The 72,089-nt window shown below is 42.4% G+C and overlaps 1 protein-coding gene across 1 annotated transcript; it reads right to left on the minus strand.

The window, feature by feature from the left end:
• Positions 1–15,444: 15,444 nt before the first annotated feature.
• On the minus strand, positions 15,445–40,420 carry emx3 (empty spiracles homeobox 3). Its single transcript, XM_052014361.1, has 3 exons — positions 39,873–40,420; positions 25,273–25,457; positions 15,445–16,332 (listed from the first exon to the last, which is right to left on the minus strand). Exons 1-3 carry the CDS (start codon positions 40,222–40,224, stop codon positions 16,165–16,167), a joined length of 705 nt encoding a protein of 234 aa, XP_051870321.1. The 5' UTR covers positions 40,225–40,420; the 3' UTR covers positions 15,445–16,164.
• Positions 40,421–72,089: the final 31,669 nt, after the last annotated feature.

A 72,089-nucleotide genomic window follows, 5' to 3' on the forward strand; every position in this document is an offset into this window, starting at 1 on the left:
CTTCTGACAGCATAAATCAAGACTTCCAAGTGAATATCACACTTCACTAATGCCTGTCTGAGAGCAGTATCTTTCAGCCTTCGCACTTTGATAAGTAGATCTTTAATACTTGAATCGCTGTGCTGCATTAGAAAAATGGTCTTCCTTCCTGGTTTTAGCTATCAGTTATTCCCTCTCTTTAAAGCTGTAAGCAGGCATGAAAGTACAATAATAATCAGTAGGTGATAGTTATTGCTGTATGTTGAGCTTTATTACTTGTTGACAGAGTGTCAGCCTTCATGCCTGGGTCACGCTCATCTCTTGATCTAAAAATGTATGGGTTCACATCCTACATCGAAATGTAAATACATAATCTTGGCTGATACTCCAATGTCATCATTTGGAAGAGGTTTTAAACTGAAGTCCCATCTGCACTCTCACATGGACATAAAAGAGACTTCACTACTGACCTAACTCCAGACTGACACTCCATTTCAGCACCGAGGACAAACTGCAATCAGCCAGATAAGATGTCCCCTCTGTTGTATATCGAAGTGGTGCCATGGCACTGTTTTGGAAAAGAGCAGAAGAGCTTTTCCAGTCATAGAATTATACAACACTGAAACAGGCCCTTTGGCCCAACTGGTCTAGCCAACCACGATGCTCATTCAAGCTCGTCCCATTTGCCCGCATTTGGCCCCTGTCCTTCTGAACCTTTCCTTTCCATCTACCTGTCCAACTGTCCTTTAAAAGTTCTTATTTTTCCAGCCTCAACCATTCAGGTGTGCCAGCCAACCATTACAGCAGCAGGACCTGAAAGAGATGCAATTCATTATTATTTGTGGAACCTCTTTGTGTGCAAATTGGCTGCTAAGATTCTCAGGAATATTTTATTGGCTGTAAAATATTTAGGGATCCTTGAGGTACAATACAAATAATTACTTCTTTTTATTTTACAATTCTTTACAGGCTGCGATTACCAATCTATACCAAGAAGTATTCACAAAAAACAAATACCATAGTTATGTAGATTCCCATATCATCTGACTTCCTTCTAGTTGTTTCTTTCAACTTCAGGCTGTGATATGAAGCCTTGCCATGAAATAATTGAAAAGCATTGCTATTCTGAAACAGTTTTCCTGGCGGATCTGTTATACTTCAACCCACGGATTAACAGCAACTATGTGCTTTCAGCAATAGCAGAGGAGTCTCTTGGAATACGAACAAAAGTGTTTAATGATATACAAATGTGGCTGGAAGCCATACAAGGAGTAGAATGTACAGGAAGCTCACAGAGTTTGAATGTCATAATTAAGTATTGTGGAAAAGGAAATTAAAAATGAGTGTATTTTATATAAACAATGGTATCAGCCTAATCAGAAACAGTTGCCAGTAAAATGCATGTGTATAGTGCAAGCAATGATTAATGTGTTTAGTACCATACTTATCATTTAACATCAATTATAACTGCATTTATTTAACTTTCACGGGATTTTCTGTAATTTAACCATACATGGTAGATGGTAGAAGCTTTCGCCAACTGGGACTCAACTGCATTATTACAACTCTAGTAAAATCTATTCTAGGATTGGAATGACCATTTGGTGGCATTGGAGAAACCCAGAAGAAACACCTCAAAGAGAGACCTTATCAGAGAGGGAACAAATTCAAGAAAAGAGAAGGAAGTTGACTGCCATCAATGAAGAAAGAAGAGCAAATTGATGGAAGGATGAGCACAAAGACTTGAGAAATAAACCTGAAGCATATAACATTTTTCAAGCATATAAGAAGTTAGAGGCTGAGCAAATGCCAGCTATCATGTGGGAAGACTAAATGTGACAACAACTTGCATTTATCAAATGAATTTGACTAAGTAAAGCATTCCATAGCTTTTAGGACAGGGCTTTGACGATGTCAGGCCACTCAGTACGATCTCCTGAAACCCAACCAAAGATGGAAAATTTTAGTTCTCCTGACAAAAAGCAGATTGTTAAATTGTTGTTAAAGGCCAGTATAAATAGAAGCAAAAGTGATACCAAAAAATTTAACCTAAGAAAGATCATAAGGAAATGTGTGTGTAAGTACAGAAGTATGTGGTAGAGAAATAAAAAATTATGCAAAGAAAAAATCTAACTGGGACTTGATGAAATCATTTATCATTTTGTCCAATGTTTATCAAAATTTTCAAAGAGGTGGGTTGATCTGCCAACATTAATTTGTACTCCACTAATTAAAGGTAGGCAGTATAATTGCTTAAGCTGATGTGGGTTGGAGTAAGGGCTAAACAATTAGGAATAAGGAACCACTAAAGAAGAAACCTTGAACTATTTTTAATGTACTGTAGAGAAGCATCACGGTCCAGTTCGACTGAAATGTATGAAGAAATCTTTATTGCTTTTCATCCTTCAGCCAACAATTTGTATAAAATAAAACATTATTTGAAGATATTTCTCAATAATGTTTGACTTGTGTATAGTTTTAAATGTAGATATTAATTATGTGATACCATTGTTCCACTGTTCACTAATTCTTTCATAAGTCTTTAGAGTAGTACATACCAGACAACTGCAACACATTGTTAGCACTCTTCTATACCAAATGCCATCAGCTGTTTTTAATATGAAATGCTGTAAAAAAGTACAAAAGTGGGTGTAAATATTCAGAATAAAAAAACTCAACAAAATAAAGGAAATTTCTCATTCCTATTTGCTTGTTAACTTTTGTCTTGTTCTTCACATCCTTTATAATGCATATCTTCCACCAATCCAAAGCATTTTCAGATTATCATCTGTACGAATTGCGTACTGTTTTCCAAGGATGAAGTGGGTGAATTGAATCCGTATAATCCAATAATTTTTATGGAGTATTCAGCATAATGGTTAAGTAAGTGTGCTTGTATTCAGAGGCCTAGACCGTTGGTTCAGGGACCAACCATTTGAATCCCACCATAGCAAGTGGGGAATTTAAGTGCTAATAATTAAATAAACTGGAATTAAAAGTTAAGTGTCAGTGGTAGTAACCATGAAAACCCCATTTTGCTTACTAATATCCTTCAGAAATGTATGGTCCTTACCTGGGGGTTTAGCCTACATATGATTCCAGGTGCCCGGTGATGTAGTTGACTCCTCAGTTCAGGGGCAATGGAGTTCAATGGGGGCATGCTGCCATTGCCACCATTGTTCACATCCATGAAGCAGTGGCAGTAATGTTTATATAGCAGGCAGGGACAAACGGCCACAGGGTGCACCGAGCTCGGTGACAGAACTTCTGCCCACACATGTCAGCAACATTTTCTCCTGTGGATAACTAATTGTTAATATTTTGAAGAGTGGCTGTGGAAGACTCCATGTGAGAAAAGATTCTAATCTGGGCCGTTACATGTAGCTCATTGCGGTATTAAACTGCCTTCCAAAAATGAATTTACATCTTTGGCCTCTGGGTGACGAGGGCCGCTCTCATAGTTACACACTTGGGTCAAAATGCAGCCAAAGCTATTGTGCTTGATGGAAGTCCACTGAAATTCTCAAAGCACCCTGGCTTTGCACTGATGACAGTAACTCTGGTTTGCCATTGTATATGACCATGTTTGGGTGCTTCTCCAAAATTTGTGTGTATGAGTGCAAGTACCTGAGGATATTTGTGGTAATGAATGGTTGTCTATTGGGGAGAGTTCTTATATTTCAACCACTGAAAACAGCTATCAAGAAAGCTAATAGAAAGGATGAGTACAGTGTACAGTTCTTGTCATCCAAACAAAAGGGAGACTTGTAAACCCTGTGATTGGTGCAAAGGAGAACCACAATACTGATCCTAGAGATAGAGCTCTGTGCATTCAGACTGGAAAACTTTAGCTGCGCAGCTTTTATAAGAGAAGTGGTCTTATAAAGGTAATATGAAATAATAAATGTTATGGGAAAGTTAAATCCTAAATGTTACATAAAGTTGCAAGAGAAGTATACATGGCCACATTTTCAAACAATAAAAGGCAAATATAGCACTGCTCACATGAAGTTGTCATATGCAAGTGGCCCCTGTACAGAGTTCGTAGGGATGAACAGTCCCAACAGATATCAGGTGCACCTAGCTCAGTGACAGAACTTCTGACCACACGTGTCTGCTGCAACTTTTCCTGTGTGGTCTGTAACTTCTTCCAACCCAATGACTTCTGAGATTTCTGCCTTCTTAGTGCTGTCTAGTTGCTCAGCACTGGAATTAAAACAGAGAACAGTCCAGCACAGGAACAGGCCCTTTAGCCCACCATATCTGTGCTGACCAGGATGCCATTCTAACTAATTCCATCTCCCAGAACATGATCCATATCACTGCCTATTCATGTGTCTGTCTAAATGCCACTTAAATGTTGCTATCGTATCTGCTTCCACCACCTCCCCTGGCAGCACATTCCAGTCACCTACTACCCTCTGTGTAAAAAAACTTGCCTCACACATCTCCTTGTAACTTTCCCCCTCTCACCTTAAACCTATGTCCTCTAGTACTTGATATTTTTACACTGGGAAAAAGATTATGACTATCTACCCTATCTATGCTTCTCATAATTTTATAAACTTCTATCAGGTCTTCCCTCAGCTTCCAATGTTCCAGAGAAAACATCTAAGCTTGTCCCAGCTTCTGCTTATAGCTCATCTAATCCAGGCAGCAACCTGGTGAACCTCTTCTGCACCCTCTCCAGAGCATCCACATCCTAGAATGTGACTGAGTCAAGCTTGTCAATTCTCTCCATATGCCTCCTTGCCTCTTCACATCTTTCAGCATTATAAAATATACCATGGCACTTCAGAGCAGCATAATCAACAAAATTTGACACTGAACTAAAGGATGAGACCAAAAGTTAGGTTTCAAGGAGGAAAGGGAGAGGTAGAATTATTTAGGAAAGGAAGACAGTGTTAGAGCCTAACCAATGGGCTCAGTGGTGGACTGAATAAACATAAGGGAGGTAAGCAGGAATCTCCAAAGGCTGGAGGAGATTGGATGAGAATTTTAAAACTGTTATGTTGTTTAACCAGGAACCAATAAAGGTCAGTGAACTGAGACATGATGGGAGGCTAGGTCCCTCAACGGCACAGTGGTGCAGCAGGTAGAGCAGCTGCCTCATAATGCCAGAGACCCAGGTTCAATTCTGACCTCCGGTGCTATCTGTGTGGTGTTGGCACGCTCTCCCTATGTCCATGTGGGCTTCCTGCCGCATCTCAGAGACATGCAGGTTGGTAGGTTAATAGGCCATGTTTAGGCGGGATTCCGACTTAGAGGCATTCAGCCATAATCACATGGATGGTAGCTTGCCCCTAGTGTGTAGGTGAGTGGTAGAATCTGGACGGAGTTGACATAATGTGGGAAGAACAAAAATGGGATTAATATAGGATTAATGTAAATGGGTGGATGATGGTCAATGCAGACTCAATGGGCCAATGGGCCTGTTTCTGTGCTGTGTCTCTCAATGATTCTATGACTCAGTTGGATGTGCATTGGACAGTTTAGTCTAGAGAGTCTGAGGGATGGATGAGGTTTTAATGACAAATCTTTGAGTTGGGCTGAAATCAGGGGATATAATGACGGTGCAATAGGCGGCATTTGAGATGGTGTGATTATGTGGTCCAAAATTCAACTCTCAGTCAAATAGTTGCAAATGACCTGCTTCAGCGTCAGGCAGTATCTAGGAAGAGGAATGGAGTTAGTGGCTGTGGAAAGGAGTTTGGGATGAGAACCAAAGGTAAAGGTTTTGGTCCTTCTGATATTTAATTAGAGAAAATTTAGTCTCATTCAGAACTGGCCATCAGCCAGGCAGTCTGATGGTATAGATACAGTGGGAAGGTAAAGATTAATGGTGGGGAGATCTAAGCTGTGTGTCGGCAGCACACAAGCAAAACCAACATAACATTTTTGAATGTTATCACTGAGGGACACCATAGAGCCACAGAGTCACACAGAACAGAAACAGGCGCTTCAGCCCACCAGTCCATGCCAGCCATCAAGCACTCAGTTTCATTTCGCAGCATTTGGCCTGTTGCCTTCTATGCCTTGCCAATTCAAGTGCTTGTCTAAATGCTTCTGAGGTGAACCTGTGAGAGGCAGTGTGTTCCAAATTCCAACCACCTTCGGGGTGAAAAACTGTCTTCTAGACCTCTTAACCCTTGCCTTAAATCTAGGCTCTCTGGTTTTGAATGCTTCTACTATGGGCATAATTTTCTTACTATCTCCTCTATCTACGCCTCTCCTAATTTTGTCTATCTCAATCAGGTCCCTTCTCAGTCTCTCCTGCTTCAAGGAAAACAAATGCAGCTTATACAGTCTTTCCTCATGACTGAAACCTTCCATTCCAGGCAGAGTTCCGGTGAACCTCCTCTGCACCCATTCCTGTGCAGTCATGTCCTTCCTATAGTACGGCAACCGGAACTGAACACAGTACTCCAGCTGTGGCCTAAACAATGTTGTACTTAGTTACACCGTGACCTCCTCCTTGCTCTTTTGTTCTATGCCTGACGAATGAAAGCATGTACCAGTATGTTTTCTTCACCATCTTATCTACCTGTGCTGCCATCTTCAGGGATCACTGGACCTATACACCAAGGTCCCTCAGTTCCTCAGTTTGCATGTTGTGTATGTTCTAGCCTTATTAGTCCTCCCAAAGTGCATCATTTCACATGATGAAGATTAAATTCCATCTGCCACTGCTCTGCCCACCTTACTAAATCGTCAATATTACTCTGTAGCCTAAGACTACCCTCCTCACTGTCAACACCACCAATTTTTGTGTCATCTGCAAAGTTACTAACCATATCTCCTCCATTCAGATCCAAATTCCTTCATATTCCTCATAATTCCTTGATTACTTCACCGGGAAATCCTTCAGGTCATCTTTCCAGATGACGTGAATTGAGGAGGAAAGTCTAAACACATTTTGTTGATGAACAGGAAGCAAGGCCACTTTAGCCTTCTGAATAACTTTTAGTATGTATATAACAAACAGTATGGTCTCAGCACAGACCCCTGTGGTATACCACTGAGCACAGACTTCCAATCAAAAAGCAACCCTCCGCCATCACCCTCTCCCTCCTACTACCAAGCCAATTTTTGCTGCAATTTGCCAGTTTGCCCTAGATTCCCTGGATTCTAGTCTGTTGGACCAACCTCCTATGTGGGACCTTGACAAAGGCTTTACAGGTGTCCATATAAACCACGTCAATCGTACTGCCCTCATCAATATATTTTGCTACATCTACAAAAAAATGTATCAAATTGGTCTGACAGAGTCTGTCCCTGACAAAGCCACTTGAACCATATTGGATTAATACCTGCCTTCCCAAATGTAAATTATCCCTGTCCCTCAGGAGTTTTTCCAATAACTTCCCTGCCACCAACATTAGAATCGTAGGCTTAAAATAACTTGTTTTTTCCATGCTCCCCTTCTGGAATAAAGGTAGCACATTTGTTATCCTGCGGTCATATGGCAGCTCACTGGTACCAGTGAAGATTTAAAATCTCTGTAATGGCCCCATTCCTTTCATTCTGCCTGGGATACATCTCATTAGACCCTGGGGATTTATCCACTATTAAAGCCACTGTCACATCTAATGCTTTCTTTTTAATGAAAGCTTGTTTTGAATTTCAACATCCCTCTCCTTGAATTCTCCAAGTACAAAGTCCTCCTTAGTGAAGTACATACAAACAAGTGTTTGGGATACTGACGGGATGGATTTACCGGCTGCTGAGGGGCTGCAGGCACCTTCTGCCGTGTGGGAACTCGGTTTCTGGTCACATTTAACTTGTGAACCATTCATGTTACAAATAGTTCACAGAAACTGAACCCTACCAAACCCTGAGGACAACCTGTATCCACTTAATACCTCACCTCTGTCCTCTAGCTCTATGCACAGTTGCCCTTTTGGTCCCTAACTCTTTCCATGGTTACCCTCTTGCCCTTAATATATAAAATGTGTTGAGATTTCCTTAACTTTGTCCATCAGTGAACATTTCCCCCTCCTTGCCCCCATAATTTATTTTTAAATACTCTCCTATAAATTCTACATTGCTATTGGGCCACTCCTATCTTCAGTATCTTATAGCTGTCATACATGTCTATTTATTTTCTTTATCCAACCCTTGACATTCAGGTTTCTTTGGACATTGTCCTTGTCCTTCACCCTTACATATTAGCCCTGACTTCTCACTACTTCATTTCTGAATGACTCCTACTTGTCAGATGTAGACCTTTCTGCACGTAGCTTCTCCCAGTCTACTTCTGCCACTCCCTGTCTTCTGATATTGAAATTGGTCTTTTGTGGCGGCCTGCACACGCGGGACTCGAACCACCAATGGGAGCTGCGGGCAGACACATGGTAGCGCGTTTTGATCTACCCGCTCGGGGCGGACCCTCCGGGGACAGTCGGACGTCACTTCCGCCCGCAGGTCGCAGGGGCCCTTGGGTAGGGAGTTTTTCGCGTGCTTTGTGGAATGAGTAAAGGTTTTTGAGTTCAGTACTTTCTGCCTCCGTGTGTTCCTTGAGTAGCGCGTTGCGTGCGGCTACATTGGTGACCCCAACGTTCCAGACGGGCATCTGGAGGCCAGCCACTCAGCAACCAGCCATGAGTTCGAGCAATTCACACAGTGCGGTCTCTCTGAAGCTCTGGACCTTCTGGGCCACTCAGCCTCACGTTTGGTTCGAGCAGACTGAGGCCCAGTTCAATATCAGAGACATTACAGCCAACGCCACGCGGTACTACTACGTGGTCAGCACGCTCGACCAGGACACGGCAGGCCAGATCATCAACTTCCTACACCAGGCACCAACGGAGGACAGGTATACTAACCTTCAGGCACTCCTGATCCATACCTTTGGACTCTCCCGCCGCGAATGAGCCAAGCGGCTCCTACACATGGACAGTCTGGGCGACTGCACGCCATCCCAGCTCATGAATGATATGCTGGCGCTCATGGACGGCCATAAGCCTTGCCTTTTATTTGAGCAGTTGTTCCTCGAGCAAATGCCAGAGGACATTCACCTACTCCTCGCGAGTGAGGATTTCAGTGACCCATGCAGGGTCGTGGCTTAAAGCAGACGTCCTTTGGCAGAGTAAGCAACGTGGAGCAGCCTCCATCGGCCTAGCCACGAGCGCGCACCCAAGGCCCAGGCCCCACAAACGAAGCTGTCGAGACCCCGGGGGAAAAGGACGAAGGTTCAGAACAATGGTGCTTCTATCACCAAAGATGGGGTTCAGGCCGTCCACCATGTGCTTTTCCGTGAAACGTCGGGACCAGCTGTCGCTAATGGCTACGACGGCTGGCCACCGAGACAGCCTCCTATACCTCTGGGACCGACAGTTCCGGGGTGGCACTTCCTGGTAGACACTGGAGCTGAAGTCAGCATACATCCCCCCTCGAACGTGGACACTCATAACGTGGTCCCAGGCCCCGAACTCACCGCCGCAAATGGCACCAGTATTCGGACGTACGGCTCGCGAACTATCCCACTGCGTTTCGGGTCCAGCCATTTCACTTGGACTATCACATTGGCAGCGGTGTCACAGCCACTACTAGGGGCAGATTTCCTACAAGCCAACTGCTTCCTGGTCGACCTAAAAGGCCGGCGTTTGGTCCACGCCAAGACGTTCCAGACTTTCCAGCTTGGAGAAGCTAGGCTACTGGCCCTCCACCTGGATTCCATGACCCTCTCAGGTAACGAATTTGGCAAGGTGTTGGTGGAATTCCCCTCCATAGTCACCCCGCAGCTCTCCATGCCTGACCCCAAGCACGGCATGCAGCACCACATCCCTACGCAAGGACCGCCACTGCACGCCCGAGCTCGCAGGCTCCCACCAGACAAGCTCCACCTTGCCAAGGAGGAGTTCCGTAAGATGGAAGAGATGGGAATCGTACGCCGCTCAGACAGCCCGTGGGCATCCCCACTACACATGGTGCCCAAGTCCGCAGGAGGATGGAGGCCTTGTGGAGACTACAGAAGGCTCAACGACGCCACAACCACCGACAGATACCTGGTACCCCACATCCAGGACTTCACGGCAAACCTGCACGGAGCGACCGCCTTCTCAAAAATCGACCTGGTCAGGGGATACCGTCAGATCCCAGTGCACCCCGACGACGTGCCCAAGACAGCCCTCATCACCCCGTTCGGTTTGTTCAAATTCCTGAGGATGCCTTTCTGTCTCAAGAATGCAGCTCAAACTTTCCAAAGGCTCATGGACTTGGCGGGACGCGGCCTGGATTTCATTTTCATTTACTTGGACGATATCCTGGTGGCCAGCAGTTCGCACCAAGAGCACGTGGCACATTTGCGCCAGCTCTGCCAACGCCTGAGTGACCATGGGACTAGCAATCAATCCGGCAAAGTGCCAGTTGGGCTGATGGAGATCGACTTCTTGGGCCACAGAGTTAACCGACATGGTGCAGTTCCCCTACCAGACAAGGTCCAGGCCATCCGCCAGTTTCCCAAGCCCAGCATGGTCAAGGGCCTGCAGGAGTTTGTAGGGATGGTCAACTTTTATCATCGGTTCATGCCGGCGGCAGCACGCATCATGAGACCCTTGTTCAGCCTGATGGCCAGCAAGGCCAAAGAGATGGCATGGGACGCAGAGTCCACGGAGGCGTTCGAGCAGGCCAAGGAGGGGCTGGCAAAGGCGGCCCTCCTAGTTCACCCAAGAGTCGATGTGCCCAGGGCGCTCACGGTCGACGCTTCCGACACGGCAGTCGGCGGAGTCCTGGAGCAGCTCGTCGAGGGTCAGTGGCGACCACTTGCTTTCTTCAGCCGGCACCTACGGCCACCAGAGGTGAAGTACAGCGCTTTTGACAGAGCGTTGCTAGCGCGCTACCTGGCTGTCCGGCATTTCCAGTACTTCCTCGAGGGAAGGGAATTCACCGTGTATACGGACCACAAGCCCCTCACCTTCACACTGCCCAAGGTATCGTACCCATGGTCGCTTGGCAGCAAAGCCACCTGTCCTTTATTTCAGAATTCACCACGGACGTCCGCCACATCGCAGGGAAGAACGACGTCATCGCCGACACACTGTCTCGCCCCTGCCTCCACTCAGCGGGCATATTGTCCTCAGGGATAGACTATGCAGCACTGGCGGAAGCACAACGGTCAGACACTGAGATCCCGGCTTACTGCACCACCGTTTCAGGGCTCCAGTTGGAGGACGTTCCCATTGGCCCGGCAGCAGATCGACTCCTGTGCGACGTGTCTACCGACAAACCATGACCCATGGTACCAGCAGCCTGGAGGCGCCGGGTGTTTGACACGCTGCACGACCTGGCCCACTTGTCCATCCGGGCATCCATCAAGCTGGTAGCAGACAGATTCGTCTGGCACGGTTTGCACAAATAGGTCGGACACTGGGCCAGGACCTGCGTACACTACCAGACCGCCAAAGTTCAGTGGCACGTGAAGGCTCCCCTCCAGTAGTGCCAGCCGACACATGGGAGGTTGCAACCCATCCACGTGGACATCGTCGGCCCCCTGCCCGTCTTCCGGGGTGCCAGGTATATCTTTACCATGGTAGACAGGTTCACCAGATGGCCGGAATGATCTGGTGCTCATTGCCAGGATGCTCATTGCAAACTGGATCGCCAGGTTCGGCCTCCCAACGGACATCACCTCCGACAGAGGGGCGCAGTTCACGTCTGGGTTGTGGACAGCACTGGCGCAGCTCCTGGGCACCTGGCTACATCACACCACAGCATACCATCCCCAGTCCAACGGTTTGGTAGAGCGATTCCACTGGCATCTCAAGTCGGCCTTGATGGCGTGCCTCAGCAGCCCCAACTGGACAGATGAGCTTCCCTGGGTCCTACCTGGGCACCTCCTCGGCAGAATTGGTCTACGGCGCCCCCCTGACGGTCCCGGGTGAGTTCGTACCAGAGGCCTGAGGATCGGAAGAAACTCCAGCAGCAGTACTAACGAGGCTGAGGGACAAGGTAGGGACCCTGGCACCGGTCCCAACCTCCAGGCATGGTCCCACACCATCCTTCACCCCTAAAGACCTCCGAGACTGTGAGTACGTTTTTATACGCAGGGACATGCACAGGTCACCTCTACAGTGGCCGTCCGAAGGACCCTTCAAGGTGATCCGGCACAACGGATCCACGAGTGTCGTGGAGGTGGGTGGCTGGGAAGAGACTTTTACAGTGGACTGCCTCAAACTGGTGCACTTGGACATTGAGCAACCAGTGAGGGTACCCGCACTGCGCCGGCGTGGCCGGCCACCCAAGCAAGCCACATGGACTGGGGGATCCACTCCCCCGATGGACGTTTGGGGGGGGTGGGGGGGAGGTGGTGTGGCGGCCCACACACGCGGGACTCGAACCACCAACGGGAGCAGCGGGCAGACACGTGGTAGCGCGTTTTGATCTACCCGTTCAGGACAGACCCTCCGGGGACAGTCAGACATCACTTCCGCTCGCGGGTTGCAGGGGCCCTTGGGTAGGGAGTTTTTCGCGCGCTTTGTGGAATGAATAAAGGTTTTTGAGTTAAGTACTCTCTGCCTCTGTGTGTTCCTTGAGTAGTGCATTGCGTGCGGCTACACTTTCTCCAATTCAGAGCCTTAATTTCTAATTCATCCTTATACCTTTCCATAATTACCTTGAAACTGACAGAGTTAAGTAAGTTTCTCCAAAATGCTCTCCCACTGAGTCTCCAACCACTTGCCCAGCTACATTCCCTAAGATTAGGTCCAGCACTGCCCCTTCTCTCATAGGATTATCTACGTACAGGTTCCAAAAACTCTCCTGGATCCATTTTAAAAATTGTACTACTTCTAAGCCTTTCACTGAGGCATTCCCAATTAGTACAGGGAAAGTTGAAATCTTCTAATACTATAAGCCATCATTCTTATACCTCTCCGATTTGCCTACATCACCTCTCTCCAAGCTTCAGGTTCGTGTTAGGAGTACACTCCCAGCAAAGTGATGGTCCCCTGTATGTACCTAAGCTCTACCCATTAGGTCTCATTTGAAGAGCCATGTATGACATCCTCCGTTATTTCTGCAGTCATGGATTCTTTAATTAATATTGCAATGCCACCTCCCCTTTTACATTCCCCTTCCCCACCCACCCCACTGTCACACCTGAAGATTCTATAGCCTGGAATGTTGAGTTGCTAGACCTGTCCTTCTTTCAACCATGTCTCTGTGATAGCAACAATATCATATTCCCAAGTGCTAATCAACAGCCTCAGGTCATCAGACTCCTTGCATTAAAATTAGATGCATTTTAGCCTTGCATTCTTCCCATAGGGCTTATCAAGCCCACATATGCTGTGCTGACTAGAGTGACTTAATGTTCCTTCTACATTTGATTGTACCCCACCCCAACTTTGCATACCCATTCCCTGCCAAATTAGTTTGAACCTTCCCCAACAGTGTTAGCCAACCTCCCCGCAAGGATTTTGGACACATTCCAGTGCGGGTTTGACCCATCCTGCTTGTTCAGGCCATACCTTCCCCAGAAATGGTGATCCAGAAATCCAAAGCCCTCTCTCCCATACCATCTATTTCGTCACATCCTCCAATTCCAATACTCACATGGCACCAGAGATAAGAAATAGAAAGGGGACCCAGGATTGATCTGCAGGAGACACCAGATGTAACGATGAAGGAGCAAATTTGCACTAACTATGTCCAGATGGATAAGAAGGAACCAGGTGCAGAAACTTCCATCAGGATATATTAAGTGGTTTGTTGACCACACATCCTCCTCCACCTTGGAGGAAGTTGATATGATCAACTAAGTTAAGATTGTAGATGAATCAAGAAGGCTGGTAAGGAATAGTCTGCCATTGCCACAGTCCTCCAAGAAAACCATTTGCAGGTTCGACCAAAGCCATTTCCATGTTATGGATGAGACACAACCCTGAATGGGAAAAAATTTAAATATAAGAGTCTGGGAAAGAAAGACATGGCCTCACATGACCACTGTGCTCTCAAAGGATTTGGAAGTTTAATATGGAGTGGCAATTTGCAAGAATGGAGTCATTGAGTTGTTTATTGAGAAGGTGATGACGGCAGATATAAAGAACATCAGGATTGCACCTGAGGAGTGAAAACCTTTAACAATATCCGCTACATGAGAACCAGGAAGGGAAGTTAAACGGCAGTAGGGCTGAAGTAACTGGGAAGCGGAAGGCATGAAGAAACTAAGAGAACGTGGCAAAAGTGGAGAAACTCCGCTTCTCTGTCTACTTACTTTTAAGATGATGTGTCAATTTTTCCTCCAGCAAACGTTAGGTCGCCTGTCCTAATATATCCTTCTTTGCCCTTTGTGTCAGCTTTTCTCTGATCATGCTCCATCCACCACGTGGGATGTTTTACATTAAAAACACTATAAATATCCATTTTGATTAGACACTGAAACTCTGTAATCATTTGTGGAACTTTGGAAATGCCTTCCACGAATGAACTAGGATGGGATGACTGGCCTTTCTTACCTGTGTTGACCAGGTCGTCCCCATATGGCTTATCATATCATCGGGCATATGATAAAGGAACCTGAGGGCACATACCACCAGGCAGAAGGACAGCTTCTATCCCACTGTGATAAGACTATTGAACTGATCCCTTATAAGATGAGATGGACTCTTGACCTCACAATCGACCTTGTTTGACCTTGCACCTTATTGTCTACCTGCAATGCAGTTCCCTGTAGCTGTGACACTTTATTCTGTATTCTGTTATTGTTTTTACCCTGTACTACCTCAATACACTCTGTACTACCTCAATGCACTGTGTAATTAATTGACCTGTAGGAACGGTATGCAAGACAAGTTTTTCACTGTACCTCGGTACAAGTGACAATAATCAACCAATACCAATACGCCCCGCCTGCTGGACTGACTCAGTGTTCCTTCTACATTTGATGTACCTCTCTCCAACTCTGCACACCCATTCTCCTCCCAAATTGTTCTTGTTTTGGTTCGTGTGTTTTGGTTATGGTAATCCACGGCCAGTAGTTCACTAATCTGCTGTTGCTTTCTCTTGATCCCAACTGGAGATGTTGTATCCATCCCAGTGTATTTCGGGTTATAATCACTGATCATCAGAATCTACTCCAAAGCTGCAGATACCGGAGATTCCCCGAGTGATCCACAACTACGTGGCGTTTCGCTTTTACGCGTTTGTGTTCGTGTGTCGACTTGTGAACGTGTGCTTGCGTGAATTTCTGTGTGTGTCAGTAGCGTCCGGGAGGAAATATTAAAATCGCTGCTGTTTTATGACAGTTGCCAGCGCCGCAGACCTGTACGTTCGGAGCCGCAGCAGGGACCGCCTGGTGCTAACACGGGATGCCAAGCGGACTGTGGTACTCTGACCCAGCATCGCACTCCTCCGCCTGGATATTGAGGAAACTTGTTTGCAATGCCTAGCCTTTACAAAACACGCTTTTTTTCAATATATTTTATTGTGGAAAAAATATTTCCTTATTATTCTGTAGTATGGACATGCCAGTGGTGACACACATTTATTTACAATCGACAAAGAAGACCATTATAAAACAGATCTATGGGGAGAGGCGAGATGAGACATTAACATCAAGAAACGGGAATCACACAGTGCCGTTCACGTACACGAGGTCCTCGGCGCTAAACTCCTACAGACCATCCTTTTCTCAGTTTAAAACCCGTAGAAACTTGCAAATGAGCTTTTCTCTCATTCACACACATCCCCTTGTGTTCAGGCTGCGCGCAAGGCTACACCAAGACTTGCGGGTATTTTAATTTTTAAAAAAATCCTCCGACCTAAAACGTGAAAAGAAAACACCATCCCCGTAGCTCTACCTGGAAAGACGCCGGACGCTACCAAATCCGTCTGAAAAGAATTAAATTCTCAATGAGTGGCGTGGGGCGGAGTGAGCTCTATCCACGACTAACATTCCAATCCCAAGGTCAACTCCAGCGAGGACGATCCGTCTTCAATTTGCTGCAATCGAACTGTTTTCTTAACAAAGATTCTCTTTAATTAAACTATAATCACACGGTTGAAGTTTGTCTTTAAGTCCACCTTTGTGCCCTGTGACTTGACCAGAAGTGGAATCGGTAATTCCACAATGGGCCGGTATAATTAAACGTGTTGAATATTTAATAAGTCCATCTGTCTGGCTGCTCGCAGTCATCATTGCACGAATTATACTGAAACATTTGACTGTTTTAATCCAGGCGGCCTCTAATCTTCTGAAATCACATCAATGTCCTCCGGGCTGGTCTGTCTGGTCGCCATTCTCCACCTGTTGACGTGCTGCGTCCCTTTGCGTTTCTGCTGTGTGTCCGGGCTCTCTTCCTCCAGTTTCTGACGCTTGTATTTAGTCCTTCTGTTCTGAAACCAGACTTTTACCTGGCGGGAAAAGCAGGAAAATGTGTGAGTGTTTTCATATATTCCCCTTCAAATCGAGCTTATTGTCATTCACAAGTATGGTGAGGTAGAATGAAAAACTTGCAGCAGCATCACAGGCACGTAGATTCAGACAGCAACACACAACATAAACTATACAAGAGAGTGGAGAAAAAGACGGTGCAAAACAAAACAACGGTGCAAGTTCTATCTAAAATATTACACGGCGATGTGGATAAACCAGGGATATTTTGAACGGGCCACGTCCTGAGAGAACCTAGAAGGCGTCACTGCGTAGGGGTGGACAGTACTGTGTGTAATGTTTACCTGCTGAGGGTTTGCACAATTTATCTATTTCATTCGCTTTTACCGTGGGCGGTTGCGGGATCCTGAGCTGAAGAGGGAGAAAGTGGGACAGAATTAACCACATTCTCCACCCCCACTTCCCTGCGTCGCTGACTTCTCCTCAAGGTACTTGTACGGGGACAGGATCTTTGGTGAACTATTCTGAAAACTGCCCATCCCATCATTAAAAAAAACCTGATTCCTTAATCCTGCCTGCTTTTTCTCGATTTATACGCAAGCATCTACAAATTCCAATGGCCCTGACTCCTTCTATACACACACCAGCCGTATTAATTTGGAAATCTAAATAAAAATGTCCTGTTCCTTCTCTCCAGCTACGAGCCTCAGCTCCTCCTCTCCCCGCGGTATTTATGGATCACAATGCCCTTTGCAGGTCAGCTACATTCTCTCGGCAGCGAATTCCAGAACTGTATGCAGTAGTCCATGTGCAGGGTCCTCAGTACCTTGGACGGGGATGGGGTGAACATTATATGTTACAGCAGCTAGGCATCGGTTTGATGAAAGTGTGGATTATCACTTTCATTTTATTTTCCTGGTCAGTTGTGTGCCCCCATTAAACCCGCTGCCTCCCTGCCGATTCCATATCCCTAAGCACAGCGCTTTAATAAACTATCCAATTGTCCTCCAACTTCCCGCAAAGTCTAAGTTCCCTGATTCATTTCTTTACGTTCCACCATATTAACTGTTTCCGGTACATTCGCAGACTAGGTGAACACCTTGCTAAACATCCTCATTCTATCTGCAGGGGTTTCCTTGAACTGGAAGGAATTGCATTTATATGGCTCTTCTTGCAACCTGGTGACGTTGCAAAATGTTATATTGTCAAATTAGAAAGAAGAAAGATTTGCATTTATGTCGTTGAGTTTGCCCCCTGCAAAGCGCTTTACAACCAATGCAGTTCTTTTGAATTGTAGTCACGCTTTTAATGTAGGAACCTTGATGATCAATTTGTGTACAATAAGGTCCAGCTGGTAGAAACACAGAATCACAGGAAGGTTACAGCCTGGGAAAAGCCATTCAACTGGTCGAATCGGTGTCAGCTCTGCACAAAAGCCATCTAGTTAGTTCCACTTCCCCACCACTTGCCCATAGTCCTCAATGAGATAAATGGCCAGATCACCTGTTCTGTGATGTTTGCATGTCATTGGAAGGAATCTTTAAGAAAAGCTGTACAGAATTTTAATCATATCTTGACCATCAATCTTGCTCCAATTTCATCCTTGGTACCTACTTTTCCATTTCTCATTTCCCTTCTCCTCCCAAAGGTATTTAAAACTCGTATTTCTCTCACTGTAATGACTTAATAAACCCGTCCGTTATTTGAGACGGTGCGCAATGTATCATTGCACAGATTATTCCTTCTGGAATGGTCGGCATTTTTATTTCTAGGTAATTTCACCTCCTTTTCTGCTTGATCTCAGTATTATTCTCCACTGATGTTCCACTTGTGAAGAGTTTGAACCCAAAGTATCAATTGAACTTCGCAAATGTGGACTGATCTGTTCAGGTATCTTCCCCCACCCCAAAGTCATTTAAAAAAGTGAAAACCTACATGCAGATGGACATCCTGTTGCCAGCATCCATCTGAGCATAAAACTACTGTGTTCATTTTCTGAGCTATTTTTCAAAAAGTTTGTATCTTCACTAAAAGTCTTTACTAAAAATCGAAGAATTACAAAGATCTATTTATTGTCTCTTTTGCTGCTTGATTCACCCGAGTTTGTTTTGTGAATTCATCTCATCTCTTAGTAATCAGCTCAGATCTCCCCAGTTATCCAAATACCTTGACTTTGATCGATATACCTAGAATCACCTCTGTATTTACGTGAACTTATTCGATCTAAATCAGTCTAGATTCCCCACCCACTCCACCCCGATCTTTTCATAAACAGGGGGAATATATTTGCTATTCTCCAGTTGTCCACTGCAAAACCGACTTCTCCAACGGCGCAGAAGAAACAATACATTACATATTTTTCTAAGACCAAAGAAAATTTGTCCCTTAGCCGGGAAGTTTATTTCAGAAACCACAATGAATTTCTCAATGTATGACGACAATTTCTGGTTTCTCGGTGACATCTCTCCGGCGATGCGCCTGAGTTACCTTGGAAGCAATCGGTCAATAACTTATAATATTGAGAATGAAATTGTCAAGGGACTTGTCAGTCCTTCAGCCCAGGGGGATCCGATTTGACCAAATATTACCAACGATGTCAGGAATAATAATTTTTGTTTGATATTTGAGATTCTGAAGCATGGTGTAGTGAATTCTCCATAACGAGAATAATATTGAATGGGAAGTGCGCTTCGATTACAGAATATACGTTTCTATCAAGTCAGGGTGACATTAAACAAGACCCAACTCTTCGTGCTTTAACTCTGGTGCTTGACTAAACCATTACGTTAATTGATTTTTAAAACAGAGAATACAGAGGGAATAGCAATGTTTATGTTCCAGAATAACGAGAACAACGTGTATCATACAATTCATCTAAATAGTGAGTTATCAGCTGGACATCTATATAAATTCTAGACAGGCATGTATAAAATGGCAGCGATAGCAGAAATAAAATGTTAGATAAGGGGATAGGGTTTTTTGGGGGGTGGGGACAGGCGGTTCACGACTTTCCTCCGCAGGCAGGTCTAATGTACAAGATGGAGGAAGGAGTTTAGTGGAGGGTGGTGACGATAATCGTGGGGTGCGGTGAGTGTAGGGAGGGGAGTCCCATCTTTTCATCGCTTTAATCTCAATTGTTTTGATTTCCAAATCAATATCAAATGAACGCGACATGACACCCCAACCGTTCTTCTCTCGGAGCTTTGCTTATATGTCGGCAGAACGGTCTGACTACCGCCCTGCTTCCGCTCTGTCACCAAATCATAATCCAAATATCATTTCATCTGCAGTCTACTGAAAGGCGACGAGTGCTCTCAATAACCAGGTTTTGGTCTGTTTAAATTCTGCAAAGGAAATGTGCTGTTAATCCCCCTTGTCAAATCGAGTTGATTGTCATGTGCACAAGTACGGCGAGGTACAGGTACAATGAAAAACCTGCTTGCAGCAGCATCACAGGGATACAGAAAGTGAACCTGTGAGCTATAACTACAGGAAACTCTCCTTGTAACAATATTCCAGCTGAAAAGGATTGTGCTCTTGTGCGCATCGAATGATGCAAGCAACATGAATTGATTATTTTTTGGGATGTGATGGGTTTTCACTCTTAATTCCAAGGGTACAGGCTGAATTTAACCATAACCCACTGGAGATTGTTTTCTGTCCCGGTCCACAGGTCTGGGAAAGGTGGGAAATTATAGATTGAGACATGGAATTTTGCAGAAGCCCAGCTGGGAGTGGAAGCAAACATAGGGAGCAGGAAACCGAGCAGATTTGATATGGGCCCTTTAACTTCACTCAGTCTACTTCAGACATTTTCTATTCAATATTTGTTATGATACAGGAAATTTCTCGGACAATTTTCCATCAAACCGAACCCAAAATACATTCCCTCACTTCTATGCCTTTTAATTTTGCTTCATCCCATTCATTCAAAGGGTTTCCCCACCCACCCCTCTCCTTAGTACCCGTGTTGTAAAGAAATGGAACTGTAGGGGACCCCGGCGTTTTATTTGAAGAAGGCCACATTACCATTAAGTCGAGTGAATAGTGGAGGGGATTAGCCACATCCCCGTCTTACTTTCATTCCAGAATAGATCTTTATTTCACACACTGCGCCGAGAAGCTCTTTGAATCCCTAGCGCTCATAAACAGCTCAATAACTTTTTTTTTGTTGTTCTAAAATTTGATCGGTCCCCAGAATTACCCAAATCTAGGGCGCATCGGCGGCTCGTTTTGTTTATGTTTGTCTGAAATTACACTGGTGTGGAACAGATGAAATGTAAATGTGTTAGTCGTCAGTGGTGGGAAGTGCGAAGTGCTTGTCAGCACCCTTGGCATGACCTCTGGTGAGCGAGCACGTAGTGGTGAGGGGCATTTCCATCCATCTCGGGTCCGTAAAGCTGGGGTAAATTATTATCCTGGGAAAATTTCCATCTTTGGCCTAAATATCACTCCATTAAGTCTATGCATACCAGAAAACATTCAAGTTGTTTATTACAAAGTAACTTGCCTCAAAAAATCGGATTGAAACACTAAATAACCAGGAATTTAAATAAAAACCCATTTGTCCCAGGAAAACTCTCCTTAACTCAACTAACGCAATATCCAGCTCCATTTCGACGAGTGAATTCTTTGAGACATTTTCCTGGGCGGCTGTGTTGTATCTGTACAATATATGACCAAGTATGGATCTCAGATAATTCATAGGCAGTGCAATCTGGAACTAATGCTGAAAGACAACATTATTGTGGTGCCTTTCAAAACCAATGATCTCACATCAGTCTTGACACGGTGTGATTTACATTTAATTTATACTATCTGAAAGTTTGGAAGCGTGTGTTCATATTACTTTTCTGGGATATTAACAATCGTGTTCAGTCGATCCGGTGAGAAGATAACAAAAGTAAAGTAATTGACTGCGATGAACGAAAAGCTGAAATAATCAGTATATTTTGGCCACAGGGGAAAATGCTCATTTTCGCATATTTACGTTTCTCAGATAGAACGGGGTCGGGCCTCTGTTTGAAACTGCGGCTGTACATACATGACAGCGATCCATTTAAAGGGGATTAGGAGATGTGCTCAGTAAATACTTGACCAGACCAGGCCAGGCATGTAACCATCGATGCCTTAACACGCCCGAACAATACTAAGTATTGGGAGCTTAATTCGTCGTAAAACAAAACTCTGAAGATATTCCTTTTTATTTAAATCTAACGACGATAGAAATGGAATGAAATTTACACGGTCACGCAGAATTTCCCATCATCGATTAACAACAGCATTGCACTTTGCCCTTGGCCCTTGAGCCAGTGGAGTTGGTGACAACGGGAAAGTTCATTATCATTAGGACGTATTTGAGTATAAATTTGTTCCACCAGTGTTTTGATATAACTTTATAGTTTAGGCACTCTTATTCTGGTAATTTTTAAACCAGGAGAACTGTTTTATACTTAGGCAACAAATTAGGCCAATTTCAATGGGCAAAATCTAATACGATTAAGGGAGAGTCAAAGACATTCTTCCGTCACAACTGGGACACACTACAACTCCTTCAATGCTCCGCGCAACACCCGACTTTGATCCTGTACCTCTGCACAATGTAGAATAATCACATAAATAATTCCTGCTCCCGGACAAAGTGTTCGTGAAACAACTGTGAGAGCGGATTTTCTTCCCTCTTAGTTAAATGATCCGTTTGTAAATTTTAAGCAATTCATTAATCTTGACACTGTCAATGGAAAATTATTATACAGTTAACCAACAAAAATCATAAGCAAATATTAATGGGTCAATGATTAGATTTGCAACTCTCGATTGACAAATACGTGTTTGATTCGTTCAGCCGTGGAGAGGAGGAGTGAGCATTTACTGAGAGGGGTTTGGGCGCCTGGATTAGATTTTCTTCCAATCAGTGGGATTGAGCCGGAGGCTCACATTGCTTGTCTTGTCCAAGATGAATATTGAGTGATTTAGGATTCAGCCTCGTTTAACGCAAGTGAGGAAAATGGGCCTAACCTCTAATAATTATTCTATAAAAGATGGGAGCAGCCTTGGGCAAGAGTTTGATGAAATGCTAAACCGATACTCCATATATAACAACCTGAATTGATGTACTGTAATAAAAGGCCTCCTCTTGCACACTATTTTTTATAAATGTAATTAAAGGAACTTAACTTCTCTTAAACATGCACATTGCACATCCGATTCCTCCAAAAAATACTTTATTTAATTCCGATATGAAGATTCGGAAATAAAGTGACTGGGTTTTATAATCTAGTGTTAAAACAGCAAAAAAAAACAACAAACTAAACTTAATCTCTCTCTCTCGAAGTATGTTGCTACGTGTGTTTGCATGTGTGTGTATTTGTGTGAGCGAGTATGTTTATGTGTGTGTGTCTTTAAATCTGCTTGCCTGATAGTTTATCTTATGCCTGCATCTGTGGTTTTGTAGGTGTATGTGTGCCAGAGTATTTCTATATGTCTGTCAGCTCGTATTCTGTTCCCGTACGTATACGTATTCGGCCTAATGGATCTGTAGTGTTTGCTAGTACGTCTGTGTGCACGACTCTTCATACGGATGCCTACATGCAAATATTTGCTTTGGTGTGTGAAAGAAATAATTTTTGGAAACCTCTCGAAACTGATGCATATGATGACAGGTAATTTTAACTCTTTCTTTCTCGGCAGATGCTGCCTAACCTGCCGAGAATTTCTGTTCCTGGATCTTCTGTTTTGCTGTCAAAATCATGTAGGGTCTTCTCGCCTTACCTAGCCTAATCTTGATAGCTGTAAATGTATAATTTATCTCTAAAAAGTTTCATTAGGTGACCCCTGCGTCTCATGTATCCACAGCTATGAATAGTGTGAAATGTCTAAAAAGATGCATTGAGATTATTTGCACTACTTTCAAATTCTCACTCAAATAGATCTAATTATCGGCGATATATACTTTTATAGAGTGGAAACAATTTGCTATGTGCATGTAGCGTTCTATTTATCAACAAAAGACAAACAGTTAACAGAGCGTGAGCATGTGACGGGCGTTGAGACCATTGTTGCTTCATTGTGAATGGTACCTAGCTTTCAATGTAACAGCTAGAATCAAGTAACTAATGGATCGGGTTCCCAAACGCAGTGATTTGAGTCTTACAAGCTGACTTCTAACGACAACCCCGTTAAACGGTCTGTAGGATTGCAGACGTTATATCCTTCAATTTTATTACAGTTTCGCTGAAGTAACATGCTATTCGATCTACTTGTCATTGTATAATTGGAAGTTGTAAGGAAAAAAAATCAGAGATTTATATTACATCAAAGATTTATATTGGAATATTTATTTAGATTTGGTCAGCTTCGTTCACTCCAGACGCAGACAACCATGGTATCAATATAGGCCACAGTATCTTTGATTAAACAAATTCCTAATGCATTGTATTATGCGGAATTTCGGGGCAAAATTAATCTGTGTATTAAATTCCAATACATTTATCGCATCCACTCCTGCTAACCAACTATTTAGACATGCATACAAACAAATTTCCTGATTCTTTATGCTTACATTTCTCAGCACACCGGATATTGTTGTCCTCACCACCCTTCGGGAGCCCGCCCGTTTTACTCAAACACTTCTGTACATCACATTTAAACGTTCGCACCTCTGTGACTTAACCTTCTCGGGGACCATTTTGACGCACTATGGGTATAATTCAGACCTCACTGCAGGATCGCAGCTGATGCAGATTGAGGAGTGCATCCTAACACATGCATTTGTTCATATGCAGTCTGTCCAAACGCCAAGCCAACTGACAATTACTAACATTGCTTTTGTCAACACTGTATAATTCTAGGAGTCTCGATCTAACTGCACCCCTTTATAATACTCCTTCGTGTTTCAAGTTCTAATAATTCGTTCCTAATAAGAAGCGACTAGTTCCTGTTTGTTCATTTTTGTTGTTCGTGCTCTTATTTTGGAGCATGTGACCTGTTACATTAGTAAAAGGTGATAGTTTCCATTTTACACCAGACTGTGTATGGAGATGGCACAATAATGACAAGAAATCCATTCTACAGCAACACTCGTGTATGCCGACAGAAGGTTCCATTTATTACCACCTCCTTGTAATTTGCCTTTCTTGTTTATGAAGACAGCAATGTCCGCGGTTAAACATAATACACCGTTCTCTCCCTAATTTAAACCTGAGATGTCATTATAACAGGGAACTAAAAGTGTTTCGCGCACTTTTTTTATACTGATTTTATACCACAGTCCCGAAGGCCCCAGAAACTCAGGTACAACAATAAGCTGGTGGCCTGGCATTTTGTCAAAACATTGTCGGAATGAAGGACGGTTCAGTGCCGCGAAATTTTCCTTCAGCCTTTTCTTTTGATCATTCACCGAGCAGAAATGTTCTGAATATTTGCGAAATTTTTCTGTTAGCCCCTCCCCCACCATCCCCTCCCCCATCCCGCTACATGCTAAATCAAATTGGCTGATTTTTTTTAAGTGCTCAATATACGACTATTGGACTCATTAAACAACAGTTCATATTAAACAGTAGTCACATTTGTAAAGAATGATTATTATTTGTGGACAGGCAGGAGAACACTTGAACTGGTATTCAATCGTACAGCAACTGCCCTGCCTCAGGCAAATAAAATCTCCCTGAATGCGTTGTGTGTGTGTGTGTGTGTGTGTGTGTGTGTGTGTAGCAGCGAATGAGTCCATACGGCCCTTCGTGCCGCGACAACTTGAAAGAGTTATCCAATTAGTCCCACTCTCCCGCTCTTTTCGCACAGGTCTGCAAACTTTCCCTTGCCAAGCATGCATCTATTCTCCTCAGGAATTACTACTTCGTTGCATAAAAACATTCCTCTCGCCACTCCCATCACCAGTGTTTCCTTTGCCAGTTCCAGGTATCCCTGCCCCACCATCTCTCTGTCTAGTTCCATTTTCTTACCTGGGTTTCTGTGAGACACAAGCTGCTTGCTAATTGTTTTCGCTCTGCTCCCACCACATAGTGATTTTTCTCGAAGGCTCTCTCTAGTCTCAGGAGCTGGGACGGGGAGAACGCTGTTCGAATCCGCTTAGGCTTCCTGGTGAAAGGGCCGTGAAGAAGCAGGCTCTCAGCTCCTCCCTCACCGCCTGGAAACAGAAAATAACAGGGGTACATTTAATAGGAGGAATACGTTTCCGGTTTAATACCCCAATATTCTAGCTTGAGATTTTTGGTTTGCTTGGAAAATATGATCAGGGATAACGATTTTAATATTTTGAGTTCTTTATTTATAACTGGTTGTAATTATACACGCACGGCTGTTATTACACTTTAACATATTGGTAGCTGTACACTAGCAAAAATCGCACTTTAGCCAATATGCTTTTTCTCCGTGCCAATACTCGTGATACTTTTAATTTATCACTTCAAATTGTTCCACAGCCATCCTTAACGATAAACCTGTTAACAGCAATACATCACCCTCGCGCTGTACAGTTTAAAATGCTCGCTCCAAATGCAAAGCACTTTTTGAAGGACAACATTATTGAATGTTTTTATTGTACTCAGTGTTAAGTGGACATAATCGCGAAGTTTCACGCTTCTGCAGCTATACCACTGGAATCTTAAGCAACGCTGTTTAACTATCTGCCAAATATGCCTGATGTCAAAATGTAAATATGAACTTTAAACCAATTATGTTTATTCAATATATTCAGCTGTCCCTATCGATCGGATGGAAACGAAACGGGTCCAACTAATGTAACTTTTGCAAGAAAGCACTTAGCATTAACTAAGAGTGAATATTAATTGTGCAGTTATTAGTATCTGTGCGATCGTTGTAAACGTAAGAAAGTGTTATAAATTAGATATGCACAGTGTAATTAAACACTATTACTCTGCAATTTGCCAACAAAATTCACACTTTAAAAGGAAAAGAAAAAGAACACTGATTTTGGCACAATTCCCATTTAATCAACAACATCACCATCGGAGTGGGTTCAGCAAAAAAAAGCTCCAGACTTATTTTGGGACTAACTTAATTAGATTCGCAATCTTTTGTTTAGAAGATATGGTTAAGAGTCGGTTGAGGATGAATGTAAATTACCTCTTCGTTTTTGAGTTTAGAGTTATTTCGGCTAGATTTATAGGGGACAAAATGATTGCATGAAAATTGTGGCGAAGGACAGGGAGAAATGTAACCTTATTCGGGAGTTAGGACGAGCAGAAACAACGGCCTTGTGTGGAGTTTGTTAGGCCTTGGGTTAGTGGTTGTAGAAAGTGTTGTTTTGTGTTGAGAATTAAATTAGGATTAGAATTAGGTTCAGGTTTTTTGAGGTTAGAATTTGATTTAAGGATTAGGATTTGATACGATGCTGATAGATTGGTTTAAAGATTAGGTTTAGTGTTTGGTTTGAGAGATAGGGTTTGATTAAGGGTTAGAACCAGACATTGTATTGAGAGTTGGTAGGGGATTTAGGTTTGGATTTAAGGAGTTGGGTTTGGTTTTCAAGTCGTGTAAGGTTGTCGTTTAAGATTTGGAGTTCGCTCTTTGCTTAACGTGAACAGAAAACGTAAAATTTTCCACAGTCAACAACAAAAGACTGGGAACCGATGTCTTTTCTCTCTCTGATGCCTCGTCCTTATCTTTGTGTTGAAATTATATCTTTCAATGAAGGAAGTTGTCGTCCATTCTCCCACACAACAGGAAGACACTGGGGACACAAATCGTGTAATCCGGGATAATTTGACAACTCGCTAATTTATATAGCCAGCAAAAACTATTATTCCTTTTCGAAAAATGTTGAACGGCGATTTGCAGGAGCCTCCTGCTGAGGCTTTGTGAGGGAACCTGATACAAAACCCAGAGCGATTGTTAGGTTTTGTGAGGTGAAGTGAGGCAGAGCGTGACTCTGAGTGGGAAAACCCTTTGCGGTAAATGTTGGGCGCCCCTTCTGCCTGACACCCTCTACCTTTAATGTCGAAAGTCAGCTTCCCAACTCCTGCAGAAAAAGCACTGTATTTTTTTAATCTACGTTTTTACTCAATATGGACACTCCGTTTCTCATTTCGACCAATAATTTTCGTACCCGTTATTTGTATCTATGATAGTTTTAGTCGTTTAAACGTTAATTAATCTATACACTAGTCCATATACCATACCGCTCAACTACAAACAGATCAACCCAATGCAATTTTCTTTTCTTTTGTTTTGCTCGGCACAGTTCAGTTCTGCTCACAGAGCTATGTGCATTAAATCACAGGCACAACATCAAAAGATACTTTTTACACCACCAGTTTTTTAGATCTGCATGGCAAACTATTCCTGTTAATTTAAGCAGGCCAGAAGTGTTGCAAATGGAACCAGCTACGTTTATTACCAAGAACTACGCTTGGAAATCATATACATCTCAGGAACGCATATGTTTCTCAGGATAACCGGGAAACACGCAGGTCTTTCATTAATTATGTCTGCCAGAGACTCTCCTGAGTCAACGGGAGCACGACGACAACAAACAGTGGGGCCTTAAAGCTTCTTTAAACTGGCCAGTTTTGCAACTGTTTAACCAGAATGGGCTTCCGTGAAAGGTTGTTGGACAGTCCAGTTTCCGAAGAAAATGACACAAGGAAAGAAAATGTGAAAACTGTCAATATTATCAACCAGACTCTCGAATGGCAGAAAATTACTTTGTGGAGATTGGGCGGTGTGTGTGTGTGTGGGGGGGGGGGGGGGGGGGGGGGGGCGGAAGCGGTGGAGGTTAGGGATACCACCGAAAGATGGAAGAGGAAACGGTGGGCAGGGTAGAAGTCACGAAAGAAGACGGTACCAATATACTGAGTACCTATGGGAGCTTCATATAAAGTGACAAGATTAAAAATATGAAGTATTTGTACTGGGCAGAGGAACATAAATAAAACATGACAACAAAAATATATCGAGGATACTGTACTCTGCAACAGCATGGATAGTTAAAGCAAGAGTTTTAATATTACCATGTACATATATACTAATGGGAGGGAGAATGCACTACAGGGAGGAACTACCATGGGTCGGATCACTCTGTTTCATGAATCCTTTTATATCTATACATGCACTTAAACAGAAATCGCCGCTTGAAGCAATAGTAGAACACAGAAATACAAATACCTCGTTCCCTAGGAGCAAGAAAGTGCCACATCTGTTTTGGAGAAAGAGGTTAGAAGATAATACATCTCTAGAAATGGCAGTTCAGAACTTTTAGCCTACAGCATGCTATCTGAACATTTTATGATTTGCACACTTGTCACAACTCAGGAGACCGCCAGTATACTTAATAATAACACAGTACTGAAAATGACAAATGTGCTTATTTGCTCTTATTGTGCCATAGGTTTGTTTTGCGGAGTAAAAAAAAATCCATTTGCTCTCCAGTCACTGGAACAGCATAGCTCACCTGCACATATCAAGCATCGGCATAAATATAATGGATAATGAGGATGAAGAAGCATGGACATTTCAACAAGGAAAAGATTAGGGGTGTTGTGGCTAAAGTACACTCAGCTGATCTTGAATGGTGTCCATCTTACTCAGATGTATGATGAAATAGAACAGTGAGCTTTCTTTGAACATAGTATAACGCCATGGCAGCCTCAATGAGAAATCATATACCTCCTTGCATACTATAATGAAATCTGGTCTTAATTGTGAGGGAAGTACAACAGGCATTTCCCACATATGATGACATCAGACAACAAATGACTCCATGGCGGATTGCCACTGAACATGTGACATCTGCAGAAACCCTTGTAAAATGGGCCATACGCAGAGCAGAAGCATCCCTCACAGCTTCAAAGGCTTAGGAGTCCAGATAAAGGCTCATGTCTGATTTCTTTGAAGTGTACAATATATTCAGACAAGAAAAACTGAGTATCATGAGTTCATGGATGCTTCTGTTAGCTTCCATATATGATATTGAGCTTCAAGAGAAGATGGAGTTCAGGAGGTGCACAGGAAGAGTAGTTTTTGAATAACTGCTTGGTACTCAAAACAAACACATCACATGGTCCTGCACTGAAATTACTGCAATCCAGCAAAGAAAAGCCCACCACTCATCCTGGTATTATAAGACTGATCACTGATCCAGACCCTCTCTATGCCAATATACCCTTCTTAGTTTTGCACCAACACACCAGTCTTTTGTATACACATACTTACAATTAGAAATATTTGCAAAAAAAATCAGGTTTACTTTGCCTTCCAGTCTATAGTCTGTTCGCTGTGTGGGAAAGAATGTATCCGCTGTTTTGAAAAGCAAAGGGGTTGATACACCAATCTACCTGTTGTGGTTATAAAATTCCTTGACAGCACTGGTTGGAGTCACCAACATATAGTCCATGGAGTCAAAGTTCCACCTTCATACTAGGACAACATTTCATCATGTTGTGTGGCATTCGCATTGTGCTAATGGGGTAGACTTAGAACAGATCTGGCAACACCTTAAAGTGAGGTGCCAGCCTAGAGAAGCTACAACATAAGACTACATGTGTCGTAAACAGCAAAACCAGAATGCAAAAGACAGAGTTGAGCAACTCCACAATCAGTGTATCAGATTAAAGTTCTTACTGTGAATGATGGTGGGAAATTAAACAATGAATGGAAGCCAGAAGAGGTCCCCATTGATGCTGAGATCATGCATGCAAATGCTAAAGGCAGGGCGATGTATTCACAAGCAAGTTCAGACAAAAGTGCCAGGTGGGTGATCCCTCTTGGCTTCCTCCTGAGATCCCCTAATAAACTTGGACCAGCCACATAGGTACTGTGGCCACAAGAGTAGATCAGAGGCTGGGTATCCTGGGGTTAGTGATTCATCTCCTGAAACCCCAAAGGATGTCTATCATCTATGAGGCACAAATGGGGAGAGTGGTGGAGGAGGCTCCACTCCCCTGGATGAAGGCAACTCCAACTACAGTCAAGAAGTTCAGCAATATCCAGGACAAAGCAGCCCACTTGACTAACACCCCATCCACCACCCTAAACAGTCATTTCTGCCACCAGTGAAATCCCATGGCTGCAGTGTATGCCATCTACAAAATGCACTGCAGTTACTCACCTAGGCAACTCCAACAGCACCTCCCAAACATACAACTTTTGCCACCAGGAAGAACAAAGTCAACAGGTGCTTAGGAACACCACCACCTGCAGATTCCCTTCCAAGTTACTCTTCAACCTGACTTGGAAATATATTGCTGATCCTTCATCCTTGCTGGGTCTAAGTCCGGGAACTCCCTCCCCAGCAACATCCCGGGAGCACCTTCACCAGAAGGACTGCAGTGGCTTACTACCACTTTCTCAAGGCCAATAATGAATGACCAATAATTGTTGGCCTGCTAATGAATCCCATATCCCAAAAACAAGATGAATAACTACAATAGAAATTAGGGTACTTTTGAGAGCAGTGGTGACCATCACTGGTGTAGGTAAGAACTTTCAGTTGTCAGCTCCCCCATAAGTCTGAGCCTCTGAACATTGTGTTTCTCTATCCTGATCAGGAACTGAATTATCTTGGCTCCCAGAATGGGCTGGTACTCACAGTGGATCTTATGTAACTTAGTTGTGCTCCTCTTTTTTTATTTTGCTCTTTGCACCATAAGTGCCAATGGCAAACACAACATTGACAAAACAAAATACAGGTGACCTTTCACTTCTGCCATTGCTGGTTGGTGACCTCTTTGGTAAGATTACTAACTCCAGGTCTGAGCTGGAGTGGAGTACTCACCTCAACTCAACGTAATAACTGCAAAGTCTAACATTGTTTGTTACTCCCAAAAATACCAAACCATTAACATGTAAAAATCTAGATTTTCAGTAATTTTTTTGTTGTAATGTTAGTAAAAAGCACTTGTAGAGTAATTGTCTCTGGTTTCATAACATTGAAACCAGAGACAATTATTCTACAAGTGTTTTTTATTAATATTACACATCTTTATAGCCATTGAGACTGAATTCTAAAGATAATGAAGGGAGCATTATATGCCTCTTTATCTTCAGTCAAACTATGGGCAATGGTTTTATTTTCTACTGAAAATATATGTTGCTCATAAAATAATATTCTAATTGATCCATATGACCTCATCCAAGTAGCCACTGAGTGGCCAACAACAACCCTAATTTAACACTCATGTTGCCATGTTTACTACCTGAATTCTTTGTTGCCATTTATTAATTTTCCACTCTCTTTCCCCATTTTCATGTTAGAATAACATGTCCCTCTCTGCCTCATTGTTTAATTTGGAATCTTTGACAGTGAGTATTTTCAAACTCTTCAACCTCTGAAGACATCATATCCAAGCCCAGTTCTTATCTCACCCAATATTCAATCAGACAGACTTTCAGAGAGTGAATTCTGGCTACCTTTGCTTTCCTTAATGCCACAGTAATAGGGCTTATTCAATCCCCTAGAAACAACAGTTCAAAATTGGTTAACAGTCAGCTTGAACCTGGGAATTCCCTGACTTTAACTACTATTCACTGGTGGAGATGATATGAGTATATGGGGTGACAGGGAGCCTCACTTGCTGTCAATACCCATCAAAAAATCTTAAACATGGCCCCTTTCTAATATCCACTGATGAGGAATGACCTTGTCAATGTCACCTTATACCTTTGAAAATTTCCCCCCTGTACTAACACAATAGTAATGTCTGCTGGTGATGAGTTATGCTGGTCAACCTCTGTACCTATTCTATCTGCAGGTAAGAATTAATCACAAACTTTGTTGTAGTACAACAAACTCATTAGTCTGCCTTAACCATTCAATTTCTTTGTTAAACAGATAGTCTCTCTGTAATATTAAATACAAAGAATATATGTGTAGGAGCAGTATATCTGGTATTTCTGTGTAATAGCACAAAATGCCTTCTGTAAAGAAGGATCGGTAAGCATCTATGATCATTTACATCAGGTTTGCATATTGATGTAAATCTTTAGATCAATTCCACTCTCCTCTGTGATCCTTCACTCTGCTCTATTCACTATATAACTAGGAAGATGGGTTTCCCAGGTGCAGTTTATGTCCTTAAAGTTATATGTCCAATAATTATACTCATGGTGCAGTTGTATCGAGATGGATTTACTTTTAATTTATGTGCTCACTTTACCAGTGTCCCAGCTGATTTCAAAACAGGGATCTAAGGAGAATGATACTCTAACAATAAATTAATTTGCTCAGGGGAGAAGGAGAAAGGAAGCAGGAAATTTATGAGTACAAGAAAAACAGGCACAAAACAACTCAGTTAGCGGGTATGGCAACAAAAGTTTTGATTTAATGTTGGTGTCATTAGGACCTGGGACAAGATTTTGATTAAAATCAAAATCCTAGGGGCATTCACATTTATTGCATAATGCTATCCTAAAGTTTACACAAAGTGACTACTGCTTTAAGCAGGTGCCCCACTGAAATAAATTGGAGTGGAAAAGTTTGTTTCAAGGGGATGACTGTTCATTATACACAGCCAATAGAATTTGGGCAAGTTGTGACACCCTAACTCCTATATCGAGACCGAATAACTAGTGCTCCACTTCTACAGCAGATTCATTATTTCCAGAAGTATTACTTTAAATTCCCCACAACTGCATCTTTTTTTATTCAAGGGACAGGGCATACAATTTTTTAAACAAACCCCCAATCTCAAGAAGATTGACTATTCCTTAAATGAACTTTCATTTCCAAGAAAGATGAGTATTTCTTTAAATAGCTCCAGATGCTGGGAATGGAGTCCCTGACATGTTTTATATAGGATGATATAGCTTTGAAGAATGAATAAAGGAAAAACTCTGGAGATCTAATTGAATTATACTTTACTGTAAAGCATCTCATTGCTTCTTCTTGTAAACATGAAAATTTACACTTTGGAAGGAGGCTGTAAAACCACCTGTGTAAAATGTGGTTCATTACAAAAATAATCTGAATGCCCTGATCTCCCCAATAGTTCTCTACTTCTTTTAGTTTTAAACTTGTAACTAATATCAACAGCTTCTGTCTTAACTGTTTCATTAGCAAAGCTGTAATAACTGTGTAAAAGTATTTCATCTAAATTCATTCTCTACTGGTCACTTTAAATTGACAGGCATGCATTTCTGACTCACCAAATGCAGAAAACAGTCCATCAACTTTTTAAGACACTTCACAGTTTTTAAACAAACCTCACAACATTCTCCGCTGGACTAATCTCATTACCTGGAATCTCAAATCATAGTGATAGTTGCTCACCTTTTGTATCGCCCAGGTGAATCTATGCTCTACCTTCTCTTGGCTCTATGCCCTTTCTATAATTATACTCCACCAACTATTCCCTAACCATTCCTTTTCACAAATTTATCATTACTGTTTTTAGATTCTACTTCATTCTTTGTAAAACCTAAAAATCTGAATCAGCATTTAATTATCCTATTGTATGTTTAAATTACAACTTGTTTTTAATTCAAATAATAACACAGTAAAGTTACCAAAAGTGATTAATCCAGTTGAATATTAAACAATTTCCTTTCAAGTTTTTCTCTCTAATATAAAAGCCTCAGACAGGAGCAGCAGGTGAAGGCAATTATCAACAGCTCCTAGTGTTTGCTATTGTCAAATGCAGCATCTTTCAGAGAAAGACCTTTAGGATTTTTAGCATTTAGACTAAAAGGATGACTTTTAATCAATAAATAATAGGAAGAAATATTTAAGGAAGTTGCAGGAGGGTTTAATTTTCTTAGCCACGGTAGATGTGTCCTCCTGGTGACAGAGAGCCAAATAGTGCCATTTTAGGCCTAGAGATCCAAAAACCCACATAATTCACACACCTTCAAATATGTTTTCCCTTGGCAACATATGCAGGCCATCACCAAGACCACTGCTTTTATTTCCATAACATCAGCCAATTCTGGCCTTGGCTCAACTCACCTCCTGCTGATTGTGTTCTTTCTTGTAAAAATTGTGTATAATTTATGTTTAATTATGTTTTCTTGTGAATGCTGCTTATATGATGCCATGTGCCTGTGATGCTGCTGCAAGTAAGTTTTTCATTGCATCTGTGCATACATGTACTTGTTCATATGACAATAAACTTGACTTTGAAACACTCACCCAAGCTCTTTTTATAATTCTTGATTAAACCAACGCAGGCATCTTTGGTTCAAACATCCATAAAACTGAAGTAATCCCATGTTCTAACTCATACCAAATTTTCCTCACCCATCACCTTCATGCTTGCTAATGTGCATTGGTCCTGGTGCAGCGACACTTTAATTCTTAGCCTTGTTTTCAAATCCCTCCAAAGGTCATGATATTCCCTGTCTCCATAATTTCCTCAAGCCTTCAAGGTACAGTACTTACATTCCCTGGTCCTTCAACATCCCCAAATTTAACCCCTCCACCATTGACGGCCATGACTTCAGCTGCCATGGCCCAAAGCACTGGAATTTCCTCACAAAATCTTCCTGCCTCTCTATCTCTCTTGCCTGTTCAAAGAAGCAACTTCAAGCCTATTGCTTTGACCAAGGCTTTGGTCAACTGTCCTAATGTCTCCTTAAGTTCTCCATCATCATTTTTACCTGATATTGATCCCATGAAATCTCTTTGTATGTTTCTTCTATGTTAATGGTGTTTAAAAAATGTTATTGTTGTGTGATCCAGTGTTGATGCTACAGGGAGCTTTGAATTGCCTGGTTTAAAAAGTCAACATGAAAGCAGCAGTGAGGTCACTGCCAATTTTAGGACCTCAATCCTTCAGTAAATTTTCTGAAATATGAATGTTACAAATTTGAAAAGATTATAAAAATATTAATAGCTGGCTGTCTAAACAAAACAATGCCAAACTGTTAAATATTGCTCAGAACGACCTATCTGGTCCAGATTTCTGATTAAGCTTTTTTCACAACTTAGGTCAGCAAATATTGAATAACTAGTGATAACCCATTGAAAACAGATTCATTATAGTAATTAGAGTTTCAGGTATTAAATATTGATATTGGAGAATTATTTCTACATCTGAATTTTACACATACATAATCATACATATATAAAGATTGACATCAGGATTGGGGTGAAGTTTTAAGGCACTAATATTATTAGTAGGTCAGCCAGCATCTGTGGAGGGAGAAACAGAGTTAATGTCTCCAGTCAATGATCCTTTATCAAAAAGTTGAATTCTGAGGAAATGTCATCAACATGTAACATTAACCCTCATTCTCAATCCACAGATGTCGCTTGTATATTTGCAATATTTTTTATCTTTATTTTGGTTTTCCAGCATTCCTAATATTTTGCTCATTTAAACAATGCAGTTAGGTTATACCATTAATTGAGGAACAAAACCAATTCTCACGTTGGCCTTCAACTTTGCAGCATTACTACTGAAATGTTCACCAAATTTAACATTCAAAGTTAGATTTTTCCACAGAGAGAATTATATTTCCAATTGCTTTGTTGCAATACTACTCATATTTTGTGATTGAGGAGTCAGAGATCTGATGTAAACATTTTGAGTGTAAATATTTTGTTTTCATCTCATAAATACCTAAGTACTTTAGAAAACTAAATAGCTAATATCGTATGTCAAATGAATGTGTACACTTCCAAAAATACTGCATTTATCTCTGACATTTATTTCAGTAAGTCAGATAACCACATTACAGCCATAAACATTTGATCCAGCCTCTGCAAATTTGAGGTAATCCAAAAAGACATTGCCCAAGTCCTAACTCACCCATCCAGAGGCCCGTACAGAGTGTATGCCCCATCCCCATTATCATTAGATATGTTAAAAATTCAGTGTATGTGTTTATGTGTACAACAGGCACTTGTTCAAAATGCCCATCCAGAAATGGTCAAATTTAAATTCCTGCATACAGTGTAGTTACCACCCACTTCCTTGTTGACACACAGTAGGTCTAACTTAAGTAATGACTCAATTTCAAAACTCCCTCCCTTGTTTTCAAACCCTACCATGATTCCTTTGCTCCCTATCTTTGTCATCTTCTCCATCATCCCAATCCTCCAGAGCCTCTGTGCTTCTCCAGTTCTGGAGCCTTGATCAACCCTAATTTCAATTGCTTCTCTATTGACTGTGGTAGATTCTGCTTCTGTCCCTAAATTCTGGGGTTCCCTTTCTAAACCTCTCTAGCATCCTTTCATACTTGACTAGTTGACAGAGCTTTTGACCACCTGCCCTGAATACTCATTGTTGCTTTAAGTTAAATTTTGCCTGATAATGTTTCTCTGACGTGCTCTGGGACATTTTCTAGTTCTGTTAACGGTGCTATACTCTGTTGTTATTGGCGAGTTATTCATGTTGATGTATTTACAAGTCATGGCACAGATTTGACTGTGGTGCATTTACAAGGGACCCTCAGTTTATGGCATTTTTGCCATCTGACAGTACTTTTATTCTCTACAACATTCCCTGATCACGGGTATTACCATAGTATGTACTTATCATGCTTTGAGTCCATATACATACTACATCTAACATGTTTGACGTGAGCACCAACTTCCTTTTGCATGTAACACCCGTTAATTGTTTTGAACGTGATTTTTGTTGTTTGATGTGGAGGCCACTGTCAACACTGATGTTTATTGTCCATCCCAAAGTCCCTTTGAACTAAGAAAGCAGCTAAATGTCAACCACATTGGAGTCATAGGCTGGATAAGGATGACAGAAATTCTCACCTGAGGACATTAGTAAACCAAATGTTTGTTTTTAAATGACGATCCACTAGTTTTGTACCTACCATTTGTCCAGATTTATCTAATTACTTTAAATTCCCCACTTGTATAGTGGGATGCGAACTCCTGTCTCCGGATCAACTCCGGCTGCTAAACCAGTGACTTAACGTCTTTGCTACACATATGTAACGTATTTCACATAAGTGACGTGCTGTGCAAAAAAGTTTCATTTTCTCTAAATGAACTATGCATAATCTGGGATGTGCGCATTTGTGCTACGTTCAATACATAAAATACTTCGCAGATTATGTACCTGCAGTAAATACTTTACAACAGGACATCGGGCTCCATTATACGCCATATCTTGCTACAATATTGTTGTCTCCATGCTATACAGTATGCACAAGTATTAACCTTACAGTAGTTATTTTGTTGTTTTATTGTGTGTAATGCTTTTGATAAAGCTAACCTTGAAGTTTACATTTGGAGTTGAAGTCACACAGAATGTTCCAGAGCAGTGAGGCATATTTCTCTGCATGTTTCCACTCAGTTGCCGTTTTTGCTTTAAGTTTACAGGTTGCATGTTTGTGGGTATATGCATGCAGAAACTTTTCTCAAATTATCACGAAACCGAGGTTCTCCAATCAGGTAATTTGCGATTATTCGAACCAAAGTGTCAATGATTTTTTTTCTTTTTCTAAACGTGCTGCGATCCACATGACCCAGCGTCCCACCTACCCCTACCGCAAACCCCTATCCCCTGCCCTCTACCATTACTCTCTCCTCTCTAATTCAGCCGCAGTTTCCAAATTCACTCTGCCCTCCATCTCCCCTCTTAACCCAACTATGGCCTTTAAAATGAGTCTAATTTAAGGCTAGTTAGGGCTTCTTCGTCCTTCCTTTCTGGAAACTTTTAAAAGTTCAACAACGTTAGTACTGTGCTGCTATTCACATATTAAACGCTCATTCACATTCATAGCATTGATTTATGTTAAATTTTTCATTTATCCCTTTAATCGCTCCAGTTTACATTCTAGTAAATTTAGTGCAGATGCAAATTTAATTAGATTCAGCTTCAGGTTAGTTTATTGCCATATACACCAAGGGTGCATTGAAATTCCTTGCTCGTGTGAAGCTCATCGTGTACTATTCAAACCTGTAGCGTGTCTTTCACATCCTAAGGCGTGAAAAAAGTTAATTATCTGATCACTTAATAGCCAAAGTGGATTTTGTACATCGTATTGTTTAATTTATGATATTAACCAATTATTATAGATTAACCAAATGATTCAATTATATCAACATCCAGCGATAACCCTTTAAACGCCCGCGTAGTTAAGCTGCCACTCAGGAATGATACATTTCCATGCCAAACTTCATTGTTTGATTTCTGCAAAGCCAATGTTTGTACAAATTGTCTGAACCAGTAAATTGTCATTTTAAATTCATTTAATTAAACGAGGGGTTAATGCAAAAATGCAGGCTGATTTTACATTGCCCAGTCGGTATTTACAGCAACACGCTTCTTCAGATATTCCAATCGAAATGTAGTTGTATGACTTAGTGTTAAAAAAATCCGTGCTTTGCACTGTCGATATTAATAGTGAAGAGGGAATATATAGAAAAGAGTTCATGCATTTGCAACAAAGGGCGTCATCTTGAACACATAGCAGTGTTTTAAGCAGGGAATGTTCATAAAGATGTCGAAGCTTTGGTAAGTAATGAGCAAATGAATATGAATTATTTGATTTGTTTTGAAATGTTGGAGTCTTACAGCCACGCTGCTCTGCGATCGTTCTTTTGATTTTTGCACATTTATTGTAAGTAATAGTTACAGAGACCCCGACCTTTCGGATATACTGAACTACAGACTAGACCCATTTTCCCCGGATTAAATCGCGCATCAAATCCAGCGGCGTTATTATCAATCCCCAAGTACTTGCACGATCCGTGTTACAATTTTACTGTAAGACTATTTCTTAAAAATCGATACCATTGTGCTTAACATAAAAATATAACTTCCTATATAGATTTAGTATTTAAATCTGCAAGGTAACCATTTATCAAAGGGTGCATCCGGCAGACTACATCACCAGTCCAGCTCTTCCCAATCCGTCAGTGAATTTATTGCAGTTCGCGGTATGAGGGTCGGGAACTTTAAACCAAACTAGCAACTTTCAAACTAGGGTTGGGGCGCTGAGGGGAACGCCATCGGAAACTTCAATGCTTGTTTTCTCTATAAACTAAATTTAAATCCACTTTGGGGGCTCAGAGGGCGAGCTTTACATTCACGTAACACTGCGTCCTATTAATACGGCTGTAAATTCAGAACGTTGCCGGGAATCTGCCCCGGCAACTGACAGGCGCTGTAGGAGATTTGCTGTACACCAGGTTTCTGGGAACGGGGTTGGGGTGTAGGAATCTTGATAGAGCCTGGTTCTTATGGAGTCCTTTAGTATTTTTAAACGATCGCCCGTTCTCTTGCTCCTCTGCGCAATGTTTACATGTTTACACATTTTAACCTAATTTCCGTATGAGCTGACCTAGTTTCACTTTCTGCTGCAGTCCAGTTTAGCATCCAGTACACACTACACAGCTCGCTGGAAAAACGTTTACTTAACTAGCTGAATTTAAATCGTTCCCTTATTATAGTTACTCTTGAGAAGCAAAAGTCTGAAACAGAATAAGCACAAAACACGGCGGCAGTCTCGTGTTAAGTTTAGCAAACGCCGGGGATTAAAGTTATAACCATCCACACAAGCAATGGGATGTAAATGAGTGATAATTACACTAATCCAGTGTTAGTTAATCGCTCTGCAGCATATTTATTGGCACAATAGTTGCAAACTGTTATTCCTTACAATCACGTCCATTTACCTTGAAATCTGTGACCCAGGTATCTGTTCCTTAAAACCCATGGGTAAAAACTCAGTGCTTCTCTCTGCTGAGGCGCAAAGAAAGACTGTGCGGGTAGATGGTGCGCGTTCCCTGGGTGCATTGAAAGAGCAGGGCTGGCCGCGTGGGTCACCGGCTCGGGGAACAGGAGCTCGGGGCTGCTGTAGAGAGTCCTGCCGGCGTTCTGGAAGCCGCTTCCGAACGGGGAAGCGTGCACCGAATCGGCGTATCTCAGAGCTGTAGGTCGAAGCGGTTCATCCCCCAGTGTGGACGTGTTGTCTTTGCCTACCAGAGCCTCGATGGTGAAGCATCTTTTGGCCGTAGGCTGGAACATGGCTTTCGCCAAATGCGTTGGCCCTGACGGCGAAGATCAAGAAGATTTAGGAAAGTCCAAAAGAGGGTCGAAATAAGTTTATTTTCCCCACCCAGTAGGCACAATTCCTTAGATCCAAAGTGGACTTCAATCTATAAAACAATCCATATGCGTACCTGGCAAAGTGTGATTCGGTTTAGGAAACTTGTATCGACGATTTGGAGCTGTATGATCTAATTAAAAGGGGGCTGACACTAAACAGCCCAATGAATGCCAGCAGTTTCGCACCGATTGGCTCCACTTACCTGCCTCGTTGTTCGTGTCAGTTACAGGCGTGGTGGACATGCGCAGAATGCGAAAGAAAATTAAGGTCTACCCTATTCAAATGGCACAGAGAAGCCAAAATTACAAGTCCGCCTGTGCGTGGAATAACACCACAAGGGACAATGAAATATTCCTGGGAATCTACCAGATCCTTCAGTATCAATGAAATTCACCAGCTCATCCGCCTTTATAATTAGAATAATTAAAACCTTTTCGTTGTGAAAGAAATACAGTAAACACTCTCATCTGTCACAGAGAAATATCACTATTTTTTTTACAGTAAACATTATATCTGCCTAGGTTCGGCTAATCCTTAAGAGATTTCCTATCTACATCTATACCTTTACATCTGTCTAGTAATCTTTCTCATAGTAACTTGTTTGTCTTTCTCCCTGTCTGTCATCTATGCATAACTTTGAATAGCACCTGTCTTATCGCAATGCACTCGTGACAATACTCTCAACTGCACTTTATTCCCGCCCGCTGCATGCTTCGCCGAAACGGATTGCCCAAGAGCATTGGTGTGTTGCGGGTTTACAGGACCGTGTCGAACCGTGCCGTGAACTTCAACCCCACTGACAATGCTCCGTTTGGCAAAACTATTCGGAACTACGGATAACAAACATGTAAAGTGTCTGCAGACGGAACAAAAAAAAACCAGACCGAAAGAATTGAAGGATCTCGCCGGGCGAGAAGCCATAATCGCAGGTGAAACAACACTGATCCGAGAGCCCTTAGGGACACTGGAACCAGGAGCAATTCATTTAACCCTTTGCTTCCTCCTGCTGGACATTTTATGCACATTTCACCGGCCAGATTTGAAAATTAAATTAAGACCGAAAAATCATTAATCAAAGCTTTGTTGTCAGCTTTCCCCAGTCCTTATAGCTGTGGTTTTAATCAGTAACACTCTGGTTCTCTGTGGGTACGTTCGCTATTTAAGAATGTTCTGGATGAAAAATAATGATGCACTGCTGCTGGAATCTTACTTTAAAATAATCGAGTTTGTTGATGTGCTATTTGTGACTTTAATCCATTTGTAGCACGAATTAATACGAGACGTTGCTTCGTGACATCACGAGGTCCCTGGATTTCAAGTACCTTCGATTTGTCCTGCAACCATTCTCGTGTTCGATGCGCGTTTCACCCCATAATGGAAATGAATTTCAAGGAATTTCCACTGAAGCAAAACAATGTCGGAAACATATAGTTATACCCCTGCTTACATCACCACTGTGGGAATGAACACTCTTCAGTGTCCCATTTCTTTTATAATACTTTCACCCTTTATAAACAGCCCGATGTTAATTACCTCCAGTCGCGAATATAGATATTAGGTGACAAGGAATAATTCCTTACATATCCAATATTGCTATCAGTTTTCACTCCCCGTGAAAGTGAAATCCATTGGCGTGAATGCAGGCAGGCAGAAACTTATCTGCCGTGGGCACGTTCATAAATAGTAACGACTGGAATCAATTCCTCTCCTTGGAACGTCGCTGTAGATTACTGCGCTTCCCCACAACTAACTAACTAAAGGTAATCAGAATGTCCTCTTTGGGAAACAGTACGGCAAGCTATTTGTAATCCCCCTCTTACTGCAACATTACTCTAGTTAAACCGCACTTTCTCCTCATGAAACATTTCAACAGTTATCTGCGCTTCTCTTTCACTTTGAATCATTTCTGTTCTGTTCCACAATGGATTCTCCCTTCGAAGTACGTTAAATGCCCGCTGTCTGCTGAATAAGGTAATAAAGTAATGTGGAAATAAGTCGATTTTAATAGCAGATTATATAGAGATCATTCAATTTATCCCACGTTATTTTAAAGGATATCCCTCATCTGAATTGCGATAAACGATACGTTCAGTTGCAATGAACACTGTTCCATGAATGATTTGATTCTCATCTAGAATCTAGAGATTGCAGATTGTTTTTGTATACATAGATGAACAATTGGATGGTTTACATTTTAGAAGCCACATGTTTGGCCGCTGCGCCTATTTCAAAGAGAGCTTCTGGGTTCGGGTTAATGGAATTGACAATATTCCCCACAGCCTGACACCCAGCTCTCTCGCTTTCTTTGTTTTGTTCTTTAACAAATTGAAGTGTTGCTTTGTCACTTTAGGTCAACCGTCGCCCCGAGTCACAATCATAAACCACTCCTAAGAACAAATAAGACAGGTTCTCAGAAATGGCCTATAATGAGTGTCTAAGAAAACTGCCGGCGATGGGTGTATGTATGACCGGGTTTGCACGGAGCGCTCAAGGTTGGGTCGGTTGGAAATGTGGTCAGAAACCGTTCGACCACATTTAACAAGTACCCCCGAACTTGACCAAGCGTGAATGGAGGACGGGTAGAATGAGTGAAGACCAGGGAGTTTGTTAGTTAACAACTACTCTGCAAACAGGCCGCTTAATACAATGTTCAGTATACACCTGCATACATATTCGCACATTATAGCACCACTTCGGTTCACAATGCGCTGCCAAAAACAAACACGGGCAGCCCTGGCGTTGAGTCACACTCGCGGGTCTTGAAAAGTGTAACCGAGGGGAAAACGCCAGCGGTAGCACCATCGCCCTACAACGAGGCGCTGACAAGGCATTACCAAGCTGCAAACTATTGCACGTTGAAGCCCCAAAAAAGTTTCGATTTAGGTAGTGGCTGGTTAGTATTCCAGCAATCCTCGTTCGGCATTTCATCCGTCAATATATTCAGATAGTAAGTGAGGTGAATGATCCGTGTCGCAATAATCTTCCTTGCGCTTCAGCCGTCCAGAGTATCACTAAACTATAAACAAATGGATACATTTAAGAAGTTTAATTGCAAAATTGTACACGAAGTTCAGGTAAATTGTGTTTTGCGATTTGTTGTTTGTGGGATCTTGCTTGACACGAGCACCGCCCTCCCATCATCTTCAGAAGGCCCCGTTTTAATCCAAATTCTTCTCTATTTAATTACCGCGAACAAACATCACAAGTATTGGGACAATACTTTGAAAATCTATAGTAATCGGATGGAACACGTCAGTTAAAATTTATGCTGCTTTTATGAAAAATTATATTCATGCTAGATATATTTCATTTTTAATGTTCCGCAACGCCTGATTGACACCCCACACTCACTGAGTGACCACGTTCCAAACAGATCTCTCCTAGTCTTCATTGTACAGTTTCCTCTTACAGTTCACGATCTTGCTTGTGAACATCTTCGATTAACCTTACATTAACTTTTTTTAAACGGGTATCTGAGTTAACACAAATCGAAATGTTTACAGACAAACACATTTTATGCCTGCGTTTAATTTTGCACAACTCTCAATTAAACTGGGAGAAAATCGATTTGAAAATTAATTTGTTTCACTGCATTCTGATTAAGTTTTAGATCTTTATTAATCCAGTTGTGTTTCTAATGCTTCAAGTAATGAATGTCGGTGATGTAATAGGTTTGCAACTGGGAGTGCTGGCCCTGTTTGGCTACATTACAATAGTCAAGACACTTCAAAGTAATTCATTATGGGTGAAGTGCTTTGAGATGCCTATGAAAGCCCTGATGAGGTCATATATAAACCCAGTCTTTTTACTGTTGGTAGTAAAATTACCATAAAGGGGTGAAATGACGGCAGACTTGTCCTTCTCCTTCTAAGCCACCACTAGTTCAAAACTACTTGTCACATGATGTCAATACCCTCATTATTGAAACTTAAACTATTTAAATTAATTGCATTATTATAAGATTTATTTAACTCTTCAACTGATTTATCATTAAAGGAATCGCTAGGCTGAATTTTGCTTTTAAGGAATCCTGTTGAGAACTCCATATAGTTATCCTGTTAGTAGTGTAATGTGCTACAATTTTCATTTTAGAAACTTATTTTCAGTGCCACAAGCACTAACGGAATACAGGAAGCATGCAATGGATAAACTCATTCACATGCATTTGTTTTGTTGAAATGTCAGTCTTTACAACTGTAAGATTGCTATTAAGTGGTTTCTGTGTAATAATTTCAGCCTGCATTCAGTGACAGCCCAACCTTGAATGCTTCAGTTTGACACAGTGTAGAGTAGGGTCCCAGTGTCAAGCTTGGTTGAAAGAAAAATGCTCGTGGGATTTATTGGACTCTTCAATTTGTACATGCAATTTCAGCATGTACAAATTGATGACCCCCAACAGCACACCCTACAAACATAGAATTAAGATTACTGCTGGAGTTCTGGGCTGGTTGAGTTTCAGCAATGTGGTCTAAATGTGCTACTGCCTGGCTCGAGTCTGCATTGGAACAACCAGCTTGAGACCAGTCAGTCCAATGTAAATACAACATAAAAGTGACATTGGCTCTTAAATTTACTCATTTGCTTGACTAGCAGTTTAACCATGAAGCCCAAACCAGGCTCAGTCAATCAGCTGGAGAAGGTTAATGACCTCAGGCCTGGAAGCAAAATAATTACTGAAGTATCGGCCTTGGCTCAGTAGGAGCACTTTCGCCTAGGAGGCAAAAAACTATGATTCAAGTTAATCTCATAACCTAGGCTGAAACTTCACTGGAGTCCTGCACTGAGAGAGTGCTGCAGAAAAATGAAACAATAAACCAAGATAATCATTGTAGGACACTCATCAATAAACATCCTAAACTGAAATCACTAAAACAAACCACCTGAGCATTACCACAATATTCTTTGTGAAAATTTGCTACGAGCAGATTGGGTGTTGTGTTTCTCCACTTTATGCCAGTGATTATATTTCAAAGGTACTTTGACTGAACAATGAATCGTGTTACATCAAGTGATAAACACTTGTTAAACAATTTGGAAGTCCTGAGGTTGTGAAAAGTACTATACAAATGAACTTCAAACTGGGTAAGAGAATGAAACACTCAGCCAAGTTTCCTTCCCCATCCACCAGGGCTTTCTGGCAAACTCTATTGCTTCAAGTAGACCGGGTCAGATACCAGGTAGGCTGAAGTATGTTGTTCTAGGTTTAATTATTTGCAGATGATCGGAACCAAAATTCACACATTGACAATATCCTTGTGAGTCTGACCTGCCCTACTGCAGGATGGAATAAGGAAAGAGATAAGGTGGAGAGGGGAGTGAGAAAAGCAAGGATAAGCACCTTGGTAGGAAGATAGAGCAAAAAGTGGTTAGAAACAAATCAACAGAAAAAGGAAACACAAAGACCAAAAGAAGTGGTTGAAAAATTAAGGAAGCAGAAAAGTGGCAAAGAGAGGCAAAGACGTGAAATAAAATGTGAAAGGAAGTGTGAATATATTCATCAAGAAAAAAGGAATGAAAAATGAAAAATGGGAGAAAACAGAAAGTAACAAAATAGGACAGGCAGAATGAAAATAATCTGGGATCTAGAACAGAAACAGAGAGGCTGGAAGTGTGAGGAAATTAACGACATCACTGACAACACATCTGCTGAATCTGGATTAAATCCCAGAAGGGTGACATTGAAACATACATTGCAACAAACGGACAATCATCAAGACTTAAATCGACTGTCCTGTAATTTATTATATAAAAATTGCTAAATTTTGACTAATCTTTTCTCTGCATGTTCTCTTCCTTCATATTTTATATCTCATTTTTTTTTCTTGTGATCTGCTTCTTCCTATTGTATCTTTAGTCTGCTGTATGATTGAAATGTTTAGATGTGTACAATTCTTCGCCACCTCCATTTCTCACCGGGAAACAGAATTTACTTTATTATTAGATATTCCAGAACAATGACATTCAATGAATTTGTATCCAGTACCAATAACAAATAACTGTTATTAGTCAATTTGAGGAGTGACATCAAAAACACCAGTAACATCTCACTTATTTACTTTATTAGTAGGGAATATCTTAATTTACACAGACTGTAAAACAAAAGACATGTGTCCTATAACTTCCTCCTCATTCCCTGAATGGGAAATAAACAGCCAATTATTCACATTCCACACGTTGGGATGAAATGCACCATGTCAATCATTGACTTTCTTTATAACGGGAATAAAAATGTCTAATTTCATTTCCAGCTCCATAAAAGGGGCTGTTAATAGAGTGTATTAGCCTCTGCCATGTTTGGGCAGAGTCAGCCTGATGGATTCAAATCTTCTGCCTCTTTCAATTTATGATTTATTCTGCCAGGATTTTCTGTTTTTTTTCCTGCAGCAATGTTTATCTGCTTTTGTGACATAATATTTGGAGCAGTTAACTCAAATTGAGAATCATTATTTTAACAGTTTTCTTCAGCCGAACAACCTTTAATTTGACCTGTAAGTAGGTCATCTAGTTTGTAGAATTTTTATTTGGTGTCTGAGGAAACCCATTACTATGTTTAAATATCTCTAGATCACAAATACATGCAACTTACCTGCAAGGGACCGATCCACACACAAAGGCCAGTAAGCTTGGTTTCAGGTTGACAGAGCCATGGTTTGCAATCATAGACGTATTCATGGATACAGCTGGAGTTTCAGTGGACCCAGTTTGCCATAAGTGTGTGCTACGTGCAGCCATACCTGCTGGACCAACGGCATTCTCAAAAGTACCATGCTATAGTTGGACAGCTCCCCTGTCCTACCTCCCTTGCATTAGAAACTCAAGTGTGAGATAATTAGAGCCTGTAATTCTCACTCAGAAATCATCTATTTCACAACAGAACTGAAGATAAGATAAGATAAGATATTTATTTATTTGTCACATGTACATGGAAACACACAGTGAAATGCGTCTCTTTGCGTTACTGAGAATGTGCTGGGGGGCAGCCCGCAAGTGTCGCCACTCTTCTGGTGCCAACATAGCATGCCCACAGGTCCTAACCTGTACGTCTTTGGAATGTGGGAGGAAACCAGAGCACCTGGAGGAAACCCACGCAGACACTGGGAGAACATACAAACTCCTTACAGACAGCGGCGGGAATTGAACCCGGGTTGCTGGCACTGTTATGCTAACCACTACACTACCGTGCCACCCATATTAACCATAGGCTGATTTCCCTTTGTTTAAGCTATTCAAAAGTACCTGCAATCATCAGAACTCCCTCAATTCCAACATTTCATGAAACTGTAATATTGGAAGGGGGAAGGTTTAAGGGAAGGCAAGAATTTCTCCAAAACATTTGGTAATCCACTGTTAACCCCCAATAGAGCAACAACAATAAATTCCTGGCAGTTGTCTCAGTAATAAGTACTTCAGCTGCAATTTCATTTCAATTTATTGCACCATTATAAAACCAAACTGCTTCGTTTTCTAGATTAGCTTTAAATGTTAATGGGGAGGTGAAATCACAGCAGTGCTATGATTGGGAACATTGCATTGGTGTCTCTGTGTGAGTCAATGACACATTCAGATACAATCTTTTCTCATTACAGCAAAATTATCACATTTCTCAAGCCTCAGATTAAAGGTGTGAAAGCTGGCTGCTGTTTGAAATTTCTTTAATCACTTGTGAGTAGGAGGACATGCTGTACTGAATTTCAGCTTTTAACTAATGAGGTCGGTTATTATCAGAGATTCAACAATACAACACTAAACAGGTAACAAAGCAAAGCATCCCAGAAAAGTTTTCAAACATCTCATACCTCAAATTGGAAAGTATTGCAACAAAAGTATTTCACCAAAATCAGTCCTATTTGTATCTCTATTGTTACCTACCTCCTTCTCTGTGTTTACAATGTTCTACTCCCTCTCTGCATTCTGCTATTTAGCCTCTATCTTTCTTTACAATTTGTGCTCTGTTATTATCAATTTCTGCTCATCTTTACTATTTTAATTTAACTTGACTTATTGGTTCATTCACCTTTAATTCTCCTTTCTCAATAAGTGTTTGTTCTACGTACCTGTGCCCTGAATGTATCGTTTCCACCCCATGAAATTATTTTATGAATGTACCCGTACTCAGGAAATAACACCATATGTCTTTTCTACAAAAAAATCTGAGTGTATCTACTACCAATTTATCCAGGCACCAATAACCTAAGTGATTACCATTTAGTACATCTCAACTATATTCCACACAAATGAATTCCATAGAGTACATCATAATGACATTCTATAAAAGTAAATCCTATTCAGTCTATCTTGCATGCCAAAATTTCCTATATAACAAAGACTATTCAAATCATTTTAATGAATTCTTGTTATCCAGGAATTTCTGGACTGGAACTTATTAGAAAACTGATTTTTAGCCCATTGCAGCCTTACAGGTTTTCAACTGTACACACATCTTTTTCATGACGTCCATCAAACAAGTATTATGTTGACATGTACACAATGTGCATAATCATATCACAAATGCTACTGCAAACTGGAAATGGACTTCCAGCACAAAATCATGAAAGGGAAGTCATTAGCAGTATGCATCTTGAAGATCTGTAGACCAAAATTGCACCCAAGTTCATAACCATCTTTGCCTCCTATGCAAACCTGCCAGGATTTTCAATCACAAGTTTCATGGGAGTGGGAAGCATGGATAAAATCCTTGAATGTAGTTCATCCATAATAGGCAGAATACCTGCTGCCAGGTCACCACCCAGTATGGGGTCCACTTCCCAATACCCCCTTTGTACCCTTATGCATGGGGATTAATAGACTGAAATGTTTTCCTTTCTTTAGGAATCCATTTTTTTTGTACCCTCACTAGATACAGTCAGAGACTTTTTCCCAGGGCGACAATGGCTAACACAAGGGGACATAATTTTAAGGTGATTGGAGGAAGATATAAAGGGGATGTCAGGGGTAAGTTTTTTACACAGAGAGTGGTGGCTGCATGGAACGCACTGCTAGCAGAGGTTGTGGGGGCAGATACATTAGGGACATTTAAGAGACTCTTAGACAGACACATGAATGATAGAGAAATGGGGGGCTCTGTGGGAGGGAAGGGTTAAATAGATCTTAGAGCAGGATAAAATGACGGCACAACATTGTGGGCCAAAGGGCCTATACAGTTCTGTGATGTTCTATGTTCTATACCACCACCCCACTGTCCTTCCCCCCACTGCACCACCACTTGTAACTATCAAAGTCTTAAGGCACTGGCCATAGTTTTACACTGGGTCCTTTCTGAACCAAAAGGAAAATAAAAGGAAAAAGAAGGAAATGTATCTATAAAGTGACTTTCACCACCTCTGTATTACTGCCAATGAGTTAGTTTCAAAGGTTAAGTACTCGTGTACTTCAAACTGAACAGCCCTCCCACATTCTCTGCTTGGTATTTTTGAAATGTAGGAATGGGTTGGAGTTCTGCTCCTTACAGGAACACCTGGATTTGGCAGGAACCTCATTTCTTGTGGCTTTGTCCCAGTCAACTTTCAATTGAAATCCAGAACACTTGGGGATATTAGGGGCAGATTTCTTGGAACGGTTTGAGAAAGAGGGTAAGATTTCATTGTGCCGCCTCAAGGACATTATATCTTCCCTGCAGTACCGAAGGTAAGATCATTTAAGTGATCGTCTGAAAAGCAGCTTAAAGTTCATTACCAATCAGCATCCTGGAGATTTGATTAAAGATGTTTGTATTTAGAAAGGAGATAAAAATTTGCACAGAGATGATAGATCTTTTACACTGCAGAAATGATGTTAAGTAAAAGTAAGTGTAGGAACAATAAAATTTCTGTGCTCAGCATGTAGTAAAGAAAGCAAAATTAAATTTTGATTTCAGAACGTTTTAAAAAGACAATATTATAATGATGATGTGCTACTTCAAACATGCGTTTTAAGCAATCAACACCCTGCAGCACACAATCCGTCTACCAACAGCATAATTGTATTTTACTGCTAAAATGTGATCATGGGAATTTATGTTGGAGTAAATTTATACTTATTTTACAATGATTTTTAATGTTTAAAGTAAAAACAGATTTTTATTTTTTTCTCAATTTATCTCGTGTCTTTTTGGGGGACTAATCCATATGCAAATAAATACATTAAAAAAGTGAGTGCATATGGCAATTAAAACCAGTTTTGTGATTTCCCCACATATAAGTGCATCCTGTGTGTCCCTTACAGACAAGCATTCCTTATCACAAGCATATTCTGTACAACTGTATTCCTCACAAATATACCCAGGTCTATAAGATGTTTCCTGAGTTCAGTATATACAAGTACATCCCAGACTGAAGTACCCTGTGCATTATCACATCTGCATCCCATTCTAGAGTATCCTGCTATATCCAATGTGTGTGTATCCCATGTGTGTTTCATATAAGTGACAATGGATGTGCACAATTAGATTGTGTTAATTTGCCTTCTTTTGGAATAAAGTTAAACAAAGGAAAGGATGAAGTTTTCTCTACCAGCCTCCAGGGCTGGCTGAACAGTGGTTGAATTTCAGCAGAGTTGTGTTTATCTCCTCATCACCCTTCCTGTGTCGTTTTCTCGTCACATTTTGTTTTGGCGTTTTCTTCTTTTGTTTCCGTATTTATTGTATTGACAGATTATACAAAATTATCCTTTCTTGTGTTTTATTTTTATCCATTTTCATCAAATCCAATTATTTTTACATTGAATTATTAGAACATGAATTACTTCTACTTGCAGAGAAATCAGTAAACAAAATGTCATGCACACGTTTAAGTTATAAGCAGCTTATTCATGCACACGCCTGTACACAATAGGCATAAATGTGTACAGCTTAATACAAACTCTAAGACATAAAGACTACAGGAAAGGAGAAAACCCATGGCAAGCTAAGAAGTCAAGGATTCTATTATGTATATTCAGGACTGGGATAGATAATTGAACAAAGGGGAATTAAAGGTTATGGGAACAGGCAAGAAGGTGTTGAAGGAAATTATTAGATCAGACATGACCTTATGGACTAGAGGAGTACGTTTGAGGTGCCCTTCTCCTTCTCTATTTCACCAACAGTGTGCTGGGCACTGCAGTAATTTGCTGCAACACACATTTGTAATCAAAGCATAAAGGTTCTACACTCATATCTGGTTTAATGTAAACCTGTCTCTTTCAGGGACTGAATTTTACAGAAATAGAACTTAAGGCATTTAAGGGGAACAAGCACAACATCTTACAGAACACTAATACATTCTCCTGTTGAGCAATTCCACATCACAGAGTCATAGAGTTATACAGCATGGAAACAGGCCCTTTGGCCCAACTCGTCCCTGGCGACCAAGATGTCCATCTAAGCTAGTCCCCTTTGCCTGCATTTGGCCCATATCCCTCTAAAGCTTTCCTATCCATGGACCTGTCCAAGTGTCTTTTATTGACACAAGTCTCACATTGACACAAGTTAATATTAGCAACCTTGATGTACTATAATACTCAGCTACAAGTGATCAGCAGTGTCTTCTGATGACAGTTATTGATAACAATAAAGCTGTTAGTTTTTCAATTAACAATGAGCAGAACCTGGTGGGATCAACTCACATTCAGAAAAGTTTGGTGGGACAGAGATGTGGGGCTGGAGTGGACAGGGCTGGAGTCAGATATCATAAATAACTGGAACTTTCTGGGACCAATCACAAGCGGCAAACATTAGGGGTGTCACTCGTCAACAATCAATAGTTACAATGGACGTGGGCAATACCAAGTTCAGTATATGGTCTGTATTTAATTATCTGATCTTGACTAAGGCAGCAGTAGGATCCAACAGTCAGCTTTAGCACTGCTGTGTTAGGGAGGGCAATATCCAAATACTGATGGCTATCCAGACAGTTGCCATCAGTCCTGAACATCAGCACATCTTGTCCATTGCTGAGAACCAGTAGACCATTTCTCAGAATCCTTCTGATTTGCTGGAACTAAGTAGCAGTAAAATATGCTGGAGGTGAGTCTCATCAGTCACAGAACCTTTGGGTATTTATAAGCAGCATTCAGTAGAACCTACTGGCTCCAACAGTGGATCATCAGCAGAATCTTAATGCTTTGGCTGTTGTCACCAACAATTTATCTCTGTTCTCCTAGATGTAATAGTTTGTGTGTGTTCCTGTGCAAAAGCCATTAACTCCAGTCTAGGGTGTGGCTGAAATGGGTTTCAAAATATGTCTGATGTGTTCATTATTCATGTGCAAGCCCTAAAAGGGCTGGCAAGGATTATTTGATCACGTCGGGCTTCATAATCAAATCAGCTTCTACTCCAATATCCATTGGCATATACCAACAGCAAAGATCTCTGAATAATTGTCAACAGTTGAATATTCCCCTCCCTAACCCAGCAGTAATGGAATTAACTGTTTGATCCTAATACTGTCTTGATCAAGATCAGATACTGAAACAGAGATACATCGAACCAAGTCCATTGTCATTCCTCTTCAAACATGAAGAGTGATCATGAGGAATTTGCAATGCCAGTGCAGAATACATTTCCTCCCATATTGTTCATGAGATTATCTTGTTATTTCATTTTTTTTCTGTTATTTAGACACATCTTAGAACTAGGCAGTTACAATCAATAGGGTGTTTCAGACTCAGTGCATGCAATTACCGCTTCATGGCAATTTGCACAAGTTCAGAATTAGTGTGTGTCAGAAATTGATTGATAAAGTGCGAGGAAGGAGGCACTACCAACTGCTCCAAAGTCTGCTGGGGATTGAAGTCTGCTGTCTACAAAATCCATATTTATCCCCAATCCCAGAGTCTACTATTCCAAGTCACCCTGGTATCTTTAGACCAGTCTTAATTTGACTCACTCTGGTCGCTTTTCTTCCTCCTCCCGAACAAAATGCAATGATTCCCTTGAAAAGTGCCTCCCTGCTGCTGATCACTATTTGGACCCAGCAATCCCATGTGAACCTGGCAGGAGAGGGATTGTCCGGGTGACCGAGTAGGATTACAATCTTGTCGGCTCCCTCTGTCTACCTCCCCTTAATTCCCAGGTATTTAATTAATACCTAACATGCTGGCTTTATATCAGCCATTGTCCAAATCATCAATTAACATTCATTACTTTTGCCTCCAGCAATTAATTATAAGCGAAGAGCTGTAGTCTGCTGAAAGAAAGCATTATGTGGGGTTTAGTGGTTGGACTTTGCAAGAAAATAAAGGCGAACAGAGGCTGTGGCGCAGTTAAAAGTAATTATTTCCCCTTGTATGAGCAAAGCTTCACAGAACTAACTGTCTTTTAGTCTCTGTACAAAGAGGACACCTTAGACAGCTATTACTGAGACCCTTGGTGGCAAGAAGCCATGGAGAAGGAGATTACAGGAGTTACGGGATCTGTAACTGGCACACAAATGAGGGCAACTGGCAAGGGTTTTCTTGTTAACCCCTTCCAGCATCTGTTTGCACAGCCCAATCCAGAACTCTCGAGAAGAATGCAGTTGGGAGATAGCACTGATGTCATGTCAGATTAGTCCACCTTTAAAGACTTGTGCGTCACTGGGACACATGCCATTTTACCCAGAGAAGTTTGGTAGTGGGACTGGAGTCTCATGGGGGCTGGATGATAAAGTCAGCTGTTTCCCTTCCCCATTGGGTTTTTGGCAACTCCTCTGTGTTTTGGGTTTTAAACTGATACCAGAGTTAATTTTATTTCCAAAGAAAACTGAATTCAAATTCTCAAACTACTGCACGACTATAGCCATTGACGGATTTGTTTTAAAGATACATTCACTATAACCAGAGGGAACGTCACAGGGAGCCCTGGTTTATCAGGCATCATCACCGTGTGATGTCAATGTGAATCACTCTTGGTGCTGTCAGGATTGAGTAACCTCAGTTCTTGCTTGGTGGCTTATTTCTCAATAACTCCTGCTCTTTGTAACATTTCAAAGTTATGCAACACATTCTGGATCCCCTCCTATTTAACTCAGTTTTCGCTTCCATCCTCGTAAAATTGCTCACTCTCAAAGACATTCAATTCTATTGGTTCTGAGTCATCCTCCACTAGCTCATCCAGGTGACCATCTGTAACTTTTAAGAGTCTTTATGCTAATCATTAGAGCACAAGTCCCAAGCCTCTTCCTTTCCTGACCATATATCACATATTTTCTGGGTACAGTCATCAGTTGTCAATCAGGAGCAGGCATACAAGACATTTTTTTTCCTTTCCCTAATCTGCCCCAAATCAATGTTAATCTTTCATCTTGCACCTTAACTGAACTCATCTATCTGAGCATAATCCAGGACAAGAAATGTCTTGAAATTATATTACTTCTTTCCAGAACAAATGGTGCATTTAAACTAACTGCGAAAGTGTGCAATGCACTGGATTATGCTGACTTCATTTAAAATGACTTCTTTAAATACCGCATTCATTTTCTCGTCTGTTGGTCTCAGACTGGAGAGAGGTTAATCAGTACAACTGATCCCAGTGCTCTTGGGTCAAGAAATGGCAAAGAAATATTAACCAGAGTCCCAGTCCTGAATAGTCCAGTGACCACTTCCAGAAGTCAGATATCAGGTGACACACCCTGGCTGCCTTCCATGGCACAACAATGAGTGAACACTCTATAGCCTAACTTGGACAAAGTACGGTCATAAGTTGAGGTGTGGGATGCCTGTTGATATCAGTGGAAGTTCACTGTGACAGCAATTGTCCTTTCAAGAAAAGTGCAGACAATTACAGAAAATTCGGCTATGCATGAACGCAGCCCTCTTAATAATATAGATCCCATTATCTGATGCTTTACTTCTAATCCTACATGTATGGTTGACTCAGAAAAGAAGGTCCTTATCCCACATACATTATTGAAAACACAGCATCTAATATATAACATCAACTTTCATCTGTATCAAAGTCAAAGTCAAGTTCATTGTCAAATGCACAAGTACATGTATGCACAGGTGCAATGAAAAACTTACTTGCAGCAGCATCACAGTCACATAGGTGTATAAAGGTGTATAACACCTTTAACGTGGTAAAATATCAGGACTCAGCACTGGAATATTACAGGACAGAAATTGATGAAGATATTACAGTTCCAGAAAAGACACAGGATTTAATTAAGGTCTTGAGGGAAGAGCAAAAGGTGGAGAAGTGAAAGGCTTTGGGGAGGGAATGCTGAAGCACAGAGTTTAGGCTGCTAAAGGAATGCAGAGATTACAGGAGGATTGTGGGCTGGAGGAAATTATGGAGTTGTGGAAGAGCAAGGCTATGGGGGAATTGGAACAGGAGTAGGATGGTCAAAGTACAGCGTTGGTGGCAGTGGTCTTTTCAACAGACAGGTACGTTATATGAAGCAGCGTAAACGCACGCTCTGGAAGGAATGGGAAGCAGCCAAGTCCATTCTCCCAAATAGCAGCTGAAAACAAGTGGACAGACTAGACTTCGCTGTGCTGCTTTCATGGTCAAATAAACCTGACGTCACTCATCACCACCTCACTGGTGAAAAATGGTCACTGAGCAAGTTCCAATACCAGGTGGCTGTGACCTGAATAATAGAATTACGGGCACAAATTTAACATCAACTCCATTCTGCATTCCCACTGCTGAGACACATGTAACTGCCATAAGCAAATGTGTAGAAAATCATAGTGGAAAAACAGCACAAAATGGGAAACAGTTGATGAAAATGTACCATTGAAAATATAATTATTATCCACCAACATTTCCTCCCTTTGGGGAAAGCCAGGCACTTGGAATCTGAGGTACAGACCTAGACTGCCATCTGCTGGGAACTGTTGTAACTACCAGTGACTATATTACCTTAAAATTTTAATGTTTCAATTAACACAGCTCCTATCTGATTCATTTTTCCTCTCTTTTTATCTTGCTTTCTCTCCTTTCTTGAAATAGTGAGTCAGGCTAAGACACACCACCAGGAAATGGCACTTGGCCAGAATAGGGCTGAATTGTTCATTCAACATGGACAAATCCAACCCAAGAACCATTAAATCAAACAGAAGTTACTGGATCATGATTAGAGGTTGGAAAGATGACCGTTTTTTCCTTCCCTTGGCCCATATAAACTAATAACCAATTCCAGTTCCTACACTGTCATCCAACTGGGATGAGCTGCAGAGCTGGTCAAAGCCTGGAGTTTCGCTAAGTGTTTTGATCCATCATCTCTCGATACAACAAGCTTCAGTCAAAGACAAAATCAAGTTAAAGCCAAGTTTATTGTCATGTGCACAAGTACATGTATGCACAGGTGCACTGAAAAACTTACTTGCAGCAGCATCACAGACACATTCACAAGCAGCATTCACAAGAAAAACATAAATTAAACATAAATTATACAGAATTTTTACAAAAAAGAAACAATTAGAACAAAAAATAAGCAAAGTCAATTGTAGTGCAAAGTGATCAAAGTGGTCATAGTGTTGCTATACTAAGGCAGTGATCAGGGTTGTGCAGGTTGGTTCAAGAGCCGAATGATTGAAGGGAAGTAGCTATCCTTCAACATGGTGGTGTGGGACTTCAGGCTTCTGTACCTCCTGCCCGATAGCAGCTGCAAGAAGATGGCATGGCCCGAATGGTGGGGATCTTTGATGATCTAGGAAGTGTGGTGAAGTCAGCCATGGTTCTTAATGTCAATCACTATCCTGTGATCCCCTCGATTAGGTACACGGATGAGGATTATCTATGATGTTCCCATGCCAAAGGCTTGCTGACACTCAGCGTTGAGGAATTCCATGGAAAATGGTGGAAGGAACTGGGAGAATTCCTGCAGAGCTACATCTCAACGTGTATCACTGCTGGGACATAGGAAAGCCCATCTGACCAGTGGCAACAACTTTACTGTTTTAAAGGGACCAAAGAAAAACATTAAAAGACAAAGCTCTACCTACACCGGGGTGGATTCACACATGGGCGCATCATACCCAGCACCGGGGGCTCTACTAGTCTGGGACCCCGACCCAAAATCTGCTTTAGCAAGAAAGCAGTTGAAGGAGAAGAAATCTGATGCTTTAGCTGTCGGAGAAGCTGCTGGGCATCTTACCCCTGGGACCCCTACCCAACCATGGGCACCTTCAGGTTCTGGCCCCACTCCCACAGAGCAACATCAAAGTTCAGGTCAGGCAGTGGGGCTTCACTGTGAGAGGGGTAACACACAAAATGCTGGAGGAACTCAGCAGGTCAGGCAGCATCTAAGGAGGGAAATGGACAGTCGATATTTCGGGTTAAGATCCTTCATCAGGACTGGAAAGAAAGAGAGGAGATAGCCAGCATAAAAAGGTGGGGGGAAGGGGTGGAGCAGGAGCTGGCGGGTGATGGGTAGATCCAGGTGAGGGGGGATGATAGGTGGGTGAGGGAGCGGGAGAGTGGTAGCAGGGGTGATGGGGGAATGTGGGTCACCACCTGGAGTGAAGGTACCTTAGATTACTTACCAGCACAGATGCATTGCTAACATTGCAGAGGTAACCCATTGTGGCTATTTGTGTCAGCCACTTTATTGGCACACTGTACAGGCTTACTGTCACTCCTGATCTCCAGTGGTAAACGCTGCAATGTCATCCAGAGCGCACAGTTGCATTGGGAGTACTTCAAGCAAATGATTTAGAAAATTTAGGCAATTGTGCTTCCCTAAATTTATCCAACCTCATTCCTCTAGTTGCTGTAATCATTGGAAATCTATCTTTACCACTGCTTTAACTGCTTGGGTAACAGCATGTATTCCTTCGATGTGCTCTAAGTTAGAACATTAGCTTTTTGGTAAGTGGTCACCAGGTATGCATCAGCTTTACTAAAGTGGGAGCATGAAGCAAGAAGATGAGGTTAAAAGGTACAAACAGTTTGTTCATTATCGAAATGAGAGAGGAAGGAGAAGCAGCTGACAGTGAAGATTATTGTGCTGGTTCAGCAGCAGAACTCCAGACTTGTCACCCTCCAAAATAAAACCACTGGTTATGTACAGCAAGGAACTGAAAACGGGGACCAAGTCATGCAGGTGAAAGGAAAGCAAGTAAGGCAATCGATTACTAAGGGGTCAGCCGCTTGTCCTGTTGCAGACCAGTGAATCTGTTATGTGAATCAGGCTTATTTATTCGCCATCTATTAGACATGTCTATTGCAATCCCTACAAGTTCTTTATCAAGTTCTATGCATTTAATTGTTGTGGGTGATCATATGACAATGCTAGCAATATGTTGAGGTGATAAAATGGTCTGCAGACACAGCCAAAGTAACTAAGCCCATTTAATTGCTATATTCCTCGTGATGAGAGTTAACAGAATTAACAACAGCTGTGCAACTGCAACTTTTACTGGTTTCTGCAGTCACTACTTTCTGCTCAGTGACCAGATATCACAGAGTCATCGACTTTTAGGGCAGGAAAACAGGCCCTTCACCCTATCAACTTTACACCAACCATCAAGCCCATTGATTCTATTTTATTCTCTCCACATTTCCATCAATTCCCCCCAGATTCTACCACTCATTAGGGGAAACTTATAGTGGCCAATTTAACTACCAACCCACAAATCTTTGGGATGTGGGAAGAAACCAGAGCACCCAGAGGAAAACCACGCAGCGGCATTGAGAACGTGCAAACCCCACACGTACGCAATCGAGGTCAGGATCAAATCCAGGTCAGTGGAGCTGTGAGGCAGCAGCTCTACTGCATCATTTGAAAAAGTTTTTTTCTATAATGAGGGTAGCCAGTTGTTCTTAACACTAAAATCTCTGTCAGACATCTCTTACATCAAATTACAACATAAAATAAGTCTTCAGAAAAGGTCATGCATCTGAATCATTTTGCGAAGGAGGTTGTTTTGTTCATTTGTAGCTGGCAAAAATGAGTAATTAATTTTGACATTGCATATTATGCTTTATTTATTAATGCACCAGAGAAATGTCAATTCCTTTCACCCTACAGATGCTGCTCGACCCCCTGAGTTCCTGTAGCAAATTGTTTGTTGCTCCAAATTCCAGCAACCCCTGTGGCTGTCCCCATCAATAATAGGTATACCACTTTGGATACTGTTGGTGGGGATGACCTACCAGGAACTAGTTGCGGGGGTCTGGTCTCTGGCACCGAGAGTGGACCCTCAACTCAGAAGGGGAAGAAGGAAGTGAGGAGAGCGGTAGTGATAGGGGATTCTATAGTCAGGGGGATAGATGGGGTATTCTGTGGGGATGATCGGGAATTCCGGATGGTCTGTTGCCTCCCTGGTGCCAGGGTCCGGGATATCTCCAATCGGGTTCAGGTTATTCTCAGGAGGGAGGGCATGAACCCAGATGTTGTGATCCATGTAGGGACTAACGATGTGGGCAGGAAAAGAGAGGAGGTCCTGCGTAAGGAGTTCAGGGAGTTAGGTGCTAAATTGAGGGGCAGGACATCCAGGGCAACAATCTCAGGGTTGCTACCTGTGCCACATGCGAGTGAGGAGAGGAATAGGAAGATTAGGCAGATTAATACGTGGCTGAGGGGATGGTGCGAGAGGGAGGGCTTCAGGTTTATGGATAATTGGGATTTGTTCCAGGGAAGATGGGATCTGTTCCAACGGGACGGTTTACACCTGAACTGGAGGGGTACTGACATTCTTGCAGGAAGGTTTGCTAATGCTGCTCGGGGGGGTTTAAACTAAATTTGCAGGGGGAGGGGATCCAGAATGAGAGAGAGGATAGCGAGATGGAGGGTAGAGGACAGGTAGGAACTACACAATTTCGGAACATTAATACGATTGGAGAGAGGAGAAATGGATTAAAAATCCTATATCTGAATGCACGGAGTGTCAGGAATAAGGTAGGCGAGCTTGAAGCTCAGATACGAATGGGTAAGTATGATGTTGTTGGGATAACAGAGACATGATTGCAGGGAGATCAGACCTGGGAAATGAATTTTCAAGGGTATACATGCTATCGTAAGGACAGGAAGGTGATCAGAAGGGGTGGGGTGGCCCTGTTGGTGAGGAATGAGATTCAGTCCCTTGCAAGGGGGGACATTGAATCAGGAGAAGTAGAGTCAGTGTGGATAGAACTGAGGAACTGTAAGGGCAAAAAGACCCTAATGGGTGTTATCTACAGGCCTCCGAACGGTGGCATGGATATTGGGTGCAAGCTGAATAGTGAGTTAATGTTGGCATGTGGCAAGGGTAATGTCACAGTAGTTATGGGGGATTTCAATATGCAAGTGGACTGGGAAAATCAGGCTGGTACTGGACCCCAGGAAAGGGAGTTTATAGAGTGCCTCCGGAATGCATTCTTGGAGCAGCTGGTACGAGAGCCGACCAGGGAGAGGGCTATTCTGGATTTAGTGCTGTGTAATGAGCAGGATTTGATCAGAGAACTCGAAGTAAAGGAGCAATTGGGAGGTAGTGACCATAACATGATAAGTTTTTATCTGCAATTGGAGAGGGAAAAGGGCAAATCAGAAGGGTCAATTTTGCAGTTGAACAAAGGAGACTATGGAGCCATGAGGGAGGAGCTGGCTAAAGTTGACTGGGCGGGCATCCTAGCAGAATTGTCAGTGGAACAGCAATGGCAGGTATTCTTGGGAATAATGCACAAGGTGCAGGATCAGTTTATTCCCCAGAGAAGGAAAGACTCAAAGAGGGGAAAGGGGCCATCGTGGCTGACAAAGGAAGTCAGAGATAGCATTGTGTTAAAAAGGAAGAAGTATGGCAGAGCCAAGCTGAGTGGGAAGATAGAAGATTGGGAAATTTTTAAGGTGCAGCAGAATTTAACTAAAAAGGTAATTCGGGAAGAAAAAAAGAGGTACGAAGGCAAGCTAGCCAGGAATATTAAGGAGGATAGCAAAAGCTTTTTTAGGTATATGAAGGGAAAGAAGTCAGTTAGGAACAATGTTGGGCCCTTGAAGACCGAATCGGGTGAAATTATTACGGGAAACAGGGAGATGGCAGTCGAATTTAATAAGTACTTTGGATCTGTCTTCACGGGGGAAGACGTAATAAATCTCCCAGAGGTAAGGATGGACAAAAGGCAGAGGGTGACAGAGGAACTGAAGTGGATTGACATTAGGAAAGAAATGGTGATGGGTAGACTAATGGGGCTGAAGACTGACAAATCCCCAGGTCCAGATGGTCTGCATCCCAGGGTACTAAAGGAGGTGGCTCTAGAAATTGTAGATGCATTGGTGATCATTTTCCAATGTTCCTTAGATTCGGGGTCAGTTCCTGAGGATTGGAGAATGGCTAATGTTATCCCACTTTTTAAGAAAGGAGGGAGGGAGAAAATGGGGAACTATCGTCCAGTTAGCCTAACATCTGTGGTGGGGAAGATGCTAGAGTCCATTATTAAGGATGAAATAGTGGCATATTTGGATAGCAATGATAGGGTTGGGTCGAGTCAACATGGATTTACTAAGGGCAAATCATGCTTGACTAATCTACTGGAGTTTTTTGAGGGTGTAACCAGGAAAATAGACGAGGGAGATTCAGTGGATGTTGTATACCTTGACTTTCAGAAGGCATTTGATAAAGTGCTGCACAGGAGATTGGTGGGTAAAATTAGAGCTCATGGAATTGGGGGACGGGTATTAACATGGATAGAAAACTGGTTGGCGGATAGGAAACAAAGGGTAGGGGTGAATGGATGTTTCTCAGAATGGCAGGCCGTGACTAGCGGGGTGTCACAGGCCTCAGTGCTGGGACCACAGCTGTTTACGATCTATGTTGATGATTTAGATGAAGGCATTGTGAATAACATTAGCAAGTTTGCTGATGATACAAAGTTGGGTGGCAGTGCGACATGTGAAGAGGTAGTTAGGAGAATTCAAGGTGATTTGGATAGGTTGGGTAAGTGGGCAGATACTTGGCAGATGAAGTTTAATGTGGATAAGTGTGAGATTATCCACTTTGGGAGCAGGAACAGGAAGGCGGATTATTATCTGAATGGTGTGGAGTTAGGTAAGGGGGAAATACAAAGGGATCTAGGAGTCCTTGTTCATCAGTCACTGAAAGTGAATGAGCAAGTGCAGCAGGCAGTGATGAAGGCTAATGGAATTTTGGCCTGTATTGCAAGAGGAATTGAGTACAAAAGCAAAGAGATTCTTTTGCATTTGTGCAGGGCCCTGGTGAGACCACTCCTGGAGTATTGTGTACAGTTTTGGTCTCCAGGGTTAAGGAAGGATATCCTGGCTATAGAGGGCATGCAGCGTAGGTTTACGAGGTTAATTCCGGGGATGTCGGGACTGTCTTATGCTGAGATATTGGAGAGACTGGGATTGTACACGCTGGAATTGAGAAGATTGAGAGGGGATCTGATTGAAACATACAGGATTATTAAGGGATTGGACAAGATAGAGACAGGAAATATGTTCCAGATGTTGGGGAAGTCCAGGACCAGGGGGCATGATTTAAGAATAAGGGCTAGGCCATTTAGGACAGAGGTGAGGAAAAACTTCTTCTCCCAGAGGGTTGTGAATTTGTGGAATGCACTGCCTCAGAGGGCAGTGGAGGCCAATTCTCTGGGCACTTTCAAGAAGGAGCTAGATAGGTTTCTTATAGATAGGGGAATCAAGGGATATGGGGACAAGGCAGGAACAGGATATTGATTGTTGAGGATCAGCCATGATCTCAAAATGGTGGTACAGACTCGAAGGGCCGAATGGTCTACTTCTACTCCTATTGTCTATTGTCTATAACTGCAGTCTCTTGTGTCTCCATGTAAAGTATTCAATGGTTTTACATATGAATGCTTTTTGAACTGGAAAAGTCACACAGATGCGTAAAAGTTACAAAACAACTTAACAAGCCCCAGAAGATGTGTCAAAAAAAATGATCCCGTCACCTGGCCCTTGACTGGAAGTTATTTCCCTATAGAGCAAGATGAAACTATTGGAAACCACCTGTCTGATACAACTTTCGGATTCCAGTCTTCAATGATTTAAAACGACCACCTCAAAGGAACTGAAAAGCGACATTGATCTGACAACTGACAGTTCTTCCTGCAGTCACTTGAAGAACGTACAGGAGATTTCTGGTCCCCCAAACCTTAGGATAAGATGAACATTTAAAAGCCAAAATATACATTAGATTTTATTGGTGATGTTTTCTTTCTGATTCTACTTACATGATTATGTAATAATAACAATAAAACACATGAGAGATTCACATTTGAAGAGGTTTGGCATATGTTTGGGGTGAGGCATGATTTAAGAAAAATCATTAAGGCACATTGTATAGGCCTATTGCTTTATTTCAACAACACACACAAAATGCCAGATACATTTTGTGTGTGTTGCTCCAGATTCCAGCATCTGCAGAGTCTCTTGTGTGTCGGCTTTATTTTAACAACAAGGACTAGCAGTGCTCCAGGCTGTTGGTATGACGTATGCATTTTTTTTGTACTTACACCAGATTACAATGTAAGTCTTTAAAAAAAGTCATGCAACTGAGTCATTTTGCGAAGGAGGTTGTTTTGTTCATTTGTAGCGGGCAGAAATGAGTAATTAGTTTTGACATTGCATATTATGCTTTATTTATTAATGCACCAGAGAAATGTCAATTCCTTTCACCCTACAGATGCTGCTCGACCCCATGAGTTCCTGTAGCAAATTGTTTGTTGCTCCAGACTCCAACAATTGCAGTCTCTTGTGTCTCCACGTAAAATATTCAATGGCTCTATGTATGAATACTTCTTGAATGTTTATGTTCTTAAATGAGGTGCGTGGGTGGGGGTGGGGGGTGGGGGAGACTCCAAATTTTTTGTTTACCCAGGGCCCCAGTAAATAATAATCTGTTTCTGATATCCAGTAGATAGAAGTAGATAAGCAGTTTTTAAAATTTTTTCTTAAAATTTTATTTACAGCGTGGTAACAGGCCCTTCCGGCCCAACGAGTCCGCGCCGCTCATTTTAAACCCAAATTAACCTACCCATACGTGTTTGGAATGTGGGAGGAAACCGGAGCACCCGGAGGAAACCCACGCAGACACAGGAGAACGTACAAACTCCTTACAGACAGCGACGGGAATCGAACCCCGATTGCTGGTGCTGTAATAGCGCCGCGCTAACCGCTACACTTTTCCTGGCACTGGAGATAAAATCTCACCATCTGTTAAATGTTATATATCTCTGAGGACAAAATATTGCCCAGTTCTCACTGAGATCATTCAGTTGACCACCAATACACAGTTCATCCATACGTTGTGTAACTGTACACATCAACGCATTATCGCATATCAATAGTAAAAGTGCAGTAATAACACAATCATTCAAATCACCTAGTGTATAGTCAGGATGGTGTTAACCTACAGGGCAGGCTGTAGATCAATCGCTTGATAATACTCACAGCTCTTTGTCTGAGGAGCAGGAGTGTCTGAGTGAGGAGAGACTCTGGGTAATGAAGTTTGTTTCACAAATTGTGTGTGCGTCATTTGCTGTGACACCAATGCACCAAAGTACAGAACAAAGTCGCCAATGTGAACATTATGAGCCAGTGTAACTGGTGTGACACCCTGTGATTTTAATAATGTAATAGTACAGCCAATAATCCATAGAACAGCTCCAACTAGAACTGCCTCCAGCCAGAACATCTTACACTGAGCAGGAAAGATTTCAAACACCTTGGAGGACCTGAGATTCTTCCAACTATCCAGTCACCTTCAATGCCAGGAAAATTAGACAAGCAGGGCCTCAGTAACCCACCATCCTGTTAAGCCTTGCTACCTCATGATTTTGCACTATTTATTTATTTTGTAATTTATAGTAATTTTTACATCTTTGCACTGTACTGCTGCTGAAAATCAACAACTTTCACGAGAAATAAAGGACTGCAGATGCTGGAATCTAGACGAAAAACACAATGATGCTGGAGGAACTCAGCAGGCCAGGCAGCATCCGTGGAGAAAAGCACATTGAATTCTCCCACTTTAAGTAATCTCCACCCCCCTTCCCCACAACCAATCTACCAACCCCCACCAAGCTTCTTCTCTTCTTCCTTTTCCTTGCCTCTTTCTTTCCACCTTTTTTTCCTTTCTCTCATTATCTTTGAACCCATCCCCCAGTGGATCTGCTTTCCCCTCCTCCCCCGCACCCGCCTATCACTATCTCTTACCTGCATCTACCTATCACCACCTTGTGCCCACCCCACCTCCCCTCTTTTGTCCACCTATCACTGCTCTGCTTTTCCCTCCTCTATATTTGGGCTTCCCCCTGCTTTTTGGGCTGACCGCCTGCTTTTCTCCACGGATGCTGCCTGACCTGCTGAGTTCCTCCAGCATCATCATGTTTTTCATCTACATTTCAGCATCTGCAGTTCTTTGTTTCTCCAGTATTACTGCTCCACTGCAAAGTCTCTTCAAGGATGCCCACTTTGAAGAAGTTTTCTTCCTCTCTCCAGTCCTGAAGAAGGGTCCTGACCCGAAACGCTGACCGCCTGCTTCTCTCCACGGATGCTGCCTGGCCTGCTGAGTTCCTCCAGCATCATAATGTTTTTCAACAAATTTCACAACATATAAGTCAGTGATAATAAACCTGATTCTGATCCTGATTCTTATTCTGATTCTGATTCTCTGATTCCACTCTGCCAACATGTTTCTGAATTTTCCGTCCTGGGTTTGTACAGAACTTAGAGCACAGACACAGCCCAGTGACGTCTAGTTTATGCAGAGAGGGTTTCCCCTCTGCTGTTCCGGCTTCTCCACTTCCTCCTCTGTCTGCCTTGGGCGAAGTGGCAGCCCTCCTGACTGCAAGATAGAGCAGGAGGCAATAGATGATGATAATGTATGAAATAATTTCCAGGTAGTACTGCAGGACACTCTCCCAGAGAGGTGCCAACACTGGAACTGCATCGGGAGGACACCAGAAGTTCTCTCCGCTAGGCTCCTGGTGAAGTCCAGCAGCAACCACTACTGTGTGCTCAGGTTGGCTTCTGGAGCTCAGCCAGGGGCCAGAAGCCAAGGAAGGGACAGGTCGTCAAGCGGAGCAGCAGCTGCCATAGTGGAGCAGTAGCTGACATGAGGCAAGAAACACAGACACCTTGGAGGCCACAACATGCATGTCACTTACCATCAAAAAATTCCTCTCACTGCCGTGTGTTCAGGGGATAACAGCTGTCAGAACTCCTGAGGCTTTCAGGTTCAGAAAAGGAGCCCAAAGCACCAGGACACCAGTCCAACTCTCCCAGAAGCCTAGGGAAACCCAGGGTGCTAGCAAATCCAGCATGAATCTTCCTGCTCTATGAAACAGACACTAATCTATTTTACACAGGTGGAGAACATCCATGACCTACCCAAACGAGCGGAGAGGTGGAGAGGTTAGATGCAGCGGTAGGAGGTGGCTCTGAGTTGTAAGGGTGAGATGAAACAATGAGATGTAATGGTGAAAATTACTGGTGAGATGTCACGGTGAGGTGTAGCAGTGAGATGTAGTGATGAGATGTAGCGGTTAGATGCAACGGGTAAACGTACCGGCGAGATGTAGTGGTAAGATGTAGCAGTGAGATATAGTGGTGAGATGTACAACTGAGATGTAGTAGTGAGATGTAGCAGTGAGATAAAATGGTGAGATGTAACGGGGAAAAGTACCGGTGAGATGTCACAGTGAGATGTAACGGTGAAATTTAACGGTGAGATGTAATGGTGAGATGTAGCGGTGAGATGTAATGATAACATGTAGCGATGAGATGTAGCAGTGAGACGCAATGGTGACATGTAGCAGTAACAAGTAGCAGTGAGACCTACCAGCAAGATGTAGTGGTGCGATGTAGCAGTGAGATGTAGCGGTGAGATGTAGCAGTCAGATGTAGTGGTGAGATATAGTGGTGAGATGTAACAGGGAAACATACCGGAGAGATGTAACTGTGAGATTTAGCAGTGAGATGTAATGTTGACATATAGCAGCGACATATAGCGGTGAGATGTAGCAGTGAGATGTAAAGGTGAAACATGCTGGTGAGATGTAGTGGTGAGATGTAGCTGTGAGATTAAACAGTGAGATGTAACGGGGAACAGTACCAGTGAGATGTAATGGTGAAATGTAACAGTGAATTGTGCTGGTGAGATGTAGCGGTGAGGTATAACAGTGAGATGTAACGGTGAGGTGTAGCGGTGAGATGTAGCAGTCAGATGTAGCAGTGAGGTGTAGTGGTGAGATGTAACAGTGAGATGAGGTGCTGAGATGTAGCGGTAAGATGTAACTGTGAGATTTAGCAGTGAGATGTAATGTTGACATATAGCAGCGACATATAGCGGTGAGATGTAGCAGTGAGATGTAACGGTGAAATATGCTGGTGAGATGTAGTGGTGAGATGTAGCGGTGAGATATAACAGTGAGATGTAATGGTGAGATGTAGTGGTGAGATGTAGCAGTGAGATGAGGTGCTGAGATGTAGCGGTAAGATGTAGCAGTGAGATGTAGCAGTGAGATGCAGAAGTGAGATGTAGCGGTGAGATGTAGCGGTGAAATGTAGTGGTGAGATTTAGAGGTGAGATTTAGTGGTGAGATGTAGCGGCGAGATGTAACAGTGAGATATAGCAGTGAGATGTAGCGGTGAGATATAGAAGTGAGATGTAGCGGTGAGATGTAGTGGCAAGATTTAGCGGTGAGATTTAGTGGTGAGATGTAGCGGTGAGATATAGTGGTGAAACATAGTGGTGAGATGTAGTGGTGAGCTGTAGCAGTGAGATGTAGTGGTGAGATGTAACAGTGAGATATAGAAGTGAGATGTAGCGGTGAGATGTAGTGGCAAGATTTAGCGGTGAAATTTAGTGGTGAGATGTAGCGGTGAGATATAGTGGAGAAATATAGTGGTGAGATTTGGCGGTGAGATGTAGTGGTAAGATGTAGTGGTGAGATGTAGTGGCAAGATTTAGTGGCGAGATTTAGTGGTGAGATGTAGCGGTGAGATATAGTGGTGAAATATAGTGGTGAGATGTAGTGGTGAGATGTAGCAGTGAGATGTAGCGGCAAGATTTAGCGGTGAGATTTAGTGGTGAGATGTAGCGGTGAGATATAGTGGTGAGATATAGTGGAGAAATATAATGGTGAGATGTAGAGGTGAGATGTAGCGGTAAGATGTAGCGGTGAGATGTAGTGGTGAGGTGTAGCAGTGAGATGAGATGCTGAGATGTAGCGGTAAGATGTAGCAGTGAGATGTAGCAGAGAGATGCAGAAGTGAGATGTAGCAGTGAGATGTAGCAGTGAGATGTAGCAGTGAGATGTAGCGGTGAGATGTAGCGGTGAGATATAACGGTGAGATGTAAGATAAGATAAGATACGATATCTTTATTAGTCACAAGTACATCGAAACACACAGTGAAATGCATCCATTTGCCTAGACTGTTCTGGGCGCAGCCTGCAAGTGTCGCCACATTTCCGGCGCCAACATAGCATGCCCACAACTTCCTAACTTGTACGTCTTTTGGAAAGTGGGAGGAAACCAGAGCACCCTGAGGAAACCCATGCAGACGCGGAAAGAACATACAAACTCCTTACAGACAGTGGCCAGAATTGAACCTGTGTCAAGTGAGATGTAGTGGTATGATGTAACAGTGAGATATAGCGGTGAGATATAACAGTGAGATGTAATGGTGAGATATAGTGGTGCATTTTAACAGTGAGATATAACAGTGAGATGTAGCGTGAGATGTAGTGGTGAGATATAGCGGTGTGATGTAACAGTGTGATGTAGCTGTGGGATGTAGCAGTGAGATGTAGTGGTGAGATGTAATGGTGAGACGTAGCGGTGAGATATAGCGGTGAGATGTAACGGTGAGATGTAGTGGTGAGATGTAGCGTGAGATGTAGCATGAGATGTATCATGGATCAAACACGGCCAGCTGGGATTAGCTGGGATGTTCTGAGTGACAGTGAATTTGACCTTCACAGGCCTTCATGACTACTTCATAACTATAGTGTACAGCTGTCGTTCTGCCCAGAGATGATCAGAAGTCTTTATCACCATTGCCTTAGAAACCTATGTCTCTGGTGAAATTATTCCTTGGAGAACTGGAGGCAAAAGTGTGAGGGAAGAGGGCAAAGGTGGTGCATGTCATATGGGTGGGAGAAACACCAGCAGGATTGGTACGAGTGTGCTAAGTCAGCGATGTTAGTGATGACTGCACCAGTCAGAAATTTAAGTTGCCTTCACCCTAGTGTGGGGATATGAGCCTTTCTGCTCCTCAGCCAGAGCAGGGCAAGGTTAGGAGAGAGGGTATCCCTGGCCATGGTCCCTGGCTATGGTCACCCTCTCTCCCAATCTTGCCCTGCTCTGGAAGCCCATTCAACAAGACCATCTCAAAGGCCTCCACGACAAAGTTAATAGGTGCAGAACTGACAGTGCACCTCACTCAAAGCCACTGTGCTTAATAGACGAGCCTCCTGATCCGCATCTGAGCTCCAGACTCTTCTTCAGCAGACTACAGGTGTAAGAGTCGACCCTGTGAGGGACCCTTCAAATTGTGCAACTGCCGTAAATGAAGTGTTATGAGGACTTTCCTCCATATGAGTAACCGACTCTTTTCCCAAAGCATGATCTAATTTCACCTGGCAGTTTTCAAAAGAACCATTGCACACACCCTAAGCCTGACATGTGTCGACAGGAATTGCAACGGAAAGCACCAAGATTCAATTGCGCAGTTCTCAGGGATTAACTGCACTACCATCAAAAACATCATCTTTCTTGATAGTGTTTACATGCACACATAACTTACATGGTCAGAAATGATTCTGTAGCACCTCGGAAATTGCAGCAAAATATGGACCTTAAAAATAAAATGAAGAGCTTGACCTGTTTGGAGGTGTTACATGAAGTGCAGCTGCTGATGGTGTTGGTAAATAATGGCTTTTGTTCCTTTCCTTCTTCTTCTTCTGTCCCCCAGGATCAACAATGACTTATAGAACATAGAACATTACAGCGCAGTACAGGCCCTTCAGCCCACAATGTTGTGCCGACATTTTATCCTGCTCTAATATCTGTCTAACCCTTCCTTCCCACATAGCCCCCCATTTCTCTATCATTCATGTGGCTATCGAAGAGTCTCTTAAACGTCCCTAATATCTCTGCCCTCACAACCTCTGCTGGCAGTGCGTTCCACGCACCCACCACTCTCTGTGTAAAAAACTTACTCCTGACATCCCCCTTATACCTTCCTCCAATCACCTTAAAATTAAGCCCCCTTGTACTAGCCGTTTTCACCCTGGGAAAAAGTCTCTGACAGTCCACTCGATCTATGCCCATTATCTTGTAGACCTCTATCAAGTCACCTCTCATCCTCCTTCTCTCCAAAGAGAAAAGCTCTAGCTCACTCAACCTATCCTCATAAGACATGCTCTCCGATCCAGGCAGCATCCTGGTAAATCTCCTCTGCACCCTCTCTAAAGCTTCCACATCCTTCCTAAAGTGAGGCGACCAGGACTGAACACAATACTCCAAATGTAGTCTAACCAGAGTTCTATAGAGCTGCAACATTACCTTGTGGCTCTTGAACTCAATACCCCGACTAATGAAGGCCAACACACCATATGCCTTCTTAATAACCCTATCGACCTGTGCGGCAACCTTGAGGGATCGATGGACGTGGACCCCAACATCCCTCTGTTCCTCGACACTGTTAAGAGTAAGAATTAGACTTCCTAACACTCTGCTAAGACTTGCTTACACTCTGGTTTTGTGGGTTCTGAGGTGACTGATGAGGCCAATGCAGAAACTGCAGACGCTTCCACAGATGGGACAGGGGGTGGCTAATGGGTTGGGTGGACAGGTAGCTTGCGAGGTGGTCTATTCCGTCTGCCACTTACGCAGGGCCTCTGAGTCCACCTGATACATGGACTCGAGGTTCTCAATGCCATCCCTAATGCTCCTTCTCCACTTTGAGTGGCTTTGGGTGACCATGATTCCCAGGAATCAGTGGGGATGTGGCACATCTTGAAGAGAGCTGTGAATCTTTTTTCTCTGCCTAGTAATCTGTTCCTATGACAGAGCTCAGAATAGTGTATCTGATTCAGGAGTCTTGTGTTGGGCCTGTGCCACAAGAGCCGGCTAAGTATAACCAGGGCTTCAGTGCTGGGGACGTTGGCCTGGGAGAGATTATTGATGTTGATTCACTTCTCCTTCCAGTCAATTTGGAGGACCTTGCAGAGACAATGTTGGTGATAATTTTATAGTGCCTTGAGATGCCTGTTGTAGATAATCCAGGTCTCAGAGCATACAGGAGGGCAGGGATTACTGCTGCACACTAGACCATGGGTTTTATGCTTGGCCTGAAGCCTGCTTTTGCAAATATTCTTTTCCTTAATTGACCAAAGGCTGTGTTGGCACATTTATGATGGTGATGAACTTCAGCTTCAATGTCTACCTTCACTGAGAGGTGGCTCCTCATCTATGGGAAGTGGTCCACATTCTTGGGGGTCTCATCATCCCATTGTCAGAGAGCAGTGTAGTGCAGTGGGGGAAGGTTGGAGGGGCCTTGGTCACAGAGTCATAAAATAATAGAGCACAGAAACAGACCCTTTGGCCCAACTCGTCCATGCCGACCCTGATGCCTTCCAAGCTGGTCACATTTGACCACGTTTGGCCCATATCCCTCTAAGCCCCCTCCTATCCATGCATTTATCCAACTGTCCTTTAAGTGTCATTATTGCACTGCCTCAACCACTTCCTCTGGCAGCTCATTCCATATACGCACCACCCTCTGCATGAAGAAGTTCCCCCTCAGGTCCCTTTTAAACCTTTCACCTTTCACCTTAAACCTATTCCCTCTAGTTTTTAGTTCCCTTTCCCTGGGAAAAAGATCATGCACATTTACCCTATCTATACCCCTCATG

The sequence above is a fragment of the Pristis pectinata genome, chromosome 4 (assembly GCF_009764475.1).
Source record: "Pristis pectinata isolate sPriPec2 chromosome 4, sPriPec2.1.pri, whole genome shotgun sequence".
Classification (NCBI taxonomy): Eukaryota; Metazoa; Chordata; class Chondrichthyes; order Rhinopristiformes; family Pristidae; genus Pristis; species Pristis pectinata.

What these genes read in the sequence shown, in the direction of transcription:
- emx3 (XM_052014361.1), bottom strand. Translation starts at nt 40,224, where the DNA reads ATGTTCCAGCCTACGGCCAAAAGATGCTTCACCATCGAGGCTCTGGTA. An exon ending in CCTGGGTCACAGATTTCAAG is followed by an intron (nt 25,458 to 39,872) that starts GTAAATGGACGT and finishes TTCTGTTTCCAG; the next exon opens with GCGGTGAGGGAGGAGCTGAG. An exon ending in TGTGTCTCACAGAAACCCAG is followed by an intron (nt 16,333 to 25,272) that starts GTAAGAAAATGG and finishes TTTTCCCGCCAG; the next exon opens with GTAAAAGTCTGGTTTCAGAA.